This window comes from Vitis vinifera, chromosome 11, assembly GCF_030704535.1.
Source record: "Vitis vinifera cultivar Pinot Noir 40024 chromosome 11, ASM3070453v1".
NCBI classification, from domain to species: domain Eukaryota; kingdom Viridiplantae; phylum Streptophyta; class Magnoliopsida; order Vitales; family Vitaceae; genus Vitis; species Vitis vinifera.
The window spans coordinates 8,587,779-8,659,867 of record NC_081815.1 but is presented as its reverse complement, the minus strand read 5'-3'; the positions used below and the strand labels follow the sequence as shown (position 1 = coordinate 8,659,867).

The window sequence follows — 72,089 nt, the reverse complement described above, 5'->3', positions numbered from 1 at the left end:
TAGAGAGAGATAAATCAGTTGGCCTTTTATTAGGTATAACAAGCTTACCTTCCCCTTTGTGTGAAGGTTCATATATATAGTACCAGAAGCTTTGTTTCCCTCTTTAATGGTAGGGAGATATTTTGGGTTTGTCATAATGCCACTAGGTGGTGGCAGGGCCATCATTACCCTACGGGCGGCTAACAGAGATCGTGGAAGGCTATGAGATTGTCAGAGATCGTGGGAAGTGATCGTGGGAAGTGACTTGCCGTCACTTCATTCTTGTCCTTTCACTCTGCAGGTGGCGGAACGTGGGTCATGGCAGACTGTTGTGATAACGTGCAAGACTTGCTTACTTCAGTTAATGATCCGGACAAACATATCCGGATAGTATATGTCAGTCATCCGGGTGCGTTGTGGCAGGCGTTCGGATGTTATGTTTGTGAGTGTCGTGTGCCTCTTCTTGAGGGAGTCCGGATAGGAGAAGCGCGTCACGTGTACTCTTGGGAAAATCCGGATGAGAATGTGTGCTACATGTCATCAGGAGATGTGTGCCACGTGTGGGGAGGGGTCCCTACGCAACCATCCCGCTAGTGGATAGAAAATCACCAATGCCTCACTCAGAGAGTGCCTCAGAATCTCGATGGCCGATTCAAGGGACACATTTACAGGTGGGTAAAAGTAGATGATGGGTGCGTGAGTGAGAGCTCTAACTTGATCACTGTCTGATAAACACCTGTAGCCTCCCGGTGTCTCCTTGGCTGGTCTCACCGTGTAAGTAGCCATCAATTTCACCATTTTTTTTCTTTTTCTGGAGAGAGACACCCTAACCCGGAGAAATAACTTGGATAGGATAAGCGATTTGCAGCACCTTATAAATATAGGAGATATATATAGCACCCGTGGCTGCTTGCAACCCAACTTTCAATCATATTCTAATGTCAATATACATTTATTTAACTAATGTTCAACCCAGCCCACAAATAGGCCTAGGATTCAAATGTCCTGATCCGCGAATAATCCTCCCTATAAATGAAAGCGGTTTTTCCAATTTTTTTTTTTTTAAATAAAAAACTTCTCTTATATCTTCCTATCACGGGAGTAAAATCAAATAAACGTCACGTGTGTCTATATATATAAGGTAAGATTTTAATTTTTCTTTAAGAATTGTACAATTGGAAGAGAAATTCAATCGGACAAGGAGATAGTAATTTGCATGAAAAATCACTCACAAAATCTATGTGAAAGTAAAAACCATTAGATTAGAAATAATAGAGTTACAATCCATTAAATATGGAGAAGAAGTACATATTTATTTTATGGTTTCTATATTTGAGATTTACATTTTAAAATTTACACCTAATTTGATTCTTGTCACTATGCTCTTTCATGGACTCTTCAATGCCTTGAAGAGATACAAATTCATGAATCCAAGAAAAAAATCATGAACAATCTTAGAGTTCCAAGTTAAATAAAAGAATAATAATTTAAAGTTTAAACATATGAATTTTTTAAAGAACTCTCACAATAAGAATAAATTAGAAAAAATCTAGTGACTTGAAATCAATTTTAAAATCATATTTTATAAATAAAAAATAAAAAAAAATCATTTAGCACACTTAAGAATCTTAGAAAGATTTGAAAATGCTTTTTCTTCTTTTTTAAATTAAAAATATTTAGAAAAAATTCTTTTTTGAATTAATTTTATTATATAAAAAGATTATCTTTTTAAATTTTTGATTTAAAATTCTTTTTCAATTAATTTTATTTGTAATATACATAACCCACTTCTCACCTAACATAATTATATTTATCTATTTACTTAGTTAAGATTCCATCAATCTTAAATTTTTAAAAATAGTGTAAATCATAGGAAAGTAACCAAAGTTTAATCTTCATCAACAAAACAAAATTTCAAACTTACCCCAATAATAATATATATTTTTTACCCAAATCGGATTTTTTTTTTTTAATTACCCATATGGTATATCTTTCCATGTTTATTCCAACAGATTATATTTCATTACACACGTTGAGTGTGACTGGTTGTTGAACATACATTCATCAACCTAAAAAGAAAAAAAAATAGTGGGCTCCACTTTGAAGGAATAACGGTTGCACTAAACATCACCAAGTTTGTTCCCATTGGATTTGGCTCAATGTAGTGATGGGAGCGCATCAAATGGTGAGATGCATATAGGTTATGTTTGGTTACTAGAAAATAATATTAAGGAAAGAAAAAAAATATTAAAAAAAATGATTTTTTTCATGTTTGGTTGGTCTATGAAAAATATAAAAGAAAATAAAATATAATTAAAATTAATTAAAATTTTATGTATTTTTAAATTATTTAATTTTTATATTGATGAGTTAAAATAAATAAAAAAAGTTTGAAGTGACAAAAAAAAATAGCTTATCAACTTTTAATCTATTTTTTATTTTCTTTCACTTTTTCTTTCTTTCTACTTTTCTTTTATATTTTCTTTCTCTTCCATTTTCCCTCAAAATTTATAAAACCAAACATTGCAATAAGGTATGGAGACTTGATGTGTTCAAATTTTAAGCCAATGAGGATACCCGAGACAGCTCCTCTTCAGAGACAGAAATGACCAAACTATACCCCACATGGAAGAAAAGACCCCCCTTGTTTCTTTTTCATTTTTTACAGTGTAAAAAGTTGTAATAATGAAAGCTCCGTATCATTGGTTGGAATATTATTAAAAGAAAAAAAAAAAAAAGGACAACTAAATATCATAACCTAAACATGCATATACTAAAATTTTGTGTGTAAGTTTCACTATACATTGTGGACCCATAAATTTTATTAATGTTTAAACTAGCTTAGGTGATATTTGTTTTTTGACTTAATATAAAAAAGTAAAATATTTGAATTTTTTATTAAGTTAAAAGTAACCTATTAAATATCAATTACCATAACTAAATTGATGTAATTGATAACAAGTTTATTTTAGTTATATTGATTGATATCAACTGATTACTTTTAATTAAAGAAAAAAAGTCAAATATTTTAGTTTCTTTTATTTAGTCAAAACACAAGTGCCACCTTAATCTATATTAGGCTGCTTAATTATTTGCTCACTTCCTCTATGTAACAATGGAAGAATACTTAGGCATGCCACTTCGCGAGCTTGATATAGAGATGTAAAAATGTAACAATGGAGAAATATAGGGAGTTTACTTTAAAATATAAAAAAATAAAAAAAAAAACTATGAAGAAATGGAAAGAATTGTGACAAACCATTGTTTTCATGTCTTTGGGAGATAAGAATGAGTTTTGAGCCAAAATGAGCTTCTATCCATGTATAAAGTTAAGTTTGGGCTCTATGTGAAACTATTATTCAAAATGGCACTCCTTTTTCCACATTGGCACAAAGGTTTTTTTTTTTTTTTTCTAGTTCACTTTCTGACTAGACTTCTTTGTTGTACCAAAATACTTAGCCTTTTTACGTAGCAACTCTGGTCAAGAAAAACTAGAGAAAGAGTCACTACGACTTTTATAGTATTCCGGGTATCGTCCTCAAGGACTGGCTTATGGAAATTGTCAACACTAGAATAAATTAATTGCTTTCGTTTAAATCCTAAAGTGAAAAACAATATGAGAATAATGTAAAACTAAGTAAAAGAAATTAAATTAATAACAAAATGAATATTGATTTTAAATTCAATTGATTCAAGTTTTGGGCTTTCCACAATCTAACCTAGGGTATAGAAATGAAAGAAAACAAGGGTCTTTTAAGTAATATGATCTTAGGGTTTTGGGATCCTTGGTTGCTCGCAATCAAGTTGAATTCTATAACTCAAAATTGCATCCGAAATCTAATTTTTCATTTTTAAAACAGATTCCTAAAACCATCAAAAGAATGAGATTGATTACCAGTTTAAGATTTGGCTTTTTAACCCTTCCTACTCCTTATAGCTTTGTTTTGGGGCAAATAACGATAGGGAAGACAAGGACAACTAATGATCAAGAATTACCAAGAATCACTAGTATGAGGTAATAACCTACCGTATCATTCCCTAAACTAACTCATAAGGATAGGATAAAAAAAATTGATAAATTGTAATCCAACCAATAATTAATCTCATTGTTATAATAATTTACCCATTGTCCCTATAGGTTTCCTAACCCTTAGGTTTTCATGCTTCAAGCCCCAAGTTGGCTTTTAGCCTCTCATGGGGGTGATGTCACATTCACAATCCATAATAGGGTAAAAATCCATAATTTGAATCAAAAGAACCTAAAACAATATATTTAATAAAAAAGAAAAAGAAAACAAACCAAAGTTCTCATCTTCTTCCACCTTCAATGTCAAACTCTTCGGAAAAAGATCCAAGATCCCTAAAACCTAGAATTAAGAGAGTTTATATAATATCATCAATTACCTAACATGTGGCACACTCTCATTGGCTACTTATTACAAAATAATTTCCTAAAAATAATTAAAAATAATAAAATGGTGATTTCTAGTCGTGTGGGGTCCACTTAGGGGGATGGAGTGCCCTAGATGCAATTCCTGAGGTAGGGAAGATGAAACATCAAAGTGGCAATGGGTGAATTCGAAATTGGTGTCATTTCAAAGTGGATTTCAAATTCATAAGTTGAATTTCGAAATCATTTCGAAATGACCCTTCAACTTGGTGCAATTATCTTCAAATGGTCATAACTTCTTCATTTCAGCTCCATTTGTACACCGTTTGAAGCGTTGAGACTTCTGACTTCCCGAGCTTCAAAACGATATATAGTATGTATAAAATGGAGTCCGGAAAGTTCTCTAAATTTGTCCTCAAAGTCAAAGTATATATTACCATCAGATTTTTGAGTTCTAAATTTCCATGCAGCTGAATCTTGCTTCATGCCTCATTTCCCATGTTTTCTTGCCTTATTTCTTACTCTATAATGGTCATTTCTCATCTTCCAAACTCATGATATCCTCTTCTTGCCTTTCTTTATTGTCCATGAGTCTTGACTCACTTATTTCCTCATTTAGCCCTTTCTTGATCTTTCAAAATCCAAAGTAATTCAACTTGCACCCTTTTCTTCCCTTGAACCTGAGATAAGTCTCCAAAGTACAAATTAAACTTATGGCTAAGGCCTTAGCATCGATTTAGGCGAAGTTCGGTGATTTGAATGTCCTTTGGTGCACAAATCATATCGAATATGTGCCATTAGAGCACATATTTTGGCTCCAATCACTTTTTCTTCCCTTTCACCATCCCATTCTCACTATCTCAACTTTTTTTCTTTAAACCCTAGCCCCACCATTAGCCCACTATGAGAGAGATATTGTGGGAGCTGCAAAGTATGAAGCTTTAGGTTGGTCCCAATCTTCTTTTTGGCTTGTTATTATGTAAAGTTTTCTCTGTAACCAAACAACAACACTTGGGTTTTTCCTTAAAATGATGACCAAACACATTTTCAGGTTCACTTTTCCTTCATTTTAGATTTAGAATTTCATGGTTCAGGTCTTCACCTATAGATAGGGTGAAGACTGCAACCTACAGGTTAGAGATGAAAAACAAATAGAAATAATCATTTTACTGTTATCATCATTGTCTTTGTGAATTTCTGGGTTATTTTTTTATTGGATCCATAAAGTGCTAGGTTGTTGTCTCTCTCATTCTATTTCTCTCTGCTTAAATTTGTATTCTTTGTAATGTTTATTATTTATTGTAAGTTTGTATATTGGTGTTTATGGCAAATGGTATTTTAATATTTTTGGAGGATTTTGGGTCACATGTCTACACATGTTTTTTGGTACATAACACACCAAAATTTTTTTGGTCTTGGACTCACTTAACTAAATAATTTTCTCTTGTCTTTTTCATAATACGAGAAATTAAATTATTTAAAGTCATTAAGTGGTCCAACAACTTCCTTGTTTAATGTAAACATGTAGACAAAAAGTATTGGGTGTGAAAAAGAAACAAATATATTCTAAGACTGTCAGTGTGGGTGAGGGATTGAGTCTCTAATTCTCTCTTTATTAGTATAATTTAATAATGAAAAACTCTACCTTGGGCTAATTTGATCACAAATCATTCCATAACTAAATTTGAGTTTGTACTAATTTTCCCTCAATTGAATGATTTTAACCATTTAATAACTTAGAAAAGGTTTATTGCTAGTCACAATAAATTCAAATAACTAAGGTTATTTTACATGGGTATGAAATATAATGGAATTAATAAATTATATTTAATATCACTAAGTGAATTTTAACAAAAATTTCATGGAGTTTTAAAAAAGATTTCATTTTAAATATTATTAAATAGCTATTCAACGGGTAAAGTGGGATTGCAGTGTAATGATTGTTTATTTTTAATTCCTTTTTATCATATAAAATTAAGTATTTTATTATAATTAAATTAATTAAGTTTTGTTCTTTTTTAGTTTGTTGCTTTTAATTAAATTTTTATTTCTTTTTAAAATGATTAAATTTGATGAAATTGATGGAGTTGATGGTTGTTTATTTTTAATTCCTTCTTATCATATAAAAAAAAGTATTTTATTACAATTAAATTAATTAAGTTTTGTTTTTTTTAATTCATTGCTTTTAATTCAAGTTTTAAAATTCTTTAAACTTATTAAATTTGATGAAATTGATGGAGTTGATGCTAGTGAACTTGGTTTTCCTTAGTTGAAAAAAATGTTATTCACACTTTGATTTAGGTTCAATGTCACCATAAAAATATGCTTTGACAAACAAATAATTGATAATCCTAAATGTTCATTATTGTATGGTTATTTTGATGTATGGTTTTCCTTTTTACAAATGTTCCTAAAAGTAAAAGAATAAAAAACTTGTTGTTATTAGTTTTTTGTTGATCTTATTATTGATTGTGTTGGTTAAGGACATAAATTTCCTATAAATTTTATGAAAATGTCCATACTTAAATTGCTTTCATTTGAGTTGAACTTGGTATTTAGACATGAAGCTTTGTCCCATTTCAATATTTATTTGGCTTATTCTTTTCTTTTATGAATAACTGACTATAAAGTATAATTTTTTACTTGAATGAATATTATTTGTGATGTAATAACCTTTTATTATTATGTCTGTGAAGACAATTATGACTGATTCCACAATAGAAGTGTTATGTTATTTGAATGAAACAATTTTGTGGACAAAAAAAAATTTGAGATATATTGGAAATAATGTAGAGATTGAGTCTATAGATATGCCTATTCATATGTGTGGATCCACATTTTTCACGATGCATTCCCACTCAATTGGCGAGACTCACTTTTGATTAAAGTGAAAAATGGATTTTTATAAAAAGTTGGAGTCACCACTTACTTTTATTTATTTTTAAAGGGGAAAACAAGTAAGAACAAAACCCCTAAAAGAACTCCTGATTTTTTTTTTTGGAAAAGTTGTCTACGAAAAACCTGAGTTTGGGTCTGGGGATTAGGTTACCTATCAGGAAGGTACCTCCAAAGAGGTAGCACCCCTCTAAGCCCTAACAAGGTCTCTACTAACTTAGTTAAGGGAAATATGACAATTAATTACTTAATAATGAATACTTAGATAAGTTAAGGTGATTTCAAAAACTATACTAATTCTAACATGCCAAACAAGGATTCAAACCACTATCATAAAGAAAGGATAATATGCATACCTAGATCTATAACTTAAATGCTATCATAAAACACCAAAGTTAGTTCAAGTATTATATTACTCAACATGCATTTTATCAAAGGAAACCAAATGAACATCAAGGTACCCAAAGTTAATATCAAACAAGGATATAGTTCTTAATGACATACATATTCATGGAACTTTAAAATGGGAAAATAGATAGCGTACCTGTGTAGCAAGCGTCAATGATTCTATAAAAATGAGGTTAATTCACCAATAATAATGATAAGATTAAAGAATAATAAATAAAAAAAAATAACTAAACATATATATATATATATATATATATATATATATATATATACACTTAGTTAGAAAACAAAGGCTATGTTTAATTAAGAAAAACACCCAAAATGGGGGGAGGGAGGGGGGTGAATTGGGTTTTTAAAATCTTTTCAATCACAACAAATTCAAACACAATATAAACGAAATAAAGAGATAAAGTTAGAGAATTCAAACTCGGGTTTTATAGTGGTTCGACACTTTCTTGCCTACGTCCACCCTCCTCAATCTCCTAACCGAGTGAGGGTTCCACTAACTTGAAGCTTCAACCAAGCTTTCAATCTTCTTACACTTGGATTCCGGCTCTAATGGGCTCTTACACAATCTCTTCAAGATTCAAACCTTTTGAAGGCTTTAACACTCAGATTTTTACAAGAAAGAATCCCTCAACCTAGCTTAAGGATAGCTCAAATACAAGACAAAACTAGGATGACACACAAGAGTGCACTAAAGGATATGCAAGTGATGATTTAATGCACTATGAAAGAAATGAGAGCTTTGTGGTCAAGAACAGGTAGGTAGACAATTGATTGCAAGTGTTCTCTTGTCAATAAATGAAGTGGAGCTCTCAAGTTATAGGTTTCTAAGCTCGGGAGTCAAAAACAGCAAAAGGTAACCTCGACCGGTCGAGCTAGGGGTCGACCGGTTCACTAGCCGTTGGAGCATTTAATGCATGACAGGTTACCGTTGCCTCGATCGGAGCTCGACCGGGAAGAGAAGGCCACTGGGAGATAAATAAACTTTTTGGCATCCCTCGACCAATTCCCCAATCGGTTGAGCCGGTTGGCCATAGTCTTGACCGCTTGAGCCTTTTTGGCCCCGAAAACCTATTTTTTTTAATTCCTTTCTTTTCTAACACTTAGGTGAGGTCTTTAGGTGAATTATTAAGTCAATTATAAAACATTTTGCCTAAGGTACATTAGTTAAAAACTCGGGTTTTAATGAAATCGAAGTTTTAAAGGATAAACCGAGTTTTCTAAGTTGCATGAAAATCCTAAGTGCACTCATGCATTCATCTTACATTAGTTTCTTATGATCACAAGTCTTCCAAGATTTTCGATCTTGTATCCATTTGGTCCTTTGATGAATTTTCGAGTTTATGCCTGAGATTCTTAATCATTAAACCAATTAGTCACTTAACCATGGTTTGTTATCATCAAAACCTGATTAGGAGAACCCTTGGGCTAACAATCTCCCTCTTTTTTATGATGACAAACCTTGGTTATCTAGAAGAGAAAAAAATCTCCCCCTCAAACCAATCATGGATCAATCAAACAATTTTTAATAGGAAACAATGTAAATCACGAAAATTTGAATAGGAAACAATGGATCATGAAAATATCATATCATATATATATGGTAACCTCACATGTACACGAAAACATACGCTAAACAAGATAGATATGACAATGATGACAATGATATGCATGAGGGTCTCCTAGATCCTAGATATTTCTCCCCCTTTGGCAACATAAAAAAGAAATTGAGGGGGAACTCTAGATAAACTCAAGGCTGAGGAAACACAGAGCGGAGGTAAGCCATCATCTCGTCATGCTGACTCACCTAACGACTCTCAATGCGATCAATACTCTGCTGGAGATGCTCGAATATAGCCTGCTGCTGATCCATACGCTCCTTTATGCACTTCTCCATAGAGTAGAAACGAGTGTCATGGACTAAAGCAAGCTCCTCCATATGAGTCCCAAGGGAGCTGATCTAAGCTGATACATCAATCTAAGGCGCATGATTTGGAGCATGAGGTGCCTGAGATGGTATCTCTGTGTGAGAAAACTCGATAAATGATGGCTGAGATGATGGTCCTGTTGTGTAAGACGGCTCAATCATTATAGGCTCTGAGAAAGTGGCCTTAACATGAATACCCTCTGACTGAGGTGGAGGCGGAATGTCAAGCTCGAGCCCTTTCTGCTCAAAATCCCTTTGAGGGTCTAACCCATCCTCCATCTCTCTGATCTCGGCCTCCTCCTCTGCTCCGGGATACATTTGTCCCTGTTCCTAGACCTGTCGCTCAACTCTCCTAATCCAGGAGCCATTGGGTGCTTTCTCGAACTTCATTTGCCCCAAGGACTGCTCATCGTAAGTGTCATAACTAGTAGGGGCCTCGAATTCAGTCTCTCTACTCAAGTTAACCCCGACATCCTTGAATACTCGGGTAAGGAAGCGGTCATGGGGGAATCCTTGGGTCGTGCTCTCAACGCAGGATATCATATGCATCATCATCAGATACCCCATGTGAATCCGTCTTCCTGTCAGAATCGAGTTCACAATGAAGGCCACAAGGTAGGAGACCTCGTCCTGATGTCCACCTCGTGGCTATAAGATGGAGCAAATCATATGATGAATGACTTGGCTGGACACGGTCAGGCTATGTGCCGATGGTTGCCCATCCCCTGGGCATCTGCAAGTCCGCACAACCTCTGAATAGCCTCTCTAGGCTCAAATCTCAGCACAGTGGGCCATGCCCTGGCCTCATATACTTGGAGTCCAACTGAAGGGATGTCGAGAATGCGGCAGATACTCTCCGGGCTAAATCTAATCTCAACTCCTCTAACCGTGGACATGACCGATCCTCTAAGCCCATAGGTCACCCATGAATAAAATGTCCTCACTAGAGTCGGGAAGATCGGCTCGAAAATCGTCACAACGGGCAGCTATCCCATCCGACTGAAGAGTCCCTCAAACTTGAAGTGCTGAAGTTGGGAGAAATTGATACTTTTCCCTGGAACGACTTTCCTTTGGGCGAATTTTTGTTTGTATCGCTAATAATCTTTGACGGAACTGAATAGGGCCGTGTCATACCTCGCCTTTCGGTGAGCCTCTGTCTGCTCAGGCTGAGATGGCTCAGCAGGGCGTTTGCCCTGAGCCCTAGAGGTGTCCGTCTCTCACCTAGGTGCCATCCAAATAACGGAAAAATAAAGAAAAACGCACAGAGATGAGGCTGAAACCAAATGAGAGAGGATGAAGTCCAACCTGAAGCCCTATACGCATTGAGATGAGGCTGAATCCAAGCTTAAGGCACGCGGTCAGAGAGAAAAAGATCCCAAAACTGAAAACCCTAGGTTTTAGATTGAAACCCTAGCCTCAAATGCGTCCTAAAATCCACTCCAAAGCCTGCAAATAGTCCAAGATCTTGCCCAAACTGATTTCTGGAGGTAGGGATGTGAAGAATCTTCAAGGTGTGGAGGAGAACAGGTGAAAAATGAAGTGCGATGGGTCTTTTTAAATTCCCAGCCTCGACAAACCGATCGATCGGTTCTTCAACCGGTCGACCGCTTGGTCAACGATCAACGGTCAACAATCCAATTTTTTGCATTTTCTCATTTCGTAACCCTCCCCCTGCCCTTTTCAATTGAAATCCCCAATTTTTTATGTCCAATGCTAAGGGAATTTTGATTTTTGGTCAAAATTTGACCTTTTTCCTAAGATTATTTCTATATGATGCATATGATATGAAATTCACACAATCATAAGGTATTCAATCAAGAATTCATCAAGCAATCATTTGATCATAAAGAAATCACCCCTAGTTGTCTTCTAATATCAAAAAATTGCTCTTCACTTAGAGGTTTTGTAAAAATATCGGCAAGTTGATCTTTGGTACTTACAAATTCAAGTGTAATGTCACCCTTTGGTGCATGGTCTCTAAGAAAATGGTGTCTAATCTCTATATGCTTAGTCCCAGAGTGTTGCACCGGATTTTTTGAAATGTTTATGGCACTAGTTTTATCACATTTAATAGGAACATGCTCAAAAATCAAATTGAAATCACTAAGTGTTTGTTTCATCCAAAGGATTTGTGCACAACATAAACCGGCTGCTATGTATTCGACTTCCGCCATAGACAAAGCTATCGAATTTTGCTTCTTACTATGCCATGAAACAAATGAGTGTCCTAGGAAATGATAAGTGCCACTAGTGCTTTTCCTTTCAACTTTACAACCGGCAAAGTCAGCATCCGAGAATCCAATTAATTCAAAGTTATCACCCTTAGGATACCATAAGCCTATGTCCATTGTCCCTTTTAAATATCTAAGAATTCATTTTACAACACTTAAATGAGATTCTTTAGGACAAGATTGAAATCTAGCACATAAGCATACACTATACATGATGTCGGGTCTACTAGCGGTCAAATATAGCAATGAACCTATCATGCCTCTATACATAATTGAGTTGACGGACTTACCTTTTTCATCCTTGTCAAGCTTGATGGATGAACTCATTGGAGTCTTCATTGTTTTAGCTTCCTCCATATTGAACCTTTTGAGGAGATCTCTTATATACTTTGCTTGATTGATGAAGGTTTTTTCCTTTAGTTGCTTGATTTGAAGTCCAAGGAAGAAGTTAAGTTCTCCCATCATGCTCATTTCGAACTCACTATGCATGCATTTAGAAAATTCTTCACAAAGAGAGACATTAGTAGCTCCAAAAATGATATCATCAACGTATATTTGCACTAAGAGCATGTTATTTTCTTTGGTTTTTATGAAAAGAGTTGTGTCAATTTTTCCCATTTTAAAACCCTTTTTCAAAAGAAATTTACTCAATCTTTCATACCATGCTCTAGGTGCTTGTTTCAAACCATAAAGTGCCTTTTTAAGTTTAAAAACATTATTGGGAAAGTTAAAACTTTGCAAGTCGGGTGGTTGTTCAACTTATACCTCTTCATTTATAAAGCCATTTAAGAAAGCACTTTTCACATCCATTTAATATAAAACAAAGTTTTTAAAACATGCAAAGGCAAGTAGCATCCTAGTGGCTTCCAATCTAGCTACAGGAGCAAAGGTTTCTTCATAATCTATCCCTTCTTCTTTATTAAAACCTTGGGCTGCCAATCTTGCTTTATTCCTTATAATTATGCCATTTTTATCCGTTTTGTTTCTAAAGACCCATCTAGTTCCAATAACACTTAGATTTTGAGGTCTTGGCACTAATTCCCATACTTCACTTCTTTCAAGTTGGTTTAACTCTTCTTGCATAGCAATCATCCAATTTTCGTCAATTAGAGAATCTTTTATATTTTTAGGTTCAATTTGAGAGATAAAAGTAAGATTATTGCAAATATTTCTAAGAGATGATCTAGTTCTTACCCCACTAGATGGATTACCTATAATTTGATCTTGTGGGTGGTTGATGACAAACTTCCAATCTTTAGGAAGGTCTTGGCTTGATTCACCTTGCACTTGTTGAGGAGGAGGTAGTGTCAAATGTGATTCTTCTTTCTTGGGATCCTCTACAATTTCTTCTTGTTGCCTTCTATCTTCAATTTGTAATTTTCCCATGGAGGTCTCCAAGCCTAAATCATCATCAAAGCTCTCTCTTTCTTGGAGAGAATTGTTAGATTCATAAAAAATAACATGGATGGACTCCTCAACAACCATGGTTCTTTTGTTAAAAACTCTAAAGGCTTTACTTGAAGTTAAGTAACCAAGAAAAATTCCAACATCCGATTTTGCATCAAATTTTTCAAGATTGTCTTTGGTGTTTAATATAAAGCATTTTGACCCAAAGACTTTGAAATAGATAATGTTGGGTTTCTTGTTTTTCCAAAGCTCATAGGGAGTTTTCTTAAGAATAAGCTTTAATAAAATTCTATTTAAAATATAACAAGAAGTGTTAACCGCTTCGGCCCCAAAGTATTTTAGTAAATTGTTTTCATTTAGCATGGTTCTAGCCATTTCTTGAAGAGTTCTATTTTTCCTTTCAACTACCCCATTTTGTTGAGGAGTTCTAGGAGCTAAAAAATTGTGGTTAATACCATGCTCATTGCAATAGTCTTCAAAATCAATATTTTCAAATTCTTTCCCATGATCACTTCTTATACAAGTAATTGTAAAACCTTTTTCATTTTAAACCTTGTTGCAAAACTTTGAAAACTCATAAAAGGCTTCATTCTTTTGACTTAAAAATAAGACTCAAGTGTATCTAGAGAAGTCATCCACAATAACAAATGCATAAGATTTTCCTCCAAGGCTTGGTGTCCTAAAGGGACCAAATAAATCCATATGCAACAATTCAAGAGGCTTAGTTGTTGAAATGAAATTTTTGTTTTTAAGAGAGTTTTTTATTTGCTTTCCCATTTGACAAGCTTCACAAACTTTGTCTTTTTGAAAATTTATTTTGGGAAGGCCTCTAACAAGTTCATCTTTGTTGAGTTGGGAAATGAGGTCCATGTTAGCATGTCCCAACCTCCTATGTCACAACCAACTTTGATCATGCATGCTTGAAAAGCATCTATCATGGCCATCATATTTTGAAATATTTATTGCATAAACATTATCACATCTATGGCCCATGAAGATGGTTTTATCATTTTGAATATCTTTGATGATGCAATGAGATGCTTCAAAAATCACTTTAAAACCTTTGTCACAAAGTTGACTTATGCTCAAAAGATTATGTTTTAAACCATCCACTAATAAAACACTTTCAATAAGAGAGGATGTGTCATTACCAATGTTGCCTTAACCAATGATCCTTCATTTTGCATTGTCTCCAAAGGTAACGTATCCTCCCTTCCTCTTTGTAAGAAAAACAAACTTGGATTCATCCCTGGTCATGTGTCTTGAGCATCCACTATCTAAGAACCACTTATCCTTTTTTGATCCCTACAAAATAAAATTTAAGTTGATTTAGGTACCCATATTTTTTTGGGTCCTTGAGGGTTAGTGACCTTGGATTTCTCAACCCAAACCTTTTTAGCTTTAGCATTAGAATTCCTTTGAGAACCATTTCTTAAGGGACGTGTACTACTAATGTGCCCTCCTCTTCCACAAAAGTTGCAGGTGGTAGAAGGACTTGCACTTGTAGATTCTTTTACAAAGTAGTTTTTAAAATACTTTTGATTTTTTGAAGATTTAAATCCTAGCCCTTCTTTGTCAAAGACACATTTTTGGCTAGCTAAGATCATTTCAAAATATTTTTGTCAACAAGAGAAAATTGAGAGAGAGGAGGTCAACCATTCATTTTTCTTTTTCAAAATCTCATTTTCACTTCTCAAAATCTCATTTTCTTTTTCAAGATGAGTTTTAGATATTTCAACAATTGAAAATTTTTCTTTTATTTCTTCAAGTTCCTTTTCAAGTTCTTGAATTTTCTTTTTAAGAGAATTATTTTTCAAACTAAGTTTTTCAAAATCCTCATATTATTCTTCAAAAACATCATGCATATCTTCATCACTAAAGTTAGAGTTTACCTCATCAAGATCATCTATTGCCATGAAGCACATGTTTGCCACTTCCTTCTCCTTTTCTTCTTCGAAGGATTCTTCACTTTCACTCCAAGTGGCCATCATTGTCTTCTTCATTCTTCTCTTGGCTTCACTCTTGTAGAGAGGACAATCATATTTAATGTGTCCCGGTTTTTTGCACTTGAAGCATATCAAATCTCTTTTCTCTTCCAATATCTCCTTGTCACCATGGGATGAAGATTCCTTTTTAGAAGGATCTCTTCTAGAGGTGAACTTCCTTCCTCTAAACCTTTCACCTCTCATGTATTTGTTAAGCTTTCTTGTGATGAGGGCTAAATCATGATCTTTATCACTTGGTTTTTCCTCTTCAACATCTTCTTCTTCCTTGGTTGTAGCTTTGAGGGCTATGCTCTTCTTCTTTTTGTCTTCACCCTCTTGTAACTTCTTTGTCAAATTGATCTCATATGTCATTAATGACCCTATGAGCTCTTCCATAGGTAGCTTAGTCAAGTCTTTTGCTTTTTGAATTGCGGTGACCTTGGTATGCCACTTTGATGGGAGAGACCTCAATATGTTCATCACCTTCTCAGATTCCTTGTAGGTTTTTCCCAAAGCTTCAAGACCATTGACAATGTCGGTGAACTTAGTAATCATCTCAACAATAATCTCATTTTCTTTCATTGAAAACAATTTATAGTTATGAACAAGTAAATTAATTTTTGACTCTTTCACTTGATTAGTTCCTTCATGAGTTATTTCAAGCAATCTCCAAATTTCTTTAGCCGATTTGCATTGACATATTCTATTGTATTCATTTCTATCCATAGCACATTGCAAAGTAAAAACGACTTTAGCATTTAATTGAAAGTTTCTTCTATCAAGCTCATTCCATTCTTGCTTGGGTTTTGGAACCAAAACTCCATTGACTAGTTTAGTGGGAAAAGTTGGGTCATCTTCAATGACATTCCATACATCTAAATCAGTAGATTGCAAATACCAAGTCATTCTAGTTTTCCAATAGGGATAGTCGGTTCCCGTAAATAATAGAGCTCTATGTTTTGAAAAATTTTCAGCTTGGGATGAGCTTGATGGAATAGTCATTTTCTCTTAGACGATTAAGTCTTTAAAAAACAAGAGGTCTAGCTCTGATACCAATTGAGAAAACAAAGGTTATGCTTAATTAAGAAAAACACCCAAAAGAGGGGGAGGGGGGTGAATTGGGTTTTTAAAATCTTTTCAATCACAACAAATTCAAACACAATATAAGCGAAATAAAGAGATAGAGCTAGAGAATTCAAACTCGGGTTTTATAGTGGTTTGGCACTTCCTTGCCTACGTCCACTTTCCTCAATCTCCTAACCGAGTGAGGGTTCCACTAACTTGAAGCTTCAACCAAGCTTCCAATCTTCTTACACTTGGATTCCGGCTCCAATGGACTCTTACACAATCTTTTCAAGATTCAAACCTCTTGAAGGCTTTAACACTCAGATTTTTACAAGAAAGAATCCCTCAACCTAGCTTAAGGATAGCTCAAACACGAGACAAAGCTAGGATGACACACAAGAGTGCACTAAAGGATATGCAAGTGATGATTTAATGCACTATGAAAGAAATGAGAGCTTTGTGGTCAAGAACAGGTAGGTAGACAATTGATTGCAAGTGTTCTCTTGTCAATAAATGAATTAGAGCTCTCAATTTATAGGTTTCTAAGCTCGAGAGTCAAAAACAGCAAAAAGTAACCTTTACCAGTCGAGCTAGGGGTCGACCGGTTCACTAGCCGTTGGAGCATTTAATTCATGACAGGTTACCGTTGCCTCGACCGGACCTCGACCGGGAAGAGAATCACCTCGATCGGGAAGAGAAGGCCACTTGGAGAGAAAGAAACTTTTTGGCATCCCTCGACCGGTTCCTCAATCGGTTGAGCCAGTTGGCCATAGCCTCGATCGGTTGAGCCTTTTTGGCCCCGAAAACCTATTTTTTAATTCCTTTCTTTTCTAACACTTAGGTAAGGTCTTTAGGTGAATTATTAAGCCAATTATAAAACATTTTGCCTAAGGTACATTAGTTAAAAACCTGGGTTTTAATGAAATCGAAGTTTTAAAGAATAAAACAAGTTTTCTAAGTTGCATGAAACGTGTGAAAATCCTAAGTGCACTCATGCATTCATCTTACATTAGTTTCCTATGATCACAAGTCTTCTAAGCGTCTCGATCTTGTATCCATTTGGTCCTTTGATGAATTTTCGAGTTTATACCTAAGATTCTTAATCATTAAACCAATTAGTCACTTAGCCATGGTTTGTTATCATCAAAACCCGATTAAGAGAACCCTTGGGCTAACACTTAGCATGTCTCAAGTCAAGGAAAGTTCACAAGTATGTTCAAAAGTGACTAGATTATCAAAAGGCAAAGAAATATCATTAAAATGGTAGAATATCGGTTCACAAAATAAACTCCAAATAAATATCAAGAAAGGTTATCTCACAAAAATAAAAATTAGGTAACATCTTTAACATGTCTAGATAAAAATCCAATAGGCCAAATTAATCAATTATATTCCAATCAATAACAAATTTATTCACAAAGAGGTTACTTCACAGAAAAGAATCAGCAAACGATTAGAATAGAAGACTGTACAAAATAAATCTAAAAAAAATACCTAGAAGTTAAGTTTTATCAAGAAAATTTTTAGAGGACATCTCCTATATGTCTAGTTTATCATCTAAGTAACCAAATTAATTAACCAGCCCTCATTTAGTACCAGATTTCATGATGATGATAATAGGTCCAGAATAGAGCATCTTCTAAAGGTATTCAACAATTGATTTTTACAATTAACTTATAGATGTCCTCAATCATACAAAAATTCACAATACTATCTTAATGTGTTTATTTATATTAAAAATAATCTCAAGAGATAACACATTCATAACATATTTAAAAATAAATAAACATATCTCAGCTCTAGAAGAGCACTCATGTAGTGGAGGCAAGAATAAAAAATTATATCTTTTATTTCAGAAATTATTTATTAATATTTTATATATCAAAAATTAAATTTGAGAAGTCTAGATTAAAAAAAATGCTCAAAGAAATTAAAGAGATTGTTTAGTAATTTAATTTTGTAAAACAAGACTGAGTATAAAAAATAGAGTGAAAACTGAACCTTCTAAAAATTTGATTTATATCTCCTAACTGGAAAACCATATTTGAGCCAAGAAAGATTCTAAAATTAAGTTCAAGGAGTCTAGATTGTCATAGAATAGTTATAAAAATTTAAAATGGTTTCTAAGTTGTCAGATTCCAATTTACAGATGTAGAAGTATAGTGCACTATAATGAAAAATTCTAAACTAACTACAACGAAATAAGATAAATCAAGACAAATTTCAAAATAAAAACTGCATCACCTAGAAGCCAATTTACCAAAAATATAAGAAATACTCAAACTAAAAGAATGAGATCAATCCAAATCAAAGCATGAACTATAACACCAAGGATCGATTAAATTAATGATGAAAAATCATAAATGGACCTAAACTAATAGAACAAATTAAACTAAACTAAAACAATAATTTAAAAAGAGAACTTACCTTCCACCGTGTAAGAGGGGTTGCTGTTAGAACGCTCTTAATCCTTCCAATATGATGCTTTATATGTTGCATGTTCTAAAAGAAGATCCTGAGACGTCCTTAAAGTGGCAGCTTGTTGTCATCTTCTTTGCATGGTATGGTTGCTCTCCAAATTCATCAAAACGTGTGGGTTTCTTTCACAAAATCTGGTGGTGTCATATTCTTAAAGTGGCATCCTTTTTTTCTTTTTACAAAGAATAAACTGATATGTAGTGGAGGTTCAAAGTGGCAACCTTATTCTCATCCTAGTAGTGCGTGGTGGATACCTCTCACAAAATCTGGTGGTGCAAAAATTTGTGCGTGGATGGGCTTTTTGAGTGGCAACCTACTGTGAAAAATCCACAAATGCGACCTTGATGGAGATCTCTCAATGGAACTAATTGTGAGCAAAATGGTGTCATCCTCCAAAGACCATGCAGGATGATGATCAGATTTCTTCTCTATGAACTCATGATCTTGTTAATCATGTGATACAGGTATAGTTTCTGTTCTCAAAACTAAGACCTGCACACACCCCAAAGTGGAGTTCCAAAATTTGAGTGATAGTGGAATCCCTCCTACAACCTGAACTGGTCTTTCCTCCAAAACTCAAGAACCGTCCCTGGTCTTCTCAAAGTAGATGTTAGAAATCATGTGGGACCCCTCCAAAATTTACATATCAACATTTGAATCAAACCCACAAAAACTCATTTGCCAATTATTGCAATCAATGGTGAATATGATGATGATGATCGAGGGTTGTGGTGTTGACCCACTTCACAAATTGTTTAAATCCTCATATCTCTAAAGACTTCTCTTTTTATTATCATCTCCGAGTGGCAGTCTTCTCCATTTTTCACTAGTCCATGATTCCCCTCATCCAAGATGCTCCTCCATTTCTTCGTTTTAGACTGCCCTTATGTTGCTCCAAAATTCTGCCACAAATCCCTATGATCTCTTCAACCTCTCCTTAGAAAATTTTGGTGTTAATCTCCACCCAGAAAATTCTGGTGCTTGTGTTCTCTCCTAAAAAATATAATCTAATGATCTTTCTCTTCCAAAATCATGTTTTCAATCTTCAAGAGAAAATCTGGTTCTCAAATCTTATGCACACTGTTATTCAAGGACAAATCTGATGGCATTCTCTCACCTCTCATGGCGCGAGTTGATGCTTCTAAAATCCTCAGATGTTGCCCTATTTTTAATGGTGTTCATCCCCACAACAAAATCTGCTTATCCTCTTGAAAATTCCCAGAATGCCTCCTCAAAAAATCCCACCTGTGTTGACCTTCTTTCTCCCATTTCTTCTCAATTTTCACGTCTCGTAATCCCCCAACCTCCTTTTCCCAATGGAGGCTCATTTCCACTTCCTCACTAAAAATTCTTTTTTTTTTTTCTAAATAAACAAGTAAATAAAATAAAAATAAATAAAAAAGTATTTTGGAAATAGAAATGAAAATAAAAATATAATATAATATAATAGTAAGAATAATATTAATAATATCAGTAAAATAATAATAATCTTAATAATAATGATGATAATAGAAACAATGGTAACAAAAACAATTCTAATGATGATAATTTAAAAAAATAAAATACAATGACAATAATAATAATAATAATAATAATAATAATAATAATATACAATGACTATATATATATATATATATATAAGTAGATATGAAAATGAACAAATAAATAAATAAATAGATAACTATACATAAGTGCACAACATGTATTTATAAAGAAAACATGCAAACTACATAGGCCATGTAGGCCATGCAAGCCACATAAGCTATACAAATGACTTAGGCGTGCTAGAGCAAGCCTTAAAAGATTAGGCGTACCTAAATGGGTCAGGTGTGCCTAATGTGCTGAAATAAGTCTAAACAAATTGTTATAAATGTGTATCTAATGTCTAGAATGACTCAAAGAGGTAAGATATGTGAGTAACAATAGGCTTTCAAGAACTGCTATAAAGTATTGAAAGAGTACTTAATCAAGATATGTGCCAAGGAGACAAAATGGAGGGTCTACAATATGACCTTTGTAGAGTTTTTGAACATGATATATGATATCATTGGTGTTGACAGACTATCAATTAGTCTTGAAATGTCGACATCCAATTGGACTGAATAAATTTCAACCATTAATGGAAAGAAATGATCGAACAATAGCACGTATGCTAGTAGTGTCATTGAAGTATGGAATGTTTTCAGTTCAATTATTCATGGAGCAAGCTCCCAATCACTATCATTTGAGTAATGAAATAGGTCATTTGACACGGTTGTCAGCAGGTGATACTGATGTTGACGAGGAACATGTCTAATGAGGAAGATGATAAAAATGATGCAATCGATATAGATGAGATTCATTTACCTAATGATGATTAAAATTGAGGTCAAAGAGAAAATATTGATTTGGTGATGGTCCAACAAGTTGTGGAATGTGAAAACACAAGATATGTGAACCTTAAAGTTGGTGATAAGTCTAATGATCTCGAGGTTGAATTTGAGGTTGAAAACATATCACTAGTTGCCTCCTCACATGATACCCAAGTTTATATCTCCAATGAAAACCAAGAGGCAACATTTGTACCCGTTTCATACCATATGCCACCTATACCATAGCTTTTAAGTTTAGACGGAGTAATTAATTGTGTTGTAAGTGATTGGACTCCATGAAAAAATCCAACTTTAGGAAATGTTAATGGGGAGTTATCAATTGGCCAAATATTTCCCTTAAAAGTAGATTTGCAACATGCTGTGAAGATGTATTTCATAAAGTAACACCAAGAGTTTACTGTTTATAGATAAAATACAAGTATGTTAGTTCTTAAATGCAAAAAAAACAAAAAAAACAAAAAAAAAAAACTATAGTGTTAATGGCGACTAAGGGCAATGGTGGTGAAAGATACGAGTATGTTTAGAATCGTAAAATACAAAGGTCCTCCTACACGTGTCAATCTATGTATTAATCAAGATCATTCATAGTTGGATTCTAGCTTTGTGTTAGAGTATATTGAAACATTGGTGAAGACACAAATGACCATTACAATTGCTACAATTCAAGCTATTGTTGTGAAACAATTTGGTTACCAAATTTCTTATCAAAAAGCAACGAAGGCAAAAAGGAAAGCAATGACTTGATTATTTGGTGATTGGTACAAGTCTTATGCAAAGTTACCCCCGAATGAAGAAAAATTTTAGCCTGTTTTTTGGGCATTCTCTTCATCTATTAAAGAGTTTACTCACTATCTACCATTTATTAGTATTGATGGGACATATTTGTTTGGAAAATATAAATGGACTTTGATGATTGCTATGGGATGTGATGGTAATAACCAATTGTTTCCTCTTACCTTTGTCATTATAGAAGGAAAGAATACAAATAGTTGGAATTGGTTTTTGGCATGTATCAAAGTTAGAATGACACAAAGGAAAGGATTGTGTCTGATCTCTGATCGTCATCCTGGCATTATAGCTACTATAAATGAGACTTATTCAAGATAGATAGAGCCAGATTCTTATCATAGATTTTGCATGTGTTATTTAACGAGTAACTTCAATACAAGGTTCAAAGATAAGACTTTAAAGGATCTCATATGTAGGGCTGCTATGGAGAGTAAAGTTAAAAAATTTATTTCTTACATGGATACAATTGGGCGAATAAATGTCTAGGCTAGATATTGGTTAGAGTAGATTCTTCTTGAAAAATGGGCACTCTCACATGATGGCAAGTGGAGATATGAGATTATGACAACTAAAATGTCTGAAGTTTTTAATGGTGTCTTTAAAGGAACTCATAACTTACCAATAACAACTTTAGTTTAGTTAAATTTCTATTGCATTAGCAATTACTTCATAGTCAAGCAAGAGCATGGTGCAAATCGACTTGTTTCAAGTGAAGAATTCACTCCATATATTGACGTTGAGATAAATGCTAAAGTCGTTAAGGTGAGTACACATGAGGTTGTTTTGTATGATCATGTGGAGGGAAATTTTCACATTAAAACTAGATGCTCTATTGGAAATAGTAATAGAAAACCTTGCACATATCATGTTAACCTTTAAATAGGGTCTTGCACATGTAGTAAAATGTTTTAGTTAGGATTCCCATGTTCGCACATTCTTGCTACTTATCATTATTGATCAGTTGATTTTAGATAATTTGTACAAAGTTATTACACCACACGAGCTTACCTGTCAACGACATCAATCATCAATCATCCATCATTCTTGTTGATCCAGATATGGGTACTATTTTGACTTGTCAACATAAGTTTCCTCGAGAGTGGGTTTTGGATGATCATATTTGGTCATACATTATACATTCAGGATTTTTTTGTCTTTCATCAAGTGGGTCATGTTTAGCTTGATTAGCCTTTAACTACTGCACTAGTGGAGAGGTGATGCCTAGAGACACACACATTCCACATGCCAGTTGGTGAGATGACCATCACATTACATGATGTAACCATCTTATTTAGATTACATGTACATGGTCATCTTGTCACTGGTACTACAGATATCAATTGGCATGCACTTTGTGAGGAGTCATTCGAAGTTTGACTGACAAAGAATCAATTTGTGGAACATCCCTTAGAATTTGTTTTATTACTACCCATTTCTCTCACTTACCATAAGACGTTTTAGATGAGGTCATGTTATAGTGCCATGTTGAGCATATCTTTTATTGTTAGTGGGTGGTTCATTATGTCCATATAAGGAGGGAACCATCCTTCGATTAGCAATTCTACCCATGTTAAGAGATTTTGATGACATTGCACAATATAGTTAGGGAAACGCAACACTAGCACATCTTTATAGAGAGTTATGTCGAGCTAGTTTAGATAGTGCATAAATTATTGTAAAACCATTACAGTTGTTATAGGTATAATAACAAGTCTTATTAATTATGTAATTTCGCCATAATTATGTGCATTTCAACATAATTTTGTTTAATTTTTAATTATAGTCATGGGAGTGAGTACATGTGGGTCATTCTAGTGATCACTTCCCCATGTACCAATACCTATAGATGAGAGACTCTTGATAAATGCACTATGGAGTAGGTGAAGGGTTCCCTTATCTCATACAAACACTCCTCACCATGTGTTGGTCATATATAAAGATGAGTCTGATAAACAACGATCTGATCAGGTTTGAGTTAAATACTAATTTTGTTTAACAAGATTATTAGTATTAATATTATAATTTAAACTTTATTATATACATACTAAGATTTGAATGTATCAGGTATTATGACAGCCTTACATAGACGATATACTATCATTGTTTCCAGACATTTGTTTAGCTTATTAGAATATTTGGTAGACGATGTTGCCATTTATATTTTTTTTATATTGTCGAGTGTCATTGTCCTAAGCTTGTGTTGCGACATTTTGGACTCATGCAAGGTATTTCATCAACATCCTCCATATATACTAACTTTCACTCCATAGATCAACACAGTCAAGCCCAGTATGATTGGAGGTTCCATCATGAGCGTTATGTGGCATTATAGGATGCTAGGGGGGTCACATTGTCATTGTGGAGCCTATAAAGCCTCATATGGACTACCATGCTTCATACATGACATGGTACTGTCGTATTACACATCGCTTTATTACACCTATGGATGATGTTGGACCTATGCAATACCAAGCTACTACCTTATCTACCCACTTATTGGTTTGTACCACTTTAATACTATATACATATTGTATATAACATTTATTCTAACAAATAATTATATATCATTTTATGTGACAGATTGAGACTGACATAGATCATATCTCGAGGAGGTCATACATTAGAAGACTCTGATAGTGATGCTTGTTGCACTTGTATTATTAATATTATTCACATGGCCAGTGATGTTATGAGCTTTATTCTGGAGGATTATCGTATCCCACATGTATAGCATGGAAGAGGTAAGCCACCAACTCAATCAACAGTTGCTCAATTGCCACTTATTCGAGGTTGATCGACTTCTTGAGGGAAAAGTACATATAATAGTTGTCAACTCATCACCTTGTCAATGTTAACATCATTACAACCCCTTACCTCTTCAAACACATCTTTAATACAACCCTTTACCTCTTCAAACCCACCATCAGTACAACCCCTTATCTCTTTAGACTCACCATCAATATAACCTCTTACCTCTTCAAACCCACCATCAGTTCAATCCCCTATCACTTTATACCCACCTTCATTGCTCGCTACCTCATATGCCGATTCTTTTTTATTTCACCTAAATGTTTCCTTTGCTATTCCACTTGGACCTGAGTTTAGGACATTAGTTCTACTACCACTAGAGCCATCTATATTTTTCCTTTTACCTATAGAGACTGTCACATCTACTTAGTTAGATTTTCCCCCAACCGTTACGAGGAGTAGGCGTGGCCTACTTCAACCTAGATTTCTACCTCAACCACCTTTATTTCAAGTTCCATCACAAACAAATGTTTTTCATGTGTCACATGTAGTACCCATGGAAGAAAATGTCGAGATATATCGACGATATATCGTCAATATATCGTGCATCGAAGGACGCTGACACGATATTTTGTAGAGAAAAATCGGAGAGGATAAAAATCGTTGAAAATCGATAAAAAAAATCATCGATATATCGTCGATTTATCAGCGAGAGGCAATATATCACCGATTTAATGAAAAAATCGGCCCAGACGAAAGAAAATCACCGATATTTTAACTATTTTTCGACGATAAATCATCAATTTTTTGGCAAAAGTTATGCTCCTCTCTCCAGCGTGATCTGATGGTCTAGATCACACATGCATTGATCCAAAGGCCCATATCCTACCCGCCACGTTTGCCTACAATAGTCATCTATCCAACACCCTAGATTGAATCTAGGTTTGATCCAATGGTTAGGATGAGATTCCAACGATAAAATTACGATCCAATGGTCAGATTTCACCAAGATTTCGATCTAACAACCAAAATTCTTTTTCAACGGTAAAATCGTCTTCCAACGACTATTTTGGCCCAAATTTCTCCTATAAATAACCCATTTTGCATCCATTTCATTCACATTTGATTTCATTTTTCATTTGCTCTCTCATTACTCCAAATTTTTCTAAGGCTACTCAAACATTCAATCATTTTAAGATATGTTTGTTTTAAATTGTAGTTAGTTTTGTTTTCAATTGTAATTAATTCATGTATTTTCAATTAATTAGTATATTTGCAATATGGATGATTTAATATTATTTTTACATTCAATTGTAATTAATTTGTATATTTTTATTGAATTAACTTAAGTTAGTTTGATTATTTAATTATAAATTGACATGTTTATTTTAAATGATTATTTAATTTTATTTTCACATTCAATCTAGTTAGAATTAGATTCAACTAGTTAACTTAAATAAATTATTTAATTAATTTAATTAACATGAACTAGTATATTTAGAATATCAAATATGTTCATTTTTTATGATTATTGTGATTTATTTTCATATTAAATTATAATTAATTTTTATATTTAGTAATTTTTTCATAGAATTACATTTAGATTCAAAAAATTAACTTAGCTAAATTATTTAATTAGTTGAATTAACATGAACTAGTATATTTGGAATATCAAATATGCTCATTTTTTTTGTATGATTATTGTGATTAAATTTCACATTCAATTATAGTTAATTTTTATATTTAGTAAATTTTTCATAGAATTACATTTAGATTCAAAAAATTAACTTAGCTTAATTATTTCATTAGTTTAATTAACATAAACTAGTATATTTGGAATATCAAATATGTTCATTTGTATGATTATTGTGATTTATTTTCATATTTAATTATGATTAATTTTTATATTTAGTAAATTTTTCATAGAATTACATTTAGATTCAAAAAATTAACTTAGATAAATTATTTAATTAGTTTAATTAACATGAACTAGTATATTTGGAATATCAAATATGTTAATTTTTTATGATTATTGTGATTTATTTTCACATTCAATTATAGTTAATTTTTATATTTAGTAAATTTTTCATAGAATTACATTTAGATTCAAAAAATTAACTTAGCTTAATTATTTAATTAGTTTAATTAACATGAACTAGTATATTTGGAATATCAAATATGTTCATTTTTATGATTATTGTGATTTATTTTCATTTTCAATTATGATTAATTTTTATATTTAGTAAATTTTTCATAGAATTACATTTAGATTCAAAAAATTAAATTAGCCTAATTATTTAATTAGTTTAATTAATATAAACTAGTATATTTGGAATATCAAATATGTTCATTTTTATTATTATTGTGATTTATTTTCATATTCAATTATGATTAATTTTTATATTTAGTAAATTTTTCCTAGAATTAGATTTAGATTCAAAAAATTAACTTAGCTAAATTATTTAATTAATTTAATTAACATGAACTAGTATATTTGGAATGTCAAATATGTTCATTCTTTATGATTATTTTGTAGATTTCTCATAGATTTAGATTTAGTAAACTAACTTAGCTAAATTATTTAATTAATTTAGATAATAAATTAGTATATTTGGAATATGCTCATTTTACATTATTATTTAATTTTCTTTTCACATTCCACTGCAATATGTTCAATTTAAATGTTGACTTAATTTTTGTTTACATTGAAATCACATTCAAGTGTATTTCTTTTGCAATAGATTTGGCATGGCTAGTGAAGGTGGTTCAACCATACCAGGGCGAGATCCAGCATGGAAGTATTGTTCACTAGTTGAAGGGAACAAAAATGGAACAATTTGTAATTTTTGTGGGTTGGTGATGAAAAGTGGAGGCATCACGTGATTCAAGTTCCATTTAACGCATAATGACTCGCATATTTGGAATATGCTCATTTTACATTATTATTTAATTTTCTTTTCACATTCCATTGCAATATGTTCAATTTAAATGTTGACTTAATTTTTGTTTACATTGAAATCACATTCAAGTGTATTTCTTTTGCAATAGATTTAGCATGGCTAGTGAAGGTGGTTCTACCATACCAGGATAAGATCCAGCTTGGAAGCATTGTTCACCAGTTGAGGGGAACAGAAATGGAACAACTTGTAATTTTTGTGGGTTGTTGATGAAAATTGGAGGCATTATGTGATTCAAGTTCCATTTAACGCACAACGACTCGCATATTTGGAATATGTTCATTTTACATTATTATTTAATTTTCTTTTCACATTCCACTGCAATATGTTCAATTTAAATGTTGACTTAATTTTTGTTTACATTGAAATCACATTCAAGTGTATTTCTTTTGCAATAGATTTGGCATGGCTAGTGAAGGTGGTTCTACCATACTAGGGCAAGATCCAGCTTGGAAGTATTGTTCACTAGTTGAAGGGAACAAAAATGGAACAATTTGTAATTTTTGTGGGTTGTCGATGAAAAGTGGAGGTATCACGTGATTCAAGTTCCATTTAACGCATAACGACTCGCATATTTGGAATATGCTCATTTTACATTATTATTTAATTTTCTTTTCACATTCCATTGCAATATGTTCAATTTAAATGTTGACTTAATTTTTGTTTACATTGAAATCACATTCAAGTGTATTTCTTTTGCAATAGATTTAACATGGCTAGTGAAGGTGGTTCTACCATACCAGGGCAAGATCCAGCTTGGAAGTATTGTTCACCAGTTGAGGAGAACAGAAATGGAACAATTTATAATTTTTGTGGGTTGTTGATGAAAAGTGGAGGCATCACGCGATTCAAGTTCCATTTAACGCATAACGACTCGCATAAATCACCAAAAAGTGTCTGAGAGTGCCTCCCGAAGTGAAAGAAGAGATACAATTGATGGTGCATGACAAAAATGAAACAAAAGCAAAGAAAGTTGTTGATATTCAAGAGATTCGTGCTCAATTACTTGGCACAATGGGGACTCATGAAACACATTTGATAGACAATGATGATGATGATGATGCTAAGGATGAAAATGTGTATATGTATCCGACAGATATGCACTCAGATGAGCAGAATGCATATCGATCTGCATTCCGTGCCTCGAAATCATCAAAATGGGAACCTCAACAACATGACGATATTATAGGTAGCAAATGCAAAATGGCAATCTTCATGGTCTACTGGTACACCGACGACGATGCGAAAATCACAAAGTATGCGACATTCAAACCAATCACCCCCTGTTGCCCCTTCGCTTTACAAGTCTTTTGTAGCAAGACAAAAAAATATCAAAGATATATTGAAGGGTGGTTCAATTAAAGAAACGATGACACACTTAATTAGCAAATTCTTCGTTTATGAGAGTATCGCACCCCAAAAAGCAAAGTCTCGTCACTTCAAGAATATGATTATTAGTGCACAACAAACAGGTAATTACTAATTTTTGAATTGTTATATTGTTTCATACTTTTAGTAAGTATAGTCTTTTGTGACATGTTTTACATATTTTTTATATATGAAATGTAGGAATGGAAATCGAACCACCATCTCCATATGAAATAAAGAACAAGTACTTGGAAATGGAGTACAAAGAAATGGAAGCTTATGTGAACTAGCAAAGAGAAAAATAGAAGACATATGGGTGCACAATAATGTCAGATGGATGGACAGGGCCCACGAAATTAAGTATTATTAATTTCATGGTTTATTCAAAAAGGACCACGGTGTTCCTTAAGTTAGTCGATGCATTGAACCATATCAAAGATCACAAGTATATATATGAGTTATTGAAGACTATTATCAAATAAGTCGGTCAAGAAAATGTGGTCCAAATTGTCATAGATAATGGGTCGTCATTCATGAAAGTAGGGAAACAATTGATGAAAAGGTTTAACTTATATTAGACTCTGTGTGCGGCACATTGCATCAACTTAATCTTTGAAGACATTGGTAAAAGACCCAGTGTTATAGATGTGATAAACAATACTCGCAAGATAACTAACTTCATTTACAACCATGGTTGGTTACTTGCACAAATGAGAAAGTATTGTGGTGGAGACATTGTTCGACTAGAAGATACAAGGTTTGCTACCAATTATATTGCTCTTGATAGTCTTCTTAAAAAATGGTTGATTTAAAAAAATTGTTTATGAGTGATGAATGGGCACAACACAAGCTTAGTCGAACAAAAATTGAACAAGATTTGGAGCAATTATTGTTTGACCATATGTATTAGGACAGAGTGACAAATATAGTTTCATTATATGAGCCATTATACATGGTGCTTTGACTTATGGATTTTGAAGTTGTTCCCACACTGCCATTTGTGTTCAAGCCTATGCACGTGATGAAAGATAACCTTATTCGTCAAGGAGCTGGAGATTGGATCTTCAAAATAATAAAAAATCGTTGGGAGAAAACACTAAAACATCCACTTCATGCAATAGGTACTTAAGTACTATCTATTTTTATAAGTTTTTACTATGTATTTAATTTTCTTTAACAAAATACTAACTCTACTTAATTTTATTGTAGCATACTTCTTGAATCCAAGATTTCAATATAGGCGTGGAGTTGGTAGTGATCCGGAACTACTTCAAGCAGTCCATGATGTTTTTTGTCAATAAAACAATAATTTCATTCATCAATTTATTTGAACGTTTACTAACAAATATGATATTAGCAAATTAAATGTTGAATATATAGTTGTGTTTTTTCGAGATGCAAAAAGAGGATTTGGTGATCGAGTGACGCTTACAGCAAGGTCAACCATGGTGCCCGATGAGTCTTTATAGGAAAAATTTGATTATCATTATTGTAAATTCACCGCATAAGTATTTATATGATTATCAAATTGGTTGCAGTTGAATGGTGGTTTATACATAGGAATCAAACACCTATATTGAGAAAGTTAGCCATCAAAATTCTCTCACAAACTGCGTCATCCTTTGCCTATGAGTGAAATTGGAGCACGTTTGCTCTCATCCACACAAAGCAACGAAATCGTTTAACTTACCCTCGATTAGAGCAAATAGTTTTTTGTTACTATAATATGAGGCTAAAGTTACACGATATAGAGACAGAAAATGATCGAGTTGCTGAAAAAGATTACCTTGATCTTTTTGACATTTCAACCGAGGTAGGTAAAAAAGAAGATAATCAATTGTTACAATGGGTTAGGCCTATACACTTGGATGACGAAGTTGGAAATCTTGATCCACGAATTGTCGCTCATGCTCGAGAATTTGGAGTTAATGTTGAACGTGTGTTGTCTGAAGAAGTTCACTCTGAAAGTTTTAGCAAAGGTACTGATGATTCATTTCAAGCGGCATTGAATTCCCACCAAGAGATTGATTCCACAAGTACTAGCCATAATAATAGACCTAGTGTTGTAGGTACTTCTGCTTCTGGTTACGATGGTCCAAGAGGTGGAACTGGTGATGGAAGTGATAATGCGGGAGGAAATATTTGGGAACGTCAACATAGTCAATATCCAATCAACCAATTTACCTATGAAAATGATTTCACACACTGCACACATGATGAAGACCATGGCTCTAGAAAAGTTGGTCCAAGCATAAGAGCTATTAGGAAGCCCTATAGATGAAGAGAACGAACAATGGAACCATATAACGAGGAGTTACTTTCAAGGAGTTTTGAATCTATGAGTATAGGGACTCAATTTAGTGACTCCTCGAATGAGGCTAATGTCTACCTTCCTCATGTGATAAGTTATGGTCAACCTTCAAGTTCAATCAATGAAGAGTATGGTATGTCGCGTTGTTCCCCTTCCACACAAATGCCATACCAAGTTCCATATCAGATGGAAGAAGGATTTGGCATTAACACATGGGTGAACTTTGAGTATCCTATCCATGTAGAGGCAGTGGACAGGACTCAAGAGATATATACATGGCATGTTAGAATTTTTAACCAATATTATTGAGGCTCATTGAGTTGGTACCAATATTGTCTCCAACAGCAAGACGAGGTTCCTTCATCTATCAATCCCATTGAACCACATCAATCCTCATTTTGGTACTAAAAGGACATTGCAATGTAATGTGTACAAATTATTGATATTTAATGAAATGAAGTATTTTATGTGACTTCATAATGAGAACAAGTACAAAATTAACATTTCTTATAGATCGACATGATATAATTACATCTAATATCTCAAATTATGTCATATGCATATCAAATTCTTCAATAAAACAATTTTAAAATATCTATTATACTTCTAATTATTTTATTATGAGGTTTCTCTTGCATTTTCATGAGTTTTTAACAATTTTAAGTCTATTGAAATTTTTTCCCAAAATATCCGTCGATATATCTTCGATATATCCGTAAAATCGAAGCATTGATATATCCATGATTACCGATATTTTTATCCTTGGTAGTACCTACTACAATTAGAAAGGGGCAACCAAAAAGGAAGAGAGTGTCAGTTATACATTGATTCTCTCTTTATGAAGGCATGTAAGATTATATACTCTTTTTTTCCCACTATATAAATGTTTAGTGAAGATTTTTTGTGACTTTGACGAAACTATTAAAAATAACATTTTGTAGTAGACTTTTTCTAATTAATTTCATTAACTAATTTTTTTAATGTATTTTCAAGGCATGTATGTTTTGTGTGCACAAATAATAGTCTATCTTTACGTAAAATTATAAACATATGCTTTAAAATAAAAAAAAAATCTATATATGGAAATTTAAGAGTATGCTATTATTTCAATAGCAATAAATTTTTCAAAATACAAATAAATTATTATCTTAAAAAAACAACAAATTAAATATCTCAAATTAATAATTAATATAATTTTATATCTTATTTATATGTCATATAACTTTATTATTTTAAAATTATTAATTTATTGATAAATAAAATATTCTTTTATTATTATATTTATCAATTTATCTTTATTTAAGTAATATTAGATTCTTAAGTTTAAATATATAATTTTTTTATTATTAAAGTATATATTTTAAATTTCAACAATAATTTGTAATTTAATATTTTTGAATTAAATTTTAAAGAAAAAAAACTAATTGAAATATTAATTGGCAATTGAGGTTTCAATTAAAAAATGAAACCTCAATTGACAATTGCAGTTTCAGTTAAAAAAATGAGGCCTCAATTAACTAATAAGGCTTCAATTTAAAAATGAAGCATCAATTGTCAATTGTGGTTTCAATTTAAAAATGAAGTCTCTGTTGGAAATTGAGACTTTAACTTAAATTTTGAAAAAAAATATATATTTTTTATGACATGGTTTCTATGTGATGGTAAAGAGGTTAATTTGGACATAAGTTTTGTAAAAAGGTTAAACATGATTTTTTTTTTTTCTATAAAAAGGCTATTTTGCCCCAAAACTCTGTAGGAATGGCCAAGTACTTCAAAGAATTCTAGGTTTCCTTTTCAAGGAAAAACAATAGTAACCAATGTTTTTAGAATCGGACCAGTCATTGAATCGGTTCACGGTTCACCGGTCAAACCGACGGTCGAATCGGTGATGTCATAAATATATAATTTATAAATTATTAAAATTTAAAATAATTATAAAAATAAAAATAATAATTTATATATTATTTAAAAATTAAAATTTTATTTGAAAATCAGAAAATTAGTTTCAAATTAGAAATTTAAATTAAAATCATAATTTTAATTTAAAATTCAGAATCTTAAAATTCATTTTTAAATAAAAAACTTATTTTACAATCAAATTTTTATTTAAAATTATAATGTTTTCATTAATTTAAATTAAAATCATAAGTTTTAAAATCATAAAGTAAAAAAATAATAAATATAAAAAAAAATAATAACTAGATGAGGTAAAAAATAAAAAATAAAAAAATCTAGAAAGAAAATGAGGAGAAGGGGCGCCAAAAAGGAGAAGAAGAGGTGAGTGGCTTTTCTAGTGCGGGGGTGGGGGCTTTCCAGCAAAGGGGGGAGAAGGGGCGGGGTTTCCAGCACCCAGGGGGGTGGAGTCCTGCCAGCGGGGGATCAACGTCCGACCGACCAGTGACCAGTGATAGCAGGTCGGTGCCGACGACAATGGGAAAAAAAAAAAAAAAAAGTTAAACCAAACGATTCAGAGGGAACCGTCGGTTCAACCGGTTCAATTCTGTTATTTTCCAACCCAATTGACCGATCGGAACTGTGACCGGTCGGTCCAATCCGATTTTTAAAACCATGGTCATAACATCTTATTAATGCAGTGATGGAAGAGCTTCAAAGGCTAAGATGCATGTGCGTGATGTGATTTTAAAGCACTTAGGACCAGGTATGGGGCCAAGCTCTGGTGTGTTCTAATTTTCAGCCTATGGAGGATAGAGGTAGACAAAATAAATTGCCCCTCTCGCTGTGCAAACTGTAAACTACCAACCAGATGGGATAGGAAAAGATTTTTATTTTATTTTATTTTACTTTTCAAATAGTTATCTAAAAGTAGTTCTTGATGATAATTCTTAAAAGAGGATCTCCTTTAAACAATTTTTTGAGTTTGTTCTTTGTGAAAATATTATAAATTTATACACAATACAAAAAAATTAGAGTGTTCTTCGTATTTTGAATTGTTATTGAAAATCCTCTACAAAAAACAACTAGAAAAATATAAAATGTGTTCTTAAAAACAAACTATTTTCAAAACAAATTTAGATAAAACTATTTTATATAAGAAATTTAGTAAATGTGTTTTCATTTTTACTACCCTTCTCAAAACAAAATTAGTCTCTCCTACACCAACCACATAAATAATGAGTCTCATCACGGTATTGAATTGTTATCTACCATAGAATGAAACTAATTACAAATTGCTATATATACAATCTATTCATATTACTTTACATCCAACTTTCATTCATTTATACTTTGGTCTCATTCTTATGTATTTTGATATCATTTGTTCTTATTTGTTTATACCATCATCCAACAATTTAGATTTTACTATACACATTCATGGTCGAAATTATAGGTTTAGTAGATATGGAATTAATACCCTCAAATTTCCCTTAAATAATTTATCAATCAGATAGAGTATCTCCTAATCAACAGTCATTAAGAAAAATATGCCCACAAGTAAAGCTTTACATTTAGGGATGTAAAGACTCGGATATAGGTGGCTCACCTTTCCACCCTTGTCTTTATTACTATTTAAATGCATTTTCATTCTTGTTCTTAATTCCAAATGGAGTATTGAGGCAGTCCCATGCTTTATTTTAAAATTTTAATTATTTTTAAAAATTTTATTTATATAAAATAAATAAAACTTATAAACAAATAAATAAGTGTTTATTCTGATTTTCTATTTTTAGAAATATAAAATTATAGTAACTTTAATATATAAATACAAGTACTTTTAGAGCTTACATTCAAAATATAATGATTTTTAAAATTAATGAAAAAAAAAATATTATGAAAATGTATCTTTTATATAACAATTTCTGAAATTTCTACTTTTAAAAATAAAAAAGAGAATTATATTATCCAAACGATGGCTAAGTATTTTTTTATTATAATTTTTTCTTTTATTTTTATGAAAAGTGAAACTTATCATGAAAACAAGAAAAATGAAGTTTATTAATTTTATGTACAACTTGATCTACCTCAGATATTTGCACTTTTTGCAGATTGGTGTTTTCAAACATACCAAAATATGGTTCGGTGTTATTGGCTCGACCACTAATTCACGTAGCAGTGAAAGGGGCAACATCTTCTATATAGAGGTTGTTTTTCTTTTGAATTCCGATGTGGGATTGTTATAACACTTGCACTAAAAAAAATTACTTCAATAAGACCACAACTGTAAAACGTCCTTAAACAAATCGAGAATAGTATATGTCGTTGAACCAATGCTTCATTTGGTTTAAATATGCGTATTGAATATATATATATATTATAAGTCATAACATCTTTGATAAATTATTAATATATATTATATTATAAATTAATTAAAATAAAATTATTATAAATCAGTTAATTTTAATTATTTTATTATATATTTTATATACTAATTCATATAAGATAAATGTAAATTTATAAATAAAAAATACTTATTTAAATATCATCCTTTTTTATTTTTCAATATATTCAAACTAAATATATTATCATTTTAATATTAATGTGCTTTCAAATTCATTTATTATTGTCTAATGCTACAAATTTATTAATGTGTTTTCAAATTTGTATATTATTGCATATATGTCAATTTATTCAATAAAACAACTTCAATAAGTATTATTATTTTTTTAATCATATTTTTAGATTTTTTCTAAAATTTTTATGTGCTTTCATCAATTTCCGTTTTATTGATTTTTTTGTTAAGATATTTACCGATATTTCTCAATATATTTATAAAATTCAAGTATAAAGGTTTCTTGGTACCTACAAAACCAAATGTTTCAAATTAAGTCTTGATTAAAATAATTTTTATGTTAATAAAAGAATTCTTATTCTTAAGATTTGAAAGCAGCCTCATAATATAAATATAAATATAACTTTTCAAACCATAAGAAAAAATTTATTTATATTTTTTTGCTTATTTTTTTATTTTACATTTTTACTTCATATTATTACTTTTCATGCAAGAATTTTTAAAGTGCTAAGCATGGAGTCGTGTAGATATGATGAATAACAATTCAAGTCATATAGGACACTTTAAATTTGTATAATAAATCACGAGACCACCTTATGAGCCTTTATGTACATGTCATAGATATATAATATTATTTAATAAAAATTGTGAACAATTTTTAAGTTATACTATAAGTTTTTTTTGGTTGATATATCAACCCCTTTTCTATAGGTAAAAGAAAGTGTATTTAAATTCTTAATAAATGAGAAATAATATACTATTTAATCATTTAATGTCATCTATAGCATTATATTATTTAATTATGCATGTCAACCACTAATTTAAACAAAACTATGGAATGCAACAAAATCAATATCCTCATGATCCAATAGAAGGAAATTATATCCATGCACTTACTTCAGTGATAACTTAAATTAGAAGGAAAAATCATGCAATAGTTGTTCTTAAAACCTCATTTATTTCAAACCATTGATGAGTGAATTTAGTACTTAAAAACAAATAAAAAATCTCTCAAGATAAAATACAAACATTATTGAATAAAAATACTTTGTGGCAAATGGTGTAATGCATGATTCCCCTTATAAATATTGCAAAGTTGGAGAAGGAAGAATAAGGATTTTATGAACAAGATTAAAAGATCATCTTTCCTTTTGCAAAAATTAATTCTTAAAGACTTTATTTTTAAAATCTTCTCAAATTATTGAGATTTTTAAAAATAAATATCTTATTTTTGGAAAGAAGCTCTTATTTTCTTTATCTTTGTAAAAATAAATTTTTTTCTTATTTGCATAAAATTCTATTTTAAGAGAATAAATATAATTTTTAAAAAATCATGATAGTCTCTCTAGAGTTTGTCCTCACTAAACATCAATTGGCACATATTCTTACCAAAGCTCAAGATTCTCTTAGGTTTGAATTCCTTAGGAAATCCTTGGGCATATGCCTAATCAATTGATCTTCATAAGTAATAGGCCTTAAAGGTTTTGAACTTTTCGTCTATTTTCTATTTGTTTCCTTTGGCCTTGTTTTAATTGTAGCTTGAGCATATGATTTTTGTTTATTTACTTGATATATTATCATGATTCGCAATACTTCAAGTTTGTGAACTAGAGAAATATATTATATCTACAAGACTTGATGTAGATTGAATCATAAATATTTGTTAATCACTATTGATATTTTTTATTCTTGATAATTAAATATCTTTGTATAGTGGAACTTCAACTTTAATTACATCATGTGCTTGATCAAAATGGAGACTACTTAAACTTCAAGTTTAATCTTTTCTTTTTTCTACTAAGTTTTTCTTTTCTTTTTTTTTGGTATTCAAAAGAGTATAGATCACCAAATGATTCATTGTTTTTTGTGATTTAGAGTGCTACTATCATAAAAAAATGATCATTGTATCCTGTGAGACAATTACTTATACCGTAAGCACCTAAGCACCTAAGCATGATGAAATTTGTCTTAAAGACATAGAGTCAACTCTAGCCTCGATCAACCCCAAAAAACCATCTAGTCAATAGTTGGGACAACAGTTTGTAAGATGGAACATTTTACTTTGTAAAATTGATGTCAAAGATCTTACTTAGATACTTAGACATGAAGTGGTGAATCACCTAAAGTGGTTCTACTTGCATGCGCTAAGGGTTCAACATAAAAATATGTTAATTACTACCTTAGAATAACCTTTTGAGGTTTAAAGCAGGTTGATTAATTAGATAGAGGTCTCTCTACCTTAGTAACAAGAGCCATGACTTGCCTAAAGTAGGTTTGATTCTTATGGTACTATAATACCTTGCATGAATATGTGTTGTTTGAGAACACTACATTTTTGCTAAATTAATTACCATGTTTTCCTTAGAGGCTTAGTTTCCTTATTAATGCATAGAATGTTTTGTTTATACAGGAATCATGTCTTATAACCTTATCACTTTGATTCTCACTGATAATAAATTGATTGGACCTAATTATTTGTTGACTAAAAATGAAACTTGGGCATAATGCTCACAGCTAAACAGCTGAAACGGGTAACTTAAGAGCTTACTCCACCTACTTGTTATGAATTTTCCACATAAGAAGAGAAAGATATTCATTTCCAATGGCAAAGGGTAGATGAGAAGACTCAATGTATTATACTTGGGTCTCTCAATAATGTGTTACAACAATAACACATGAGCATTGCCACTACCTATGAGATTCTCTTAAGCCTATGGGAGATGTTTGTGATAAAAGTAGGCTAGCTAGGCAAGCTGTCCTAAGAACCACCATGAACACTAAGATGATAGAAGGAACTCCCATTAAAGATCATATGATTCATATGATTGAATTCTTTAATGAGATAGAAATCCTTGGAGTTGAAATTGATGGGAAAACTTAGGTCAATATGATCTTAGAGACCTTACTAGACTCCCTCAAGTAGTTCAAGCTCAATTACACTATGAATAAGTTAATGTTAAGCTTGCTAGAACTGATGAAAGAGTTTTAGATGGTTAAGGGAATTCTTAAGGATTCTATAAGTGTTCTTATGGCAATAAAAGATTCTTCAAGTTCTTCCCATAATAATAATAAGAAGAACATTGCCAAGAAATCCAAATAGGGAAAGACCAAGGCTAGGAAATGAAAGAGTAAAAAAAAGGGCAAGTGTTTCATTTGTGAAAAGAAAGACAACTGGAAGAAGGAATGTCTTGACTATCTGAAGAAAAGAAATGTATGTCCCATTCACTTTTAGTTGACTCATGTTTAGTGGTGGATTCCTCCAATCATGGTGGATAGATTCTAGGGCCACTGACCATATTTCTAATTCTTTATAGGAGTTTAAACCAATGAGAGAGCTAAATAAGGGAGAAATGTACTGAACTTTCACATCTTTTGTGAGAATAGTTGTGCAAGTAGTAGGAAATGTTACCATAGCATTAGAGAATAATAAACATCTAGAACTCAAAGATTGTCTTTATGTACTTGAGTCTTTAAATTTCAAAAATCTTGTTGAAATCCAACTTGATTATAAAATAAAATTGATCCAAACTAATTGGAGAAGGGAGTATAGGGTTTTCACTGATTTTCTAACTCCTCATGTATTGTTCATAGAATCCATGTTCTAGAACTCGTGAACAAAACGGTTTGGCTAAAAGAAAACATCGTCACATTATTACAAATAGTTTAACCTTACTTACACAAGCCCCGATGTCTTTTAAATTTGGGGATGAAGCTTATAGAACAATTGTTTTTCTAATAAATTGAACTCCCACACAATTCTACAACACAAGTCTCTTATTGAAATTCTATTCAAAATACCACTTACCTACTCTTAACTCAAAGTTTTTAGCTACCTATGCTTTCCTAATACTAAACCATACAATCATCACAGGCTCCAATTTTGATCTATTCCTTGCATATTCATAGGTTATAGCTTAAATCATAAGGGTTACAGATGTCTTGATACCTTTGGAAGAATCTTCATATCTCGTGATGTTAACTTTGATAAGCATGTTTTTCCTTTTGCACAATCTTCCTCTCTGACTCAATCTATTTGTTTTAATCCTACTCAATCTACATTTTTTCTATTCTTTCTTCTACTTCTATACCCCTCAAACTTGTTCTCTCATAGCCTTATGTTATTGATCATAGATTTTCTATTTCTAATCTTAGAATTGATGGTGTTATTCAATCTACAAAACTTGATGTTAACGTTTCCTTTCCTATATCTGATCTTAACCATTCTACTATTACTACACCATTACCTACTATTTCTAATGCAGGTAATACTTATCAAATGACCACCAAGTCTAAGAATAGTATATTTAAGCCTCAAGTATTTGTCACCATCAGTGTTCCTACTTCTAGTACTAAGGCTCTTCAACAACTATCTTAGCATGCTATTATGAAGGATGAGTTCCAAGCCTTACAGAGAATTAAAAATTAGTGTTTGTTCTCATTACCAATTTATAGAAAGTCTATAGGCTACAAGTGGGTCTGCAAAATAAAAGAGAAATAAGATGAAACAATTGAACGTTATAAGGCTAAGTTAGTAGCTAAAGGATATCACCAAGTGGTTGGTTTCAATTTTGTAGAAACTTTTAGCCCCATAGTCAAACCGACTACTATTCAAACAAGTTTGACTATTGTGTTGTCTCATGATAATAATCTAAGTACAATCCAATTTGCAACCAACCTAATCCAACATTCACACACTAAACACATAGAGTTGGACTTATACTTTATTTGAAAGAAAGTTCTCACCAAACAAGTTGATGTAAGACGCATTCCTACTCAAAATCAAGTTGCAGTCATACTCACCAAGGCAGTGTCAAGTTCATTGTTCTTCAATTTCAAAAACAAACTTAGAATAAAGGATTTCACTACCTTAAGTTTGAGGAAGCGTGTTAGGATATATAGTTCATTAAGCTATTAGTATTAGTTACTAAATACAACAATCTATAACTAAACCAGTTAGAGTTTGTTGTATTACTCTCTCTCAATCTGTAAACTCCTTTATACTATCACAATCAATCAATGAGAATGAGTTCATTCTTCCAAAAGTTTCTTTCTTTTTAGTTCTTTGACAAAACATTAGCTTATCCATTTTTAAGTATTTCTTTATACATAATTTGATTTTTTTTTTTTTTTACCATATCATATTTCTTTCTTTATTTAAAAGTTGGAATTTTATTTCACATGTAAAGGCTTGAGACTAGTTGTTGAACATAGTGGCCATTCAAAGAACAACAGTTGCACTTAATATCAGTACTAACTATTTGGTGTTATTGAGTTGAACAACTTGCATTATGGGAAAATGATAAGACAACGAAGTGAAAATAAATAGATGTAAGGTAGCCTAATTTAAGGTTGTTTTTCTATACTACCCTTGAAAAAATAAAATAAAATAAAATAAAATTAGGTACACAACATGTGGGTGGACCTTTAATGCAATGATGACAGCGCATTATGCCTTGAGCAGCTGAGTTTTGGGCTAAAATGGGCTTCTTCTTATACTTAATGTTAAGATTGGGCTTCATCGAAAACAATTATTCAAAATAGCCCTCATCTATCCACATAAGCACAGACCATTTTTTTATGTTATTTTTGTTTACTTTCCCATTTGCTTCCTATCACATGGTTGCTTTGTCCAGTTTTTCTCTTCAAACCCTAGCCTCACTAGTGGGTCATTGTGAGAGAAACATTGTTGGAGTTGCAAAGCATCAAGGTTGAGGTTGGTCCTCATCTTCCTTTTGCCTTTTTATTATGTAAAGTTTTTTTCCTCTTCTTTCCCATCCCGTAATCTCGATTTCTCAACATGGTCATTGTTTTCTTATTTCTCTAACAATGGCAATTTATACAAAAATCCACGAGTGGATTTTTAAAATTAGAGTAGGAAATTTTTTATTAAAAAAAAAAAACACCACCTAAATTGATTTTCTCTCTTCCAAGTTTCTAAAACAAAATTGAGAAATAGAAAAAAAAAAAAAAAAAAACCGTCTTCTATATTTCCAAATTGAGGATGACATGAACTACAAGATCACTTGTTAACTTATTTCCATTCCTGATGAGGATAACTATTTGACAATATTTTGGATATTGAAGAAACTATTTGCTGACTTACTCTGTTTGACTATTTGACTATTTGCTGATTTTCCGAAGTTTTTTGGTCAATATAGAATTCAAGTGGTCTTATTGAAGTTCTTTTTTTTTTTTTTTTTTTTGTATCTATTCATCACCCCACTCCTTTCATGACCTAATCATGAATGGACTTAAAATTAATTTTTGAGCTTCATGGAACCTTACAAATTGATTCTTCAAATGCAATGGAGCAGAGTGATATCATATGCGATGGTAATGAAATGGAACTACCTGGCCAAGTAGGCTAATGGTAAAGTAGACTCATTTCAAGTGTAAGTGGAATAATTTCATTTCCATGATATCATCTAAAGTTTTATAACTCCTATTATAATTTATATCCTGTATTGCCAAGTACTATGTAGATGACAAAAGGCAATTTTCTTTTTCTTTTAAAAGCTATCATAGTTAGGATGTAACATGGTCAAATTTAGATTGTGGCTTACTATAAACAAATATGAATTCAACTACTAATGTTTGATTTTTATTTAATTTAATTATGTGAAAAATAAAGATACTGGGGAAATGTGGTATTTTTATTTTTATTTATTTAATTTAATTTGTTCAACTAGCTTTGCATTTTTGTTAGAGGACCAGACAAGAGTTTCTCAGCATCCAAACAAGAGTATTACCATTAGATGGGTTGTGACTTGTGAATAAAGTGGAAGAGCACTTTTGAATGCGCACAAATAGTGATATATAGGTGAACACCAAAACCTTCCATTTCCTGTAGGGAAAATGTGGCAACGTTGAAAAACTCAAGCAAATCCATGCAAAGGCAATAGTAACCTTAGAGTTAGGCTTTTCTCAAAACCAAAAACTAGTCCTACAAATTTCTCCATGACTACACCAAACTGGATTGTCTAGTAGATGCCCACAAAGTCTTTAATAACAACATTGAAACATACTACTTATATTAGAAAATATTTTCATTTAGATTGAATCTTGTTAGAGTGTATCTCAATAGCAGTCTCCTTCAACGATAAACCTAAGGTTTTAAGTTTGACCCTCATTGTTTAAGTGATGTTAGAAAGGTAGATCGGGATTGACCCTTTCTAGTATTTAAGTGTTGTAGGGTAAAGTGACATACTAGTATAACCCAAAATTTGCTTGCCCACTAATGGGATAATAGGACCACGGATAGAAATTATTTTTTAAAATAGTTTTCTAAAAATATTTTATAAATTTTTGTATTGTATATAAGTATGTAGTAATTTTATGAAGAATAAATTAAGCAAATTTTATTTCATATCTGAATTCTCAAACATAATTTTGTTCTTAAAAACAATTAAAAACAATTTTTAAGAACTATAGAATAGAATTAGTTCACTTGTCTTTTTAGATGTGATGTTATTGGAACTCCGGGAAACTTCCTTAGTAGCCTTTCATTATTTTTTTTTCCATGTGTTTGTCAAAATTGTCAATGGAGAAACCGTTAGTTAGAAGCTTGTATTTAGGGAATTATGGAATAATTCTTATCCATTTCGAATATGCTACTGCCCAAGACAAAGGTCCTGATGCCCATATTGATGTTTAGTATTATGACCAATGCTACAATTTATTGCCATTATTTAGGTCATATAAGACATACTCGTAATTTTTTATTAATTTATGTTTATTGAAGTAATACTAGATTCTTAAGTTTAAATATAAATAATTTATTATTAAAGTATATATTTTTAATTTCAATAATAAGTTGTGATTTAATAGTATATATATATTAATTGAAGCTTCAATTGGCTACTGCGGCTTAAGTGTATAATATTATTTTGATAAAGATAAATTTGTCATAATACAAATAAATTAATATCTTAAATTAATAAATTATACAATTTTATATCTTATTTATATGCTATATAAATTTTATTATTTTAAAATTATTAATTTATTAATAAATAAAATATTCATTTATAATATTTTCTATTTATCAATTTATGTTTGTTGAAGTAATACTAAATTCTTAAGTTTAAATATAAATAATTTGTTATTAAAGTATGTATTTTTAACTTTAATAATAAATTATAATTTAATAGTTTTTAATTAAATTTTAAAGTAAAAAAAAAAATAACTGAAACATCAGTTGGTAATTGAGGTTTTAGTTCAAAAATAAAGTCTTAGTTACCAATTAAGGTTTCAGTTAAAAAATAAAGTCTCAATTGACAATTGCGGTTTTAGTTTAAAAATTGATGTCTCAGTTAGCAACTACGCCTTCAATCAAAAAATAAAACTTCATTTACCAATTAAGACTTTAACTAAAATTTTAAAAAAAGAATTATATATATATATGCTTCCATGACATGACTCCTACATGGCACCAAAGAGATCAATTTAAACCAATGTTTTCATAATCGGACCGGTCATTGAATCGAAAAAATTATCGGTTCACGATTCATGGTTCACGATTCACTGGTCGGATCGACGGTTGAACAGCGGTTGAACCGGTAATGTAATAAATATATAATTTATATATTATATAAAATTAAAAATATATAAAATTACAAATTTTAATGATGTTTGATTTTTATATTTGGTATATTAAATTAAATGATAAAGTTTAACATTTTAAATTTTATTAAATAGAAATATGTAATATTACATATTTTAAATATATCCTCATTCTTAGATTTAATTTATAATATTTAATTTTAAATTTTTGTCTTTGTATTTTATTGTTTTAAAATTATTCTATTAATTAATTTATATTATTTTTTATAATTATTATTATATTATTATTATAAAATTAAACAAGAATTTAAATATTTACATTTCTTTAAAGATTTTATATGATAAAAATTTGAAATAAAAACATTAATCTTAGATTCTTATTATATATATTTTTTAACAACATCATTTAATAAATATGGTGCAATACTCGATGGTTCAAAGACTTCAAAGTTCAAACTTTAATTTTTAAGAGATTCGTGAGTCCAACCCTCAAAGAGGCAATGTTTTACCTCTAATTAGTTTCATTCCCAATCCCACATCAGAAGCACATGAATTCTATGTCTAAGTGTTCTATAAATACTTTGCAACATGCCTTGTAAGCCAAACATGCCAGCAAATTGGGCCTAGAGGCATGACCCAAATAAAAGTTTTATAAGCTTTCTTGTCGTTGGATTGGGCCTAGTGGCTTGGACCACCAAATATGGGCTTATAATTAGTTTCAGTTTTAAAAGTATTAGGTCTGGAATGGGCCCGATGGATAATGAGTCTCTTAATAGTAAACAAATATTTGTAGAATTAAGGTCTGGCCGGGACAGTTTGTCCGATTTGACGGTTCAACTGTCGGTTTGAACGATTCAATGCCGGTTTGACCACAAAACGATTCATTGAGATGGACCGAATTAAAAAGTTCATCAGTCGATGATTCAACCGGCCGATCCGATCCGATTTTTAAAACAATGATTTAAACATAAGTCTCATAAGTTTCAAAGGACAACAGTTGTACTTAACATCAGTACTATTTATTTGGTGTCGTTGAGTTGAACAATTTGCATTAGGGGAAAATGATAAAGCAACGAAGTGAAAATATAGGGGAAAATGACAAGGCAATGAAGTGAAAGTATATTGACGTATGGTCGTATGATGGTAAGGTTGTTTTTCAATACTACCATAAAAAAATAACGGAGAATTGTGTTTTGGGCCCAACTGGACCCAAAAATTAACATTTAGTCCATATAACTTCCATAATTGATGGAAAGAATATAAGATGTTAAAAGACCAATATATCCTTCAAATTTCTATATATTACCTTTTAAGGCTATAAAATAGTGATGGACTAAAATACCCAATGACCTTTCATATAAGCTTTTTTTATCTTTATTGCACCACTATTCATGCAACCATAATAATTCTATTTTAACAATTTGGATTTTTCATTGTTTTTTTAAAAAAATTATAAATAATTGAAAATCAGCATTATTTTCTATTTTAAATTATAAATAAAGAAAAATTATGTTCAAAAACTATTTAAATAAATACTTTCTAAAAAAATGGTAATATGATTTTGTAGACCCCTTTTGAAGTAAGGGGGGCCCGGGAAGTTTTTTTTCCTTTCCTTCTCCTTTTGCATGACATCTGTGGAAGAAGAGAGGGGGGACCTTCCCATGCATGAGCTGATACGTGGACAACTAGCCGGAGGCATGGCTGCCCATGAGGGTGGTTGGGGTCTCCCATACTTGCTGATGAGGTGAACAAGAGAGGAGGATGGGGGGAGACGTCTGAGAAAGAGGGGGGCTCGCTGGAAAAGAAGTAGGGGAGTTTTGTGAATTTTCTGGAGAGCTTCTAGAGCAAGAATAGGGAGAAATCCACGGCACTTTGCTGAAGAGAAGCGTTTTCAGGTACCTTTATTGTGGATTCCCCATTAGCTTCTACTGGTATGCTCTTATGTTTTTTTTCTGGTGTTTCTTAGATGATGTTTGTGGACTAGGACTGACCATGTTCATGTTTTGCTAATGGTTTTGCTGTAGATTAGTTTGCTCCTATTTTGATTCCTTCATGAGATATTTTGTAACCGTGTTTTACCCTTTTATAGATACTCATTTGATTTCTCCCACCCCCATCTAAGCTTGTTGATTAAGATATGAAGCATGGCCTGTATGGGCTCGTTGCTTGAATCCACTTTTTGTGCTTTGTTTTTGTTATCTTCATTTACTCTTGGTATAGCCATGGCACGTCACTCCTAGGCTGTAATTTTCCAACACAGCATTCATGTAGTTCCATCCAACTGCATTAGCTGGTGGAGATCTTCCCAAGTCCACCACCTTTATAGACCCCACACCATCACCTCTCTGTACCCAGACCGTTGCCTCATTTCTCTCACTAAATCCGGCCACCCAGTCCATTAATTCCAAGCCCATTAAACCCACTCCCCATTATTCTTCCCCATCCATTCATCACACCCACTTACAGAAGCTAATCTTACCATCCATTTTCATACCCGGCTGTCCACCATACCCATGCCATGCTCATCTCCATAGGAATCCCAAAGCCACCCACCTACATGCATGGGAATCATGCATGCATGGCTACCCCCCATGGTTGCCATTCATCAACACATACCCATCCTTTCAAACCTCCATACTTACCCATGCACATCACCACCCTCATACCCATGCAAACTCTCCACGTTTGTATACCCTAGCCCTCATATCCATGCAAACCTTCCATGCTCACATACCCTATCCAATATGCATGGCCACCCCCCATGAACACTTTCACTCACCACCCATTCCTCACCCGTCCATCTCTTACCTTCACTACCCAACTCCCTCATTTTCTTCCTCACCACCTTTTCTCTCTCTACACCACACCACAATCCCCTCACCACATTTTCTCTCTCTACACCACACCACATGTCCCTCACCATATTTTCTCTCTCTACACCACACCACATGTCCCTCACCACCTTTTCTCTCTCTGCACCACGCCATGCATCCATTCCACTCTCCATGCTCTCTCATGCATGCCCATTACTCACATACCCGAAAAAACCGTGTCTCTCCCTATACGTGAGGCATCTTCAGTGCACTCTCCATCAACATAAGAGGGTCTCCAAGGAGTGGGGTTGAAGGAAGGATCCGGTTGGAGTGGTGGGCTGTGAGGGGATTTGGAGCCTTTTAGGCTTGCCCATAGGTGGAGGTTTGAGCCCAAGCCCAGGTTTGTGATAGAAATACGTTTTGGGCTTGCCTATATTGGCCTTGAACTTAGGCTTAAGTTGGAGCCTAGGCCCAAGCTTTGATGGTGATGGTGCCTTGGGCTTAAGTTGGAGCCCAGGCCCAAGCTTTTATGGTGATGGTGCCTTGGGCTTAAGTTGGAGCCCAGACCTATGCTCTTGGTGACGGGTTTGGGCTTGAGTTGGAGCCCAACCCAAGCATGTTGATGAAAGGCCCCATGCCCCCTATGCTAGCCACCCTCATTGGCCCATGCCCACATCAACTTAGCCCATTAGGTTGCCCAAATCCTAAATAATTCTCTTAAAAATCTCTAATATCCATAATTAATTAATTCAATCATTCATTTTTATTTGTTATCTTATTCTATTTATACCAATTTATTTAACTCAACTTGAAGACGATTAAAGGACAAATTATTAAGGTTGGATATCCTTTCAAAACACAAAATAATTTATATTTCACCTTCCCATCTTTAAATTATGTCTAAATCACCATATATGAAAAACTTTTGTATAAATTAATTTATATTGGACTCAAAGCATTTTTCTACATTCTAAACTTTAAATCCCATTTTCAAAACTTAGGTCTTTAAGTAATTTTTCAAAAGTCCCATGTCTTAATTTAATTCTTCAAATATTCATTTAAATCTTATTTTCATCAACTAGAATTTTAATCCCGTATTTATCTAGTTATTTAAAGTCTAATCGTTCAAAAAATTCATATTTTAATTTAATTTTTCGATCCTAAAAAAATTCTACAATTCATTTAAATTTCATTTTCATCAATTAGAATCATCATCCCATATTTATTTAAAGTTCAATCTTTCAAAAATCTCAATTTAACTTTCAACCTTAGAAATTCTATTATTCGCCCAAACGTTATTTTTGTTAACTAGAATTCTTATCCTTTATCTTTTTATTCATTTAAGATCCAACTCTTCAAAAATTCAACGTCCTAACTTAATTTTCAATCTTAAAATTCCACTGCTCCTTCTCTATTCGTTCAAAATATCGTTTCCATTAAGTAGCATTATTATTCCATATTATCTGATTATTCTAATCGTTAAAGTTTAATTCATCAGAATCCAACTTCCAAATCTAATTTCCAATCTCAAAAACTCCACCGTCCATATATCGCCGTTTAATGATTATTCTCGTTATTAATGTTATCTCATCCACTTATTTATTCAGTTATTCATATACCAAAGATCTCATCTCTAAATAAATTCTTAAGTTTTCAATCTCTAAATTCGCATCTTCAAATGTCTAAAATTCCATCTTTCGCAATTATTTACCTAATCTTTATTATTTCACCATCATTATTATTCAATTCTTTTACTTATTCACTCATCCGCTTATCCACTCATTTAAAATCCCGAACTCTCAAATCATTTTCAAGTTTCCGATCTCGTTCAAATTTAATTTCTAAAAATTCTCATTCTCGCATTTAATTTCTGAAAGTCTGATCTCCAAATAAACTATAAAACTCCAAATTTTAAATAACCTTCAAGACCCCAATTTTTCAAATGAATTTCAAAATTCCGATTTCCTCTCCAATTGTTTTAATTCCATTTTTCGAACAATCTCATGTTCCTCTTGATTTCAATAAGCACGAATTTAACTTTGTGATTCTAATGAATGGAATTTACGAAAATAATTCATGCAAAAATAAATGGGCTTTGGTGGGGGCCCGACATATGTGACTTTATGACTGATTGATTGATTGGCTGGTTGTTTTGATTGCTATATATGAGTGATTCATTCTATTCTATGTTATGCACACGATTGCTCTGAATTTGTTCACTAACCTTTGTTTCCCATGAAATAAATGAGTTCATCACTTAGGTACGTCTTTTGCCTCTTTTGTTCATTCAGTTATTTTTGTTTTGAGTGACATATTTCATGTTCATTATTATGCGCTAACCCTATCTCTTGATAGCACATTGTGGCTTATCTCCCAGGTGCGCATCCACTCTCTTTCTGGTCTTTCTATATGCATGTCTCGATTCTTATGTGTGCATGATCATTCAGGATATTCATTGATTTACTCATCAATTGCCACATCAGCTTCATTTTATTAGTAGAGACCCTTTTTTAGGGACTTAGAAGGGTGATACGGTTTTTACCGTACCTTCCTGATAAGTAACCTGATCCCCGAACCCGATTCGGTTTTTCGGAGATCACATTTTTCCAAAATAAGGAGTCACACTTAGGGTTTTCTTTCTTATTTTGTTTAACCTTTAAAAATAAAACAAAAATAAGTGGCGACTCCAAGTCATTTTTTTTAACCAATTAAATCATTTTTCAAAATAAAAATCGAACTCATCATCGAGTGGGAAACGCATGAGCACGAAATGCGGGGTCCACAGATTTATATTTTTTATATTTTCTTTTTGAAAAAACATTTAATTAAAAAATGAAAACTATTTTTAAAAATAAAAATTGAAAACCTTGTTTAATACTATTTTTATATGAAAATAATAAAAATAATTAAATTTCATTCATTGATTATCCATTTTTATTTTTTTCCATTAGTTATTTTAATAAAAAAAATAAAAAAATATAGTATGTTTACAATTAAATAAAGAAATTGATCAATTATGTGTTTTTTGTGGGACTATCTTTTACATAAAAAATAATTAAATAACTAAATTATATATATATATATATATATATATATATATATACACAATTAAGAAAGTAATAAATCAATTATGTACATTTTAATCTATTAAAATAAATTACTTTCTAATTTAAATAAATAAAATGAAATAAGTAAATAAATTTAGGATTATTTCTATTTTTTAACATATTTTATATCAATATTTTTTATGGTTAAATAAATTTTTTTCTTTTATTCCAAAAATAAAATGAAATAAATAAATAAATTTAGTATTTTCTAACTGATCTTCTATTCATATTTCTTATGGTTAAATAAATTTTTTATTCTTTTTTCTTTATTTCCAAAAATAAAAGGAAATAAATAAATAAACTTGGATTAAATAATAGTTTTTAAGTAATTTCTTTGTCTTATTTTTAATTACATTTTGCATTGAAAATAAAATAAAATAACGGTTTATTTATTTAATTATTTAAATATCAAACTATTAGGAACATAGTTTACACACTCATGTGGATATAATTTATACATATATATAAAATTTATATCATTATATAAGGTTATTACACTAATTGTACAAGGGGTATACAAAACTATACATTTTGAACAACTTTTTTTTTTCTTGTCATCTATGGATTATACGTTCTCCTACCACAAATTCTTTTATTTCATGTACTTTATTTAACTCGCATACAACAATTCAAATGCCTACTTTAATAATGATGTTTAGAGAAAAATTTTGTTTTTACGTTTTATATCATTTTTTAAATCAAATCATTGGAAACATGGTTCACACATCATATGTGACACATAATGTATGCATATGAATGAAATCTGCACCATTGTACAATGGTATTATACTAATTGTACAAGGTAAATGTTCAATTGGACAAGGCAAATGTTCTAACTATACAAGACAAATGTTCTAACCATTAATGATGTTTGAGAGAAAATTTTGTTTTTCCATCTTCCACTATTTTTTTAAACAAACCAATGAAAACATGGTTAACCTACCTATGGTTACACATTAAGTACAGGGTATATGGAATTTGAGTCACTGTACAAGGTATTTACATTAAGTGTACATAACAAATATACTAACTGTACAAGAGTGTACAAGACTATTATTTGTGAAGGATTTTAAGTGATTTTGAAAATTTTGTTTGTTTATTTCCCCTAACCGAGGATAAATGACATTCCTTACACACATTGGTTAAGCATACATTCATCTCATGTACTCTAACTTGTATATGGTCATTTGAATAGGTACCTCACTTATGATAATTGTAAAACAAAATTATATAACAATTTTTCTTCTTTTCTAAAACCAAACCAATGCAAATATGGTTAATCGACCTATTGTCAGATATTCATGAGATGATGTTAAAATTTGAGTTATTGTATAAGGGTATTACACTAACTATACAAAACAAATTTACTAATTGTACAAAGGTGTACAAGACTATTTTTTGTTAAGGATTTCAAGTGATTTTGAAAAACTTTCCTATTTTTCCCCACTCAAATTCTCTCACTCAAGAATTTTTTCGAATTTTATTTTTAAATTTCATCATCAAATTTTGTAATTGCATATTTTGTTTTTATAATTTTAGCAATGTTTTTTCTTTCCACTACTTTTTTTTTTGTGAAATTTTATCCAAATGAGTCTATATTTAAAATTATAATCATATTTATCAAATTTTTACTAAGATTATCTTTAATTTTTTTTAATATATTTATACTCATTTATTTAAAAAATGAAAAACTAATTTTTTCTTTTTTTTTGTAAACATGTTCTATTACCCTTCAAGTAAAAAATTAGATAAGTTTGAAAGTCAATAAAAAAAATTAAATACCACTTTCAATAATTTTTAGATAAAATTTTATATAAAATATTTTATTTAAAATTTAATTTCTAAAGTTTAACTAAAAAATTGTACTGACAATTTTCTTGTTGTGAGTCAAAATACTTTGCATTAATCTATTTAGATAAGAAAAATTATTAATATTATATTAGAACTTCATACCTTAGTTATTTTTTTCAATAAATTTATCTTTTTAAAAATTTTAAAATAGAAACATTAAAAATTAAAAAGCTAAAAGTATATATATATATATAAAAAATAAATTGAAGTGATAGTCAATTTTTAAATTTTTTAAAATATGGTTAATGTAGAAAATATAAAAAATAATTAAAAATAAGAGAAAAGTATAAATGAAAGGGTAATATAAATTTAAAATTAAAAATGAAAATTAAACTAAAAGATAAATGCAAAAAGATAAAAAATATTTGGATGAAAAATCCCAAAATTTTTATCATTGCTTATAATAAGAGCAAAAAGATTTAATATCTTTAAAAATGAAAAACAAAAAAACATTATTATTTTTTATTTGACATAAAATAAAAATATAGATTGAGAGAAAAAGAAGTTAAAAATAAGTAATACTTAATAGGGAATAGAAAATGGAAAGAAAATGAAAAAAAAACATAAAAAAATTTGAAATTCACATTCACTTGTGTCTATTTAAGGATTAAGGGTATTTTAAAAATTAATAAAAGATAATTTCCTTCATTTTAATTTTTATACTTTGTTTGGATCTTTGACTTAAATATCCATTATATATGGATCAAATGTTAATTTTTGAGGGTAGTCGGATAAAAACACAATTCTAAAAAAATAATAATAATAATAATAAATAAATAAAAATGGGGTAAACGGCGTGTGGGTGGACCTTTAATGCAATGATGCAGCGCATTATGCGCTGACAAGCTTGTGCCTTACAAGACAGGTAAATCTGTGCTGTGCTGACCTGACCCGGGGTAAGGTACAGGACCGAACCCTTGCCTGTTCTAATTTCAACAAGAAATTGGCAAAAACACCAGACAGCCTGACTTCTGACGTAGACATGGAAATGACCCGTCCATGGAAAGAACGTGCTTTGCCCACGTTCTACGACAGTGGCGGAGTCAGAAATGAAGTCCAGGGCAATAGAAGAAATATTCACTATTTAGTCCCATACAAAGTTTGCTTTTCTTTTGTACATCGAGTTTTTTTTTTATTATTATTAATACTTATAGCAAAGGATTATGATTTATCTTAGAAAAGTAGCCTAGGGTTACGTTTTATCCTCATTTTATAGTAAAGGATTAATTGAAAATGGTTTTTGAAGACAAAATATTTTCCAATACAAGAACAAGTTATTATGAGAAAGAAACACACTGGCTCTCTCTATTCTTTTCCAATCAAATCCAAATTTCTAATAAAATTAAGCAAAATCAAAATCAAACTCAAATATTAATGAAATGAGTTTACTTAATAAAGGGAAAGATGGGATTTTATTGTTGAAGACTCAAATACTAGGTATAGTCTCAAATATCTTCGTAGAAGAATTTCTGGAAAGCGTCAACGTGGCGTACTTGCAGCCTCAACGCAACAACGAATGATCCGTCTTGACCCTGGCCGGGAAATACGAAAACCTTACCATCGTAGCCAATTCCTCCAGGCCCCATGTATATTTCCTGGCCCCACCCGAAATCTGCCCCATAGATGGGAAGTCTAGCCCAGCTAGTGATCTCAAGATTAGGGTTCCCATAGAAAGCCCCTTTGGCGCACCCAACGGTGTGGAAATTCCTGAAATTGGTCACATCCTCCTGACATTTCACATACACAAGAGATGATTGTAAATATTCATGCGTTGCCTTCTCTATTGCCTGTCGCGCTTTACCTGAAGCAAAACCTAAAGAATTGGAGACTAGCTCCCCTGATGTGGTTTCAGCAGTTACCCGAAATGTACCATTTCCGAAATACCTGGGGGGCAATGGTGGCTCCATGCGATTGCGAGCATCAACGATGATAGACAATAGTGTTGGCTGCTGGCTTTCATGCTGACGTGCCTTGCACGCACTCCTCCAGATGTGTCCAGCAATAGCCTCATACCTGGTGTAGGGGCGCTTGTTGTCGGAAGGACTCCGATCTTTGTTGGCTTTGTCCTTCAGTTTCTCGACTTGATCTTTGCTTAATTTTAACATGAGTGTAGTGGTTTCTCTCTTCCGCTCTTCCATGTTATCTTGCTTCCCAATCAAGAGGGGTTGAGGACCAAACTCTGGATGATCAAACACTGGTGCGGTCAAATGCTCCGGGGCTAGTAAAACTGATCGATCCAGAAATGGTGGGCTGTTGGCTTGCTCGCCACGGGCGATTTTAGCCCACTCTGAAATGAAGTGTAATGCACTAAGGCCATCAGCGATGGTATGCGATATTCCCAAGCCCAGACTCATGCTACCACAGCTAAACTTGGTGAGTTGCACCAACAGCAATGGTAGTTCATCGATTGGCTTGTCGTAATCCACTGAAGGGATGAGAGCTCGGATCTCTGGGGTTGGTCGGAAGTCTCCATAGTCATCGATTTTGCCTTCGGACTCGACTGCAATGAGTAGAGCCCCCAAGGCATTGCAGTCGAGCTCAAGGCGGCCTCCACCAATCCAGTGCAATCGTCCCGCTAGTGGATAGAAAATCACCAAAGCCTCACTCAGAGAGTGCCTCAGAATCTCGGTGGCCGATTCAAGGGACACATTCACAGGTGGGTAAAAGTAGAAGGTGGGTGCGTGAGTGAGAGCTCTAACTTGATCACTGTCTGATACACACCTGCAGCCTCCTGGTGTCTCCCTGGCTGGTCTCACTGTGTAAGTAGCCACCACTTTCCCCATTTTTCTTTTTTCGGGAGAGACACCCAGAGAAAAAACTTGGATGGAAATAGAATGAGCGATTTGCAGCACCTTCTATGAATGCATTTGTAAAATGGAAGATAGTAGATATATAGAGCACCCATGGCCATGTATAGGCTACCTAACTTTCAATCCTACTCCAATCGTAAAATACATTTATATATCTACTGTTCAACCCTGAAATAGCTCTGGCTAGTATTCAAATGTCCTTATCCACGAATAATCCTCCCTTTAATTGAAAGCCGTTTTCCATTCAAGGAAAAATAAAATATAAAAACACTTGTTATTTGTTTTTTTATATATACATTTTAAATTCTTATACTTTGTTATTGCGGGAGTAAAATTAGATAAACAAAGAAACAAAAAGAAAACAATTATTGAGATGGTTTGGATGCTTCCGTTTTTTTAATAAAAAAAAATGATAGTAACTTCTATTTAGGCATGTACCTAATAATTTTTATATAAGAAGAGCCCACCAACAATATTTTTAAAAATATTTTTAATCTAAAAAATTATATATTTGATAAAATTTAGAAAATATTTTTAAATTATTAAAAAAATCACCAATGGTATTCATGAAAAAATGTTTTTGTTAAAAATACTTGAGAAACAATGCCAAAGGCACTTAAAATATAGAGTTATTTTGTTTTTTTAAAAAATTACTTTCTTCTTTTTAATATTTGACATAAGGAAACTACATTTTTGTAAAGGATTTTTTAAAAAACTTTAAGTATTTAAGAATTTTTGTATGTTGTATAAAAAAAATTATCATTTTTTATTTAAAAAACTGAAAATAAAAGGTGCATTCAAATTATATCATCCTTCAAGTTTTCCTTTTTTTTTTTCCTCATTCAAGGGAGCCTAATATTGACTAAATTAACCATATATACGAGCTAAAATAAATAAAGTACAAAAGATTTTTATTATGGTTCGATGAAAAACGTAATCAAGACAAAAGATCTTTATTATGGTTCAATGGACAATGTGATTCTTACATCCATATAAGTGTACTACCACTTAAAAATTCATTGATAAATTGAAAGATAAGGGGTATAATAGTGAAGCTCACACTCTCCTTCCAATTGCGACCGCACACTTTTATTTCTGTTTAATTCTTGTGAGCTCAACGGGAATCATGACCCTCGGCATCTCTTGTAAAGTGTAACAAAACTTATTCAAACTTTATAATCCAACACCTCAAAATGATTAAAAAGTGTAAGACGATAATTTTTAAGACTTTAGTTTTTTTTTTTTTTTTAATATAGCAACTCTAATAGAAGTTATTATTTTTTTAGAAAAAACTTGAAAGTAAGTGTATTTAAAATCCATCTTAATAGATGAGAAATCATACATTATTTAATCATATAAAATCATCTATGACACTATACTATTTAATGATGCATATCAACCATTGATTTAAACTAAACGATCTAATGGAACGAAACCAACATCCTAATTATTTAACAAAACGAAATTGTATCCATGCATTTACTTAGCTATGAATTAGATTAGAAAGAAAAAACATTCATGAATAATAAATTTACATAAGAAATTAATGCAAATATTTGGATTTTGAACATAAAAAAAAAATTAAAATTAAAATTAATTTCAAGGAATTGATTTGATATCTATTGAATCTTTGATCTCCATTATTTGAAATTTATATTAAATTTTAGATTATTAGATGAAATAAAAGTATATAATATCATAGTATAAATAAATGAAATAAGATATAAATAAATAAAATTAAAATATAAAAAGACAATTGTGAAGAAATGTAGCTGGGGCCATATAGGATAATTCCATTTATTATTTACTCTCCGCTTCAATTTGAAGGATGGAGTGGAGCTCTCGCGTAGTTGTGTGTGCTGTCACACCATCTAATGAATGCGGTGACCCAAGGATTTAATACGAGCTGAATTAGGTCTGTGGACACTAGCCTCGTGGTCCCAATTTACACCTGCTGTTCAAAGCCCAGGCGTGGTCCAATTTCAGCCCTAGAACATACCTACCACTAAAGGTTCGAGAAGCACCATGAGTGTTTATCTCGGTTTTCAAACAGTAAAGCTGCATGCCATTGTACGGTGCTTTTATAATCATAACATTTTTATATAGCAAATCTGTTGGTTATATGAAATATTGAGCCCAGGATGGCAGCTTCATGAAAAATACCAGGAATCATGTGGGTATAAATTAACAACCTTGTGTTGTTTAATGGATTAACCTAATATCATATAGGGTTGGTAATGGGCCGTTTTTAGGGATGGATATTCTCATCCTAACCTCGTCATATTTATTTATATTTATGTCAATTTTTACCAAATAAATAAATGGGGTGGGACGGTTATAGGAATTTCCTATACCTACCCCACCTCCATCCCATTTAATGTTTTTCAATTTTTAAAATTTTGTTTTTAAATTTTAAAATTTATTAAATATAAATATGAATTTATAAATAAAGAAATATTAGAAATATTTATAATTTATTTTTATGAAAAGTAATATTATTTTATGTTAAGGAAATTTGAAAAATGAAAAAATCAATTAAATACTTCATTGTCTGCATGTTAAATTTAATAGATTTAAAAGAAACGAATAACATATAATTCTTCAATTATCGTATTCACTTTTGTCTTCTTATTCAATCTCCATTCTTCTTTTTTCATCTTCAATCATCATCAATATCTTGAATATCATTGTCTGCATTGAGATCCAAGTTCTTAAAGGTTTCTTTAAATTCATCCTTAAAAGTTTGAAATCTCATGCGTCCATTTTCTCAATCCTTCAAACATGTCAAAGCTTCTAGCATCTTTATTGTAAGAGTTGTCCTTCTATCTCCTATTATATTTGCAGTTATAGAAAAAGCATATTCCGATGCTACATTAGCCACCGGTGGGATTAGTAGATCACGTGTCATTTTAGATAGCACAGGAAAAGTGGATTCATGAAATTTCTACTACTTCATAATATCAAAATTTTGTACTTTATTAAGGGATATGTATGAATAATAATCTATATCTAAATATTTTGAAATATCACACCTACTTGAAGGACTAACTTGTCTCTTTCCCTTAGCTAATTGTATAAAGAATGGATCATTTCCAAATGTAGATGGAGTTATAGTACTTGAAGAGACACTACCATATTTATTCTCATAATATTTATATAAATTGTTTAATTGTTCATATATCTTACCCTCTGGTTTGAATGGTTGGTTCATACAAATAGTTATGAAATTTAAAACATTTTCTACACCTTCAACCTTAACGCTTAGATCCAACAAGCAACTTAACAATAAAGTGATGGAATAGTCTTCCAATATTTCAAAATAAAAAATAAAAAAAAGCTTTCCATTTGTACACATATTTCATTAAAAAATGGATGTTCCCTGTATTGTTGAAACACATCACTCATATTGCAAATACATCTAAATGTTATACAAGATGTAGGAGTTTATACAACAGAACACATGTTAGTAGTATCATAAAAAACCTTCAAGAATTTTAAAAAAGCAAAACTTTTCTCTCAATCATCCGAAGTTATTATAATTTCATCTGTCTTAGTATTGACATAATTTAATAGTATGTTATGATACCCTTTACAAGATTTTAACATTAGGTAGGTCGAATTCCAATGATGACCGATATCATGACGGGATTTTCTCTTCTTCAAACCTACTGATGGACATAAAGTATAAAATTCTTGTAATTTGTTAAATGAATCAAGAAATTGTATAGTAGATTGGATAACCTTTAATGAGGGTGATATTAATTTTAAACCATCTAGTACTATTAAATTAATTATATGACAAATACATCTCACATAAAATATTTCACTTTGTGGACCTTCTCTAATTGTTCTTACAAATAAATTTATGACATTTTTATTATTTGAAGAATTATCATAGGTAATACTAAATTTTTTGCTTTGTATGTCGTATTCTTTAAAAACACTTGTCAAATAATCATGTATGGAAGGTCCATCATAAGGATGTAATATTTTATGAAAACCTAATATTTTCTTTTGTAATTTCATATTTGAATCTGTATAATGTGATGTCACACATGTAAAAGGTTCATTACTTTGATTACTCCATAAATCTGAGGTCACAAATACAATACCACTATGATTTTTAAATTCTTCAATTATTAATTATTTTTCATTTAGGTAACATTTAATTACATCATTACAAGAAGTAGTCATAGGAATTATATGATAGGCTAGTTGGGTATACTTGTGCATGAAATGTACAAATCTAAGATCCTTTCCAAATGTTAATGGAAGCCCCATACTAGCTACCATTCCAGCTAACCCTTTTTTTAGGAATTGTTGATTGTATAGAAGGGGGGACATTGAAGATGTACTATATCCTATTTCATTTTGACTTATTTGGAATTGTCTATGGTCTAATGCACCATGTTTTTTGGTACATTGTTCAGCATGTCTTCTAAGGTGACCTGTGCCACCACTAGCTTTGCAACTATATGTTTTTTTTTTTTTTTTTACAATATTTACATTATGCTAGATTTTCTACCTTTCCTATTATATTTTGTCTATTTATTATAGTCAAGTGATTCCATACTATAGATGTACGTCTACTAGCCCTAGGTCTTTTGCCTATGGGATTAGGTTGGGGAAGGTTAAAGTGAGGGACACTAGAGGAGGTGGGAGTCTCCTCGTCTTCAAAAGGATTAAATTCATTACATGCATCAACACCAAAGTCAAGGTTTTCAACATCTAGGTGACAATGATCCATTTTAAATTTTAAAGGAAAAAAAAAGGTAAAATGAAGAGAACAATTAAATTAAATATATAGAATTAAAATAAATAAATGAAATAACTAAATATAAATACATTAATCTTATGAATGATGAGAACTTGTAGAGTTAGTAGATATCTTTAATACTTATTGAGTTAGTAGATATCTTTACCACTGTAGAGAATTTTAATTTAAAGAATTGTGAAAAGAGAAATTAGAGAGAATAGAGAATTGTGTGAGAAATAATTAAAATAAAGGGTATTTATAAAGAATTATTGATGAGTCATTTACTTATTTACCCTTAAAACTAGTTGTTATATTATTATTGAGAGATGTATTATAAATATTTGACATAAGAAAATATTAATAGTAAGTGATTTATAATTGTTGAAAGGGGTATTATAAACATTTCATATATAATAAAAAGTAAAAAGTGAAATTTAAAAGGACCAAGTGGACCAGCATGGTGGGTAGGCGGATTGTTTATTTAAACCTAGCACGATCCGCTCCTTTGGGCTATGCCAACCCAGTTCGCTTTAGTGTTGGGTCGTGCCAGCCCCACTCAGTCTTTTGGCATGCCGAGTCACAAGCCAAAATGGGTGGCCCGAGCCATTGGACACCCTAGTCCGTGGTCCCATTTTACACCTACTAGCGTCTACTAATTTAAGCCGTGGAACATACGTATCACCCCGCAAATGCAAATTACGGCAGGTTTTGGGAAGCACCATGAACATTTATGTCGGTTGTCAAAAAGCAAAGTTGCAAGTGATGGTACGGTGCTTTTATAATCATAACTTTTTGATTATTTAAAACCTCACTAGTGTCGAAAAGATTATTATTATTATTATTTTTTAGAGCGCAATACCCTTTAAGTATGTCTGTTATGTTTTCTTTAATATCATGAGTCTTTTTAATCATAGCGCTGTAAGGATATCATAGAGTTGTACAATTATTAACCCACAAAGTATAAAAGAAATATATATGGTTTATTTTATGTAAATATATTTATACTGAAGGTACATCTTTTTTCAGTATCTTCAATGTATATAACATTATTTTTCTCAATGGATTAACCTAACATCATATAAAGGTCAGTGATTTATGTAGTATAAAAAGCAAAATTAATTATAAAAAGTTAAAATTATATATAAATAATTAAAAATAAATAAATATTTCATATTTCTATCTTTAATATTATCATTTTAAAGAATCATAATAATGAAATGAATTAATATTTTTATTTTATTAAATATCAAATAATAAATTTAACTTTTTGGAAGATATATATATATATCATATATTAAAAAGTAAAATCCAATTTATTATTTCTTTTATTTATATTTTATTATTTATTATTTGTTATTTTGTAATTTTAAGTTGGCTCCCATTGTGAAAACACAAACATGCTTCATAAATGTAAAGAATGATGCACAAAAGTGAAAAATACGATACAGAAGCACTCAACAAAACCTAAAAGCCAACAAAGATTGAATTATGCAAGGGTCCCATTGGCTGCAATGGTAAGTGAAAAAATAAAGAATTGACACACACAAAAGTGAACCCAGGCTCTATCCATCGACAACAACAAAACCAAAAAGTAAAAGCTGCACTCATGAACTAAAATACTGCAATAAATCGCTTTATTGGTATGAGCAAGATACAATTCATTTAAAATTAATTGATAAATCATTTATAAAAAGAAGAGAAACCTTTGGGTGAGATTCCATGTACTTTAAGAATAGGTATTACTTCTCTTTTCCTTTTTTTAAACAAATTGAAATAGAAAAATTGAAGTTTTTTTTTTTAAATTCATAGAAGCGTTTAGAATATTTAATTGCACATTATTTATAAAGTGCTTTTATGAATATAAATATCTGACTTTAAGACCAAAAATCGTTATTTATAAGATCAATTATTGACATTTAAAATATTAAAAAGACACGTAAAACATTACAACCTTGTCAAAATAAAATATCATCCAACATCAAATTCACATATAAAAAGTTCCTTGTCAATGAATGTACTTAAAAAAACCATCAATTGTCATTCACATGGAGAAAGCTAATCAGAAAGGACATTATTGATAATGCAGTAATAGGTCTTTGTTAATCACTTAATCCACATGCTTATTGACCTCCTTTTCTCTTTGTTCTTTAATCCACGTGAGGACAAATTCAGCTGTCCAAGTTAATGAAATTGATTAAACGTGTTTTGAATCAACGAAAACGGAATCTGTAGGATTTGAACCACCAGGCAATCCCAATCTCATCATTTTGAGAAACCACGAGGGTGTCGTGTGGGTGTAAAGGGAATGAAATTCAGTAAAAGAATAACAAAATTGTTTGAATGATGCGTGGGACAAGAACAAATAATTGATCAAAAGCTTCCTGTCAAAACCATCATTCAAAAACAAAGAAAGAGAAAAGAAGGGTGCAACAACCCGGTAGATATACGTCCCTTCGATCTACCCGATTTCAATCTTTTTCACATGTTTCAACATCAATTTCATTTTTTTTTAAATTAATAATTCTATGTTTGTTTTAACTATTTATAATAAATATTATATTTGACATTATTTGTATCCAAATCATACAAGATATATTTCCATCTATCTTATAATGTTTCAAGAAAGTGCAAATACAAATATCTAATTACAAATGCCCTCCAAAATTTATTTAAAATTTAAGGGTTTTTTTTTTTTTCACTTTAAATACGGATACAATTGTTAATTCATAATAATTTCACTTAGAATTCATGGAAAAATGTGAGGGAAAAAATAAAAAAATAAAAAAAATACTAAAATTTGTGACAGCCTCACTTAAGTTTTTTTTTTTTTTTTTTTCAACTTAAAATACCAATTAGATTGTTTATTCATACTAATTTCAATTAGCATTGTTGGAAATTACAAAGGTAAGAAAAATTGTTGTTCATAATTTTATTCATAATTTTTATTAATGCTAAGTGTAATTAGTATGAATAAACACTATTATTGCTATTTGAAGTGGAGAAAAAAATGCTTAAAATTAAAACAAATGCAATGATCCTGTCCTTTTTCAAAAATCAATCTTAAATCATTTCAAATTTTAAAATCTATTTTCATACAAATTCTCTTTCTTCACATAATTTCAATTAATAAATATTTTGTCTAGGAAATATTTTTAAAGAAATTTATTTCCATTAAATTACTAAACCTTATGGTAAGAACTAGTGGCAGAGCCAGAGAAAGAGTTTGGAGGGAAAGGGGGAAGGGGGAAGGGGGAAGGGGGAAGGGGGGCAACATACGAACTTTAGTTGAGGGGGTAAAATAAGACCAAAATGTTCTCATAACCTAATGGTAACCATGTTTACAAAATTTGAGAGTAAAGAATTTCTCAAAAATTATTTTTCAATAAAATACTCTTATGAAAATTTTAAATTTTTCATATTAACATTCTCCTATTACATTAGGTTTCTAATTAGGAAATAAATATCTCAAAGAACATAATTATTCATCAAGGTAATTAATAATGTTTTAAATAGATTTTTTTTTACAAAATATTAAGTGAGAGAGGACAATAGGCAAACCTATAGCCTCCAAAATCAAGCCCATCTTGATTTAGGGCACATCACCATTCTGAAGATGAGGTGACCCAAGGAATCAAGGGTTATGAAGAATTCTTTATGGTCGGGACTATATATGTTTGTAATGGAAGCGACTAATCCTAAAGATGGAACTCTTCACTTGGAAGTATTGATGTTATGAATCTGGATTACACACTTGGATGTGAAGTGATAGAATCACTTGAAATGGTCTCATTTGCATAGTCTAAGGCCTAAATTGAAAGGTATGTTAAGTTTCACCTTACGATAACCTTTTAAAGTTTAAGATAAGATAATTAATTGGAGAGGGTCACTACCTTAGTAATAAGAATCATGATCTGCCTGAAGTAGGCTTAATTCTTATGGTACTACGATACCTTATAAAGATACATGTAGTTCAAGAGCACTACATATTTGCTAAAAAAATTAAGAAAACATAAAAAATGGAACTCAAAGACGTAGTCGCAACAATAACAATGGAACTCAAGGATGTGGTCATGAAGACCAAATTCAATGGGACCAAGCAAATAAAGATAATAGAACTCAAGGACATGATCAAGAGGACAAAAATCAATGGAACCAAGAGGACAAAAATGATGGAACTCAAGGACACTATCACGATGATTGAAATCAATGGAGCTAAGAGGACAAAAAAGATGGAACTTAAGGACCAATCATGATGACCGAAATTAATGGAACCAAGAGGCTAAAAAAGATGGAACTTAAGGACTAGTCATGGTGATTGAAATTAACGATACTAAGAGGATAAAAAAGATAGAACCCAAGGATGTAGTAATGATAACTAAAATCAATGGAACCAAGGAAACTTAAAACTGACGAAACTCAAGATTGTATCACAATGACTAAATTCAATGAAATTGGGAGGATAAAAACATGGAAATAAATGATGCAATCATAATGAAAAAAATTAATGGAGTTGATACATGTTTAAGTCAATTACAAAATCACAATTGATTAAAATTAATGGAATTGGGAAAAATATAAAAATAGAACTCAAGGACATGATAGTGATGAGTGAAACCAATGAAATTAAGATGATAAAAATGAAAAATTGAACTCAAGAACCTAATAATGATGAGTGAAACCAATGGAAATAGAATGACAAAAACGACATAACTCGAGAAAATAAAATCAATGGACCTCAAGAATGTGACCCCAATGACCAAAATCAATGAAGTTGAGAGGATAAAATTAAAACTCAAGAATGTTGTGACAATGACCAAAATCAGTGTAACAAGGAAAACGAGAAAACAAAAAAATAGAACTTAAGGACATAGTCATTATGACCAAAATATGACGAATTGATGATAGAATCCAAGGATATGATTAGGATAGTTGAAATCGATGGAATGAAGAAGATAAAATCATCGAAATCAATGAAACCAAAAAGATAAAAACCCCATCTAAAATATCTATGATAATCAACCACTCTAATTAATGTTCAAAAATATAAAGCTGGGTTTTGATGGTTTTCTCAAAATTGAAAAAATAATAAATTAATCTCAACAATTTAACGTACATTTCAATCATAAATTCATAATTTAAATATGCACTACATAAAACCTAGTGAATATTAATGAAATTAAAATAAAAAATTTCTAAAATGTTTTTAGAAGCCAAATATAATTGCAAACTCCAATTACTACCCAATTACAATTTTTCTTACTAATTACATCATTTGTCATCATAAAAAAACTTTATTATAATAGTTTTGGTATTTTGGAATATTTAGAAATATATTAAATTACAATTCTTATTATTGGTTTTCAAATATCACGTCTTATATATATATATAATAAGAAAAAATAAATAAATTTTAGTATTTTAAGATATTTGGGAATATGTTTTTTTTTCAAATTGTTATATTTTTAATATTTTTATATTAATTATATAAAATAAGAATAAATAAAATAACTAATATCATTACTTAAATGGCTTTAGAGTGTAAATATAAATAGATTTAACACTTACAAGCATCCAAAAATTAATAAAAACAAACTACACTTATACAACTTTCATATATTAGTAAAAGACAAAATAAACAAAAGATTAAACATGCACTTAGTGACATTCAAACTTATTCATAAATAAATTAAATTCAGATTTATTCAAATTCCTGATAAAAAACAAACACCATGTAAGTCCATTGATGCAACAACTAATGTGGAAAAAATCAATTTAGGAAAAAAGAAAAAACATGTATGTATATATGTATGCATGTATATATTATTATTATTATTAGTATTAGTATTATTATTATAATATTGTATTATAATATAGTATATTATTATTATTATTATTATTATTTGTTAGAGTTTGGTGACCTGAATTCTTTGATCCAACCTGAAAAGCTCGTGGATATATGCAGTGAAACTAAAATTATGAGATTTTAGTCCAATTTTGAAGTCCACCATTAATCTTGTTCGGGGTGTAGGGATTTGCCCTTGTAGTATGGACGTGTATATATATATATATATATATATATATAGTTTTAGGATTGTGATGTATAGCCACTCACGACTTTTCCCTTTTGTACCAATTTTTGGACATAGTAGATTTTATTCTCCCCTATTCGTGGTTTTTCTCATATGAGGTTTTTCATGTAAATCTACGTGTTCTTATTTTATTCTTATTATTGTCTATTCTCATTATTGAGTAATATTATTATTATTATTTAATACTTAAAAATAATAATATTCAAAGACCGGTTCAACCACTGAATTGGTGAACCGGTGCCTAGTTCATTCTTCTTCCATATTTGTTTTTAGGCAAAATGAAGCCCAACTGTTATTGGGCCAATATGTGATCTCCCACGGCCCACAGGCCATACAACATGTTGTCGAAAACCTCTTTTTGCCCCCATAAAGTTACAACGGAGAAGCAGGCATTGAACCTTGGAACCCAACAAATAATGGGCCACAACCTCTTTGTTCCGATGTGGGATAGTTAGAAGAGATGATTTAAAATAGAAGGGCGCAACCATTGTACTACTCTTCGACTTATGCTAAGGATTTTAAAACAACAAAATAATATATATATATATATATATATATATATATATATATACATGCATATCCAAAGTGGCAAAGACTCCTTCATGTATGCTCCACTTAGCTCGAGGTTAAATGAGGTTTTTAAACCTCTTTTTATCCCCATAAAGTTCCGATGTGGGATCACTTAGAGCAGATGATTTAAAATAGAACCATTCAAAATTGTATAGTTAAATGAGATATATATTCCACAATATGATCTCCAATGGCCATTCAAAGTGGCATAGTTAAACGAGGTTTATGATTTAATATAGAGCCATTGAAAATCGTATAGTTAAATGAGATATATATTCCACAATGTGATCTCCAATGGCCATTCAAAGTGGCATCGTTAAATGAAACCTCTTTTTATCCCCATAAACTTCTGATGTGAGATCACTTAGAGCAAATGATTTAAAATAGAACCACTCAAAATAGTATAGTTAAACGAGGCTTTTAAACTTCTTTTTATCTCTATAAAGTTTTGATGTGGAATCACTTAAGAGTAAATGATCTAAAATAGAATGGTGTAACCATTGTGCATGCAAATTCATAGAGATATAACAATTAAGGAAGAAAATATCGGGATATATCGACGATATATAGTCGATATATCATGTATCGGAGAAGGTGGATATAATGTATAGGTAAAATATATCGTCTGATGGAAATATCAGTAAATATCGACGATATATTAGTAATCACAGATATATCAACGATATATCGATAATCACATATATATCGATGATATATTCGTCTGATGGAAATATCGGTAAATATCGACGATATATAGATAATCACAGATATATCGGTGACACAATCAAAATATTGGCTCTAAATGAGAAAATATCGTTGAAATTTCGAAGATATATCGGATATATCGATGAAAAATCAGTAAAAAAATTAAATTATTATAAATAAGTTAATTTTAATTATCTTATAATTTATTTTATGTACTAATTAAATGTAAAATAAATATAAAATCATAAATAAAATTATCATTATTTTTAAATAAAAATATTTTCTATCAAAATGTACTAATATTTTTAAATAAAAATCATAAATATATTTAAATCACATAATTAATACATTTGTAATAATTTAGTTTTAAATTAATAATTTTATTTTATTTTGATACTCAAGTATAATAATAGTATATTGAGAATAAATTAACTTAGTATATTTTTAAATTAGTATAACATTGAATTTAAATTACTACATTTTTAAAATTAATTAATATATTTTCAATAGAGGTAAGTAAATTAACTTAACATATTTTAATTATATAATTAGTATATTTGTAATAATTTAACTTCATAATGATTGTACACTTATAAAATTCACATTTCTTATCGACTGATATTATATAATTAAATTTAATATTACAAATCATATCATACATATATTAATTTTTTTAATAAAACAACTTTAAAATGTCTATTATATTCTAATTTAATTTTTAAGAGTTTTTCTTATATTTTCATAAGTTTTAATCAATTTTTTATTTATCAATATTTTGTATCAAAATATCTGTTGATATATCCGATATATAAATAAAATTCAAGTACCGATATATTCATCATTACCAATATTTTCATCCTTAATAATAACTACAACTCTATTTATAGTTAAGTTAAATTCAAAACAACGAGGCTTTCAAATGAACAAACACGATGCAAGTCAATGGATGTCACAACTATGAAGGAAAAAAAAATCACTATTAAGCTCTCAAACAAAAACACGATCAGAATGCAAGACCATGGATGTTATAACTATAGTAGAAAAGAATCAAGAAAAAGTTATATATTATTATTATTATTAGTATTAGCTTAATAATAACCCAAACGTTATGGGTTAGAGCTAGAATGACGAACCCATCAATGGATAACAAATCAAATCAATCAATAAGTAAACATAAAAATTAAAATTAAAAAATAAGAAATAAAATTAGGCTACAAACTTATGACACATGGACATGGACCGGCTCAGAAAGAGGAGCACTAGCTTGTCGGGCCAAATTCATTGAAGGGGCAACTTTGGGCAATTTGAAGCCCAAGCCCGCCATCCCTGAAATAAGTAGGCTTTGGTTTTGGACCTTACAGACCCAGGCCCAGATCTCCTTATAGATGAATTCCCCTCTCGTTTGTTCTGTAAACACGCAATTGAAGATTCTTACATTTTTATAATATTATTATTTTTTTTATGTTTTTACTTTTTATTGCTTTTGGCCTTTTGGGTTTAGAGCATGTTTGGGATAACGTTCAATTTTTACCTATAGTAGTCGAAATAAAGGTACAAGTTAATGTAAAAGTTGATAGTGTTGTGGTGTGATTCAGTTTTATATTTGAAAACTATTTTTATTTAAGATAAAGATAATTTTAATATTTTCAAAATTTTAATTAAGTAAAAAGTTGCTTCTTTGATGACATTTGAAGAAAAATATGGGTGTCCCTCATATGCTCAAATTTCAAAAGTTTTGCAAAAATAAGCAAAACTACAAGAAAATATGAGAATAAAAATAGCTATATTAGAATAATTGTGGGGTATAATTCTCTATGGTAATATTTTTTTCTCAAATTTATAAGAATGTCTTACGAAGCTTTGTTACTCTTTGTAAAGTTTCTTTTCCCTTGTGAAGTCATTTCACCCTCTCCCTACCCATTGAAGAAGGTTATAGGTGAAGTTTGTGGATTAAATTTAAAAATCTCAAGATTCAATTGCTCAATTCAAAGAATTTGACTCTTTGATTTTAATTATTTGTCTCCTTCATTTAAAAAATTTGTTAACAAGAAAATATTTTTTTCTAATTCCTTTTTAACTTCCATTGGAAGATTTGTTTCCTTTGTTTAGGAAATTTACCAATAAGAAAATATTTTTTTCTAATTTTTTTTTTACTTTAGTTATTTAATTTAATTTAATTTTACAAGACTTGATTTTACCGTCTTCCAAACTTTACCACATGTTACCTTTTGGATTGCATGTCACATGTTTAATATGTATGACTCATCACTTGTTAAGTCCAAAATTTGTTGAACTAAAGAGTCATAATTTTTTATGATCAATTTAGTGGTAATTAATCCACCAAATTTGTTGTGTTTACAAATGTCTTGACTTCAAGACGTAGAATGCACATGTCTTATCATATGGTGGATCTTGAAATTAGTCCTTCAAATCTCCGATGTTCTTTTTTAATTTTTTTTTTCCAAAGAAATATTTGAATAAGAAATTTCTTTATTTTAAAATATCTCTGTCCAACTTTTCCTAAGTTTTATTTTCTTCCTTTCCTTTTAAAGGGAAATTTGGATCTCTTCGTTCCTTATCCCAAGCTCAGGTTAGGTACATGAAACTTATCTTAGGGCTTTTAGATCCTAACAACGGAAGTAAAAAAAAAAAAAATTCTTTTTACACAAATAGGATCTAGTAGAATAGTGTTATAGAAAACTTTACCTAGATCTAGATGTTCTCCAATCAAATTCATATAATGAAGAAGATGTTTGAAAACTCTAGAGGTCTTGTACACCCAAAATCTTCCGTTCGTTGACTCTAACCATGATCTTTGCACTTCAAATGGTGGGTTTTAGAAGGAGGGATGCCTTAGCTCTTCTCTCTTTAAAGGTTGAAGACAACAATCACCTAAAAAGTCTTAGAAACCCTAACCCTTAAGGGATATTTATAAGTTCCCCTATTAGGCTTAAGTGACTTAAACCCACATGAATTTGGGTCACTTAAACTAACCCAAAATGAGTCTTAATTGTTTAATTAACTACATAGGGTCATCTAATTAATCAATTAATCAATCCAAAAACCTTGTTCACTATCTTATGTGCAACCTTGTGTAATTGCCAAAATATCCTTATGCATAAGAATAGACCTAAAGTCAATCCAACCCTCATAAACAACGTCATCATGGTATATAAGCTCAAAGCAAGGATCATTGTGATCCATAGAAGTACTAGCTCTCTCATAATCCAATTATGAAGTTGATTAAACAACCCATTAAAAAGAATCAACTGCCCTCCAAAACCTTATATAAATAACAATAAGATGAAACTTAGATCCATGACCTACTATCCATTACATGTAGACTCCTCATGAACTAGTGTTCGTAATCTAATAAGGTAGTATTTCAGCTATTAAGATTATTTCTTCAATCCTTGAGTCACATATCTCATTTATTATATGATTAATTAACATGCTCTAACTCTAAGGAGCATATGTCAAATTTTCACTAAATGAAATGTTGTGGCTATAGTATTCTAAATCATATATCCTTTGGATCACCCAAGGGAACACACTATTTCAATCTCATGAGATATCATGACGACTATATTGAAAATACATATTGTCACTAGCATCCACTAATAGTGATCCAATCCATAGGAATATGTAACCACTTTAGGGTCTCACCCATCTGTTAAAACCTCCTGTTAACTTTGGCATAAACTCAATATCCTCTCAAGGTGAAGAATTTATGCAATATAGTAGCTTAATAAATCATGACAACTAATAGTCTTACGTCATGATTCATTATAGGTCTCTTCCAATGTGCATCACATATATTAGTACACTCACCATGGGAAACTCTTCTCGATAATTAAGACAAGTTATCTCTCCAATTAGGAGGTAATGCAATATAATTTCTACTAGATTGCCCAAATCCATAAACTAATTATGGACAACTTATCTACTTACAAGAAACCTATGACTTGTATCCTTTATACAACTCCTAATGCACCCAAATTATGTACCATGTAAGAGATATGAGTTGAATGTTGAAATCAATGTCAATGCATGAAAGGGATAACCTAAGGATAGTTAAGTTTAACTTTGTTACATCATATCTTGTTTTTAAGGATTCAATCCTAACACTTTCCACTTGATAACAAAGAAAGATTTTGTGTTAATACAAAAGTTTCTTATTTGAACCTCCACTTTCTTTTTTTCTTTTTTCTTTTTTTCATGGGCATCTTTCCTTCTAATTTGTCTTTTCTTATTTTTTCTATACAAAGAAGACAATAATTTGAGACACCTAACTTGAATTCTCTATAAGAAATCTTCCACCCTTGGTTGATTACATTGTCGTATTTGATTGTGTGCCTTCTACTTATAAGTGTTGTTCCATCCATTTCTTATATATATATATATATATATATGAGACCTTCATGCAGACAAGTAATACTCTTGAAGTAGAGCAATGTTGTATTCTCAACTCTTTACCAGTGCGAATTGGCTTGACTTAGATATATAGTTGTGTCCAATTTTTAACACTCAATTAAAATTGGAATCATATTTAATGCTCATGTAAACAAGTCATAACTTTAACATATAATCGTGTTGCATTTTTAGCACTTAATGCATTTTTAGCACTTAATGTTATTTAAGTGCTAAAATCTTCACTCATGTGAATTGAATTGACTTGGATGTGTAATGGTATCTAACTTTTGATACTTAATTAAAATTAAAATCATATTTAACACCCATGTAAACAAGTCTGAACCTTGACATGGAGCAGTGTTGTATTTTCAATACTTAATGTGGCGTAAGTGCTAAATTCTTCACTCATGTGAATTGCCTTAGCTTAGATGCATAATGGTATCTAGTTTTTAACATTAGATTAAAATTAGAACGCAACTTAACACTTGTGTAGGTAAGTCATAGCCATGATTGACATGTCGTCGTTACTAGAGCATCATCAATTGGCCTAGATGTATTTTTTATTTTATTTTGTGGTGTCTTGACTAAGCTTAGGTGGTTTCCTCAAGTTGTTTATATACCCTTTACAA

The 72,089-nt window shown here is 31.0% G+C and overlaps 2 protein-coding genes across 2 annotated transcripts in view; both read right to left on the bottom strand.

Annotated features, from left to right (window-relative positions):
- The window catches only part of LOC100251863 (hydroxycinnamoyl-CoA:piscidic acid hydroxycinnamoyltransferase), a 2,289-nt gene extending 1,397 nt beyond the window's left edge, over positions 1-892 (bottom strand). The window contains exon 1 of the mRNA XM_059740870.1: positions 563-892. Within this exon, the coding sequence (XP_059596853.1) occupies positions 563-777 (215 nt within the window). The 5' untranslated portion in view covers positions 778-892. The remainder of the gene's footprint in view (positions 1-562) is intronic.
- Positions 893-53,488: 52,596 nt separating this feature from the next.
- Positions 53,489-54,999, bottom strand: LOC100258760 (spermidine hydroxycinnamoyl transferase). Its single transcript, XM_002276514.5, has one exon. The coding sequence runs from the start codon at positions 54,898-54,900 to the stop codon at positions 53,563-53,565; it is 1,338 nt and encodes a 445-aa protein (XP_002276550.1). The 5' UTR covers positions 54,901-54,999; the 3' UTR covers positions 53,489-53,562.
- Between the last annotated feature and the right edge of the window lie 17,090 nt (positions 55,000-72,089).

Excerpts from the sequence above, each read along its gene's own strand:
- LOC100258760 (XM_002276514.5), bottom strand. The coding sequence starts at position 54,900 with ATGGGGAAAGTGGTGGCTACTTACACAGTGAGACCAGCCAGGGAGACA.